This window comes from Aulonocara stuartgranti, assembly GCF_965226115.1.
Source record: "Aulonocara stuartgranti genome assembly, chromosome: 3".
In the NCBI taxonomy this organism is placed as follows: domain Eukaryota; kingdom Metazoa; phylum Chordata; class Actinopteri; order Cichliformes; family Cichlidae; genus Aulonocara; species Aulonocara stuartgranti.
This window is the reverse complement of record NC_138941.1, coordinates 42,171,672-42,232,619: the sequence shown is the minus strand read 5'-3', so window position 1 is coordinate 42,232,619 and position 60,948 is coordinate 42,171,672. Positions and strand designations below refer to the sequence as shown.

Below are 60,948 nucleotides of genomic sequence, written 5' to 3'. Positions count from 1 at the left end.
GTGCTGTCTCCTTCTTGGAGTCCATCAACCTCATGAGAACATTACAAAAGGCTTAAAGTTTTGTGAGGCTCCTGCATTATTACACGGGAAACGCCCTCTATTAAATATCGTGTCCACTATGTCAAAAAAAAAAAAAAGGAAAAAAAAAAAAGTGGATTTACAAGCAGAATATTTTCCCTGGCATGGTGTGATTTGGATTGGTGTGAGTGAGTGAGTGTCAGAGTCAGGGAGGCGGGGGGGCACACAGTGTGTCTCTGCTGTGACTGTGTATCACTTCAGATGCTCAGACAGAATTAAAAATGCGCTCCTCCGCCTTGTCGCCGGTGTTGTGCGCATTTTCTTGACAAGCCCGTGTTCCCACAGCATGGTGCTCGGACTCGGAGGCTCGGCACCCTCTTCGTACATAACCATTAAACTCTCGCGGACGCTTAATTAAGACAGCAGACTGCGCACAGCGCCCCGCAGCACCTGTTCCCACCTTCAGATAGAAGGTAAGTTTGTTTTTGTTTTTTTTGGAATCGAAATTTGCGTTAAAAAGAAAAAAGAAAAAGGGAGACAGGTGTGACTGGCTGTGAAGATGCATAAAAATAAATAAATAAAAATAAGCCTGCGCGAAGTTGGGAAAAAAAAGGAAGAGGTAGTTCCTGGAGAGTTGGCACATGCAGCACAGCTCCAGGCTCCAGTAGCTGTATTAATATTTTCTCCTCCCTTTTGAAGGTCCCCTTTCTCTTCTCAAGTTCAAAGCGCGTCGGCGTTTGTTGTTTAACGTAGTTTCCGGTCAGCAGGGGACGTCTCGGTAAACAATGCAGCTCGGTGATTCACGCGTGTGCGTCCCCTCGACATTAAAGTTTGTGCCAATTAATCAATTAGCGATTAGGACGGTCGGAAAGCGTTGGTGCAGGGGGGCGGGTGGGAGTGAGGCTGACGCACGACCCAAAGCTCAAAGTGGAGGTTTCATGAAATTAATATGGATGTTTTTTACATGATAATAACAGTTTGGGTGTAGGTGTTCATTATTCTCAGCCACAGGTCTGCACTGTGTACTTGGGCTGTTCCTCCTTCAACTTTACTGATGGTTTTTCCTTCTGTCTCTCAGTGGTTGTGCTGCAGATTTGTCTGTGTACAGCCTGAAGATTTCAAATTACCATATTACCTCAGACAAGCAGAAGTTCAGGGCGTTTTTTTTCCCCCAGATTTCCTCCAGCACCTAATCAAACCAGCCACCCACGAGAAGTAATGCAAATTTTCATCTCTGCAGGTTTTGGAGGTGAACTAATGACCATCCATCCACCCATCCATCCGCCTGGCTTTCTTTTCTTTTCTTTCTTTTTTTTGGTTGAACTGCACCTTCACGAGGCATGCCAGTGTTCAATTAGCCACTCAGACTTTTATTTTTGAAGTATCTTGATCTCCTGTCTCCCCTCAGAGGGCAAAGTGAATGTAATCTCACACCAATGGACTGTTACATAACTTTAAAACTGAAGTGCCATCCTGCCTGCGTAGGAGTAGATGTGATGTTCCCACTTCCTCGCTGTTGTTTTGCTCGTTAATTCTGAGAGGCGCATTACTGTAAGTGGCGTTTTGTGACTTTACATGACTGCTGTTTTTTTTTAAAAAAAATATAGTTTTTATTTATTTATTTTTTAAGACCCCCCACCCTTCTTTTAAATGCAGATGCAGATGAGGCCACGAGCATTACTGATTGCTTTGCGAGTCGTTGCTGTGATTATGCCGTCCTACCTACAAGAAGTCTGTGATTGCTGAATGGTGGACTGACATGTTGATTTTGACCAAATGTGTGCGTATATATTTATGTGTGTGTAGGGGGAGGGGGGCTGCTTTCTGCCCTGTGTTGTGTAGGAGGAGTGCGATCGCAGAGTGCCCAGGCATGACGCTCAGAGCTGTTGGACAGAGTTCAGTCCTTTGCTGAGCAGCCTGTCCTCTGTGCTGGAAACGGTGCGCAGACAGACACATTACAGTAACCTGACTCATGTATATGGCAGGCTTCCCCTCTTCACTGCTAAGAAATTGTGGCATCACCTTGAAACACAAGAGAGAAAAAACAGAAAAAAAGTGCTCACTCCTAAAGCAAACGTCCACCATTTTGAAAAGTCTGGCAGATATATAAGGATTGCTGGCACAGGAGACAGTTTCTCCACTGAGAGCAGTTTCTTACTCTTCAGTTAGAGGCTATTTTGGGCACCGAATCAAAACTTTATTAAAGATGTAATTAGTTTTTTGTTTTTTTTAGATAACAACCATTTCCCATCAGTGTGTCCCAGCAGTATAATCAAGTTAAGCTGCACTAACTTAGGATGTAAGACGCTCGCTTTCCAATGCGAACGCCTTCTCCAGTCAGCTTAAGTCAGATTAATTTAAATGCACAGTAGGGCAGGGCAGCACTTTACAGGAAAACAAATTGTCAGTAGCTACCAATGCTTCATACAATGTGATACGAGTAAAAAAATTGCATTTTTTGTAAATATATGCAAAATGGGGAAAATACATACTCCTTCTTATCCAACCACGGTCGTGACGGTGCTGCTGGAGCTGTTGTTTTTATTGGAGAGGTGAGGTATCACCATGAATAGGTCGCCACCCCAACACCCTCAGGTCTTAACAGAGAGAACTTAAAGCACAACTATGATCATTTTGGTATGGAAACAGCAGATGTTTATGATAATATCTCCCTGGTATGGTTGCTGGTATAGCTCTCTGTTTATAGCTTCATATTAACCACAATAACAATAAACAGACACACAAACAAGAACACAGCTTCCAATCTCTTCTTAATAATTAGTGCCAATCATTTCTAGAAAAAACCTCTTTTTTTGCATCCATAAGCTCGAAGTTTCAACGGATCTTCTCAGAAGCTTGAGTCCCAATTTCCAGGTATTATCTCAAAACTTTGACTTGCTAACACAAAACGTCTGAGTAAAAAACTTGAAATTAGATAATAACCTTAAATTATGACTTACAGATCCCAAAAAGTGTTTTAGTTTGTCAGCGGCAGAAACAAACTTCAAGTGAGAGTGGTCGGTGGTCGAAACACGTCTTTAATGATGTCATTGATCTTTATCGGTGTCAGTACTTCTCATTAAGGGTAGAGGGGAGGTCCCCAGATGTTGTCTTTATCAGTTAAGAATGATTGCTGCATTCGTAACGTTATGGTAAAGCTTCGCCTGCATCTAAAGAGGCAGCAGAAAATAACACACCTACATAACCACTTGAAAGAAACCATCACAGAAGTGATCACTTTTGTCGTACTGCACATGTGCACTCCTCTAACTCGCAAGCTAATATGTAGTATTAACAAGTAAAAGGTCACGGACACGTCACAAATTACAGAGTGCCTTTTGTATGATAAAAGATATATCCCCAAATTACCACCTCTATTGATTTTAAGGTTGAAATTAATCAGTTCCAACTCAACAAGTTATTGACAGATGGAGCTCTGAAAAACAACACTCTGCGTTCGAAGTACAAATACTCCAAAATCGATAAGACATGATGTGATCAGAAGCTCTGCACTGCCTCATATTCATTACCTCCTGGTTAAGACCACAGATCCCACCCTGTCTCCTCACTGTTAGGGTACCGCATGCACCACAGCACTTATGGAGTGGATGTAAAACAGCAGGATTTGGAGGATATCGTTTGGTTACTGTTTCATGCAGTGTAATTAAATTAGGAAGTGTGTTGTTATAGTCCTAATATAGGTGTGTTTCTTAGGCAACCTGACAGCTTTTTCCCTCATGTTTGAGCACGTCTGGTGGATAAATGCTCCAAGGTAGATGTTCAAGACGAGAGGTTTACGGCTTACGTACACTGACTCAACAAAACATCACAAAGTAAAAGATTTGAATTTGGTTTACGGATTAAAGACGGCGAGTTTGCTAAATCTGACTCCTTAAATATGTCAAAAAACATATAGTTGACTGTTTTATTTTTACGTTTATTGTGACAGCACTTTAAAAAAAAATCAGTAGGGGTTGTTTAATAGAGCAGAACTTGAAAACCAACAGATCTGGTTTGTCGTCCTCCTTCCCTGGCTTCTTCAGAGAGATTACAGTATTAATGCAGGCTTTTGTCCTCTTGTGGTCACTCTAACACAATCTGAAAATGAAAGATGAAAGTGATCCCTCTTTGTCGTTGTCAAGTCCGCGCTCGTGAGATTAAATCCACGGTAGATATCGCAGGAAAGCCGGGGAATTTAAATACTAACCAAATGTATGGACGCATATACACGCACTAAAGTCTTATCAGCAAACTAGTAGTTTAGGAAACATTTTTAGTCCTAACTCTAACATGATCGTCTAGTTTGAGGTTTCTTTGGAGGAAAGTGTTTGATAGAATAAAACTAAACTTTAAAGTTCCTAATCAAAGTCTTAAAAAGCTGCTAAAACTGATATTAGCACAAAGTCTACGAGATGCTATATCTACTCAATCAATATCTTCTCCAAAGACCCCTGACAAAACTCAACTTTTAGAGATATTATTCACTCCCGCTTATGGAAAAACCTCTGACATTACCTAACAGTCCTTTACAAAAATACCATTTTGTATGAAGAGCTCCTCATGCGTCATTAGTTACACTGTGAATCATGCAGTCATGCAGAGGTCAAGCAACACCAGAAAAAAGAAGGAACTGCGATGCTGAAAAGACTTTTGTTAAGGGTATGGATCCTATTGTTTCCAAGCACATTTTGGATCACAGCTTTAACCGCAGTCGGGATAAAGAGAGATTAAGAAGGAGAGGAGAGGTGTTTCGCCTTGTTTTTGCTGAAAGCGGTGTGAGAAAATCTGGCAGTCGCGTGGTGAGATTCCAGTTGTTATGTGTTTTTGAGAAGTGACAACGGCAAAGTGACAGCATCTTGAAGAAAGTTGGTTTCCAGTTTTCGTGGGAGACAAGTGAATGTGGCCGGGCTGTTATCTTGGCAACTTTTCCAGCTCTTATTATGAGGAAAATGCAAGATTCAGTGACCTGTTCAGATGGACAACTTTGGCACTCCAAATCGAGTACAGGCTTTCCAGATAAGCTCCAAAACACGGTGGGAAAAAGACACAGTAAATAAGATTTGCAGTAAATTAAAACCTCAGTCAAAACTTTATCCACTGATTATTTGTATATAAATAATAATAGTCACTGCTCACAAATAGTCCACATTTTTAGACTTTCTCAAAGCTGATGACGACCACTTACTTTGTTTTGTTGTGGGACCACAGACTGTATTTAAAAATAGATGAGGCCACTGTGACGCCACCTACTGCCTTGTGAAGAAAAATACGTTTTCTGGGGGACTAGAAGCTAACATTCTGAAGACAGAATTTTATTTTTTTTTACTTTTTTTTTTTACATTTTACAAAAATTCTGACAGTTTTGAGACATATTTGCAGACACTGAAGTTAAGATAGCAAACAGAAATATTGGAATGTCTCCTTGTTCGTGATTTTTTTCTTTTGTGTTTTGTTTGTTTTTGTGCACAGCCAGGATTGTTGGTTGGCATCTCTGACTGGCTTTTCCCGTGCTGCGTCACATATTTGGATGAGTGGTTTGAATATGAATTTACCTGCTAATACTATCAAGCTTAGTTAGCAAGGTGCATGGATAGCTCATGAGTCACTCAGAAAAAAGCAGCATACATGTCTAATGTGGGCTCCAGCACGTTTTCTTTGTGGACCAGCTGAAGTCAGCTGACTGCTGGCTCTGAGGTTTCCTCCTCTTCCTGGATTCACCCAGCTGCATCCTACACTATATGAGTAGATGTTATATGAGGCATCATGAATGCTTTCCAAATCCTAACTATTAAAAAGACAGCAAAAGGGTGAAATATCAGCTAAAATTCACATTGATGACTCCTACCAAAGTTCTTCTGGAAGCAGGTCCTGTTACTTTTAAACAAATTTAAAACAAATTTTAAAGTATTATTAAATTAAACTTTAAATTTAAACCAGGATATTAAAAAATGCACAGATTCACTCATATCTGATTAAAAACATCTTTTAAAAGTTTGCTTACTTTTACCACAAATAAGACTTTAGGAGGTTTTTCCTCTTTAAGCTTAACCGCTACTGATAAAAATGCTTTCAGTAAAGGTTCGATTTTATTGGTTTAGTTTTGAGCTCTTTGATTGGTCCTTCTTGGGTTTATTGGCCAATAGCTGTTCTTCTACAGCATTATGCAGCGTGGTCAACACTTAGTGGATTGACAGTAGCTAAAGTCTGTTCTGAGGATGCGTAAATGCACTCACGTAAGTTTATTCATTTGTTATTTATAATCAATATTAGAGAGTACTAGATATCAATAGCTTTATTTGTTGTGTATATTTTTTCTTAAATTGCTAATGTCTAAACTTGCTAGTCTGGGTGGTATGCTAACCACCGCTTGGTCAGTCAAATTAATGTGCACATTTCTGAAGAACATTTATATTATTTATATGTAAATAGTCTATAAATACTGTTTACATGTGCACAAGCATTCAAATAACATATTAGAATATTGTAGTTACGAAATAAACATTTAGGATTACTTTAGGTTAAAGTTTATTTGTATTTAGAAAATGCTTTCTATGGGCCTTTGGTGCCCTCTGGTGACACATGCAAAATAGATTGGTCACCTGGGAAACGGATGTACTTTATTGTTTGGTCGTTTTTGTTCTTTATTTGTGGCCAGAATACACATATAGTACCATTGTGTACTACATGCTTGTAGTGGTTTTAATTATTTGAACTTTCAAGGCATCCCTCCTGTTGCAAAATTCTCACACAAAATTTTATTCCAAATTATTTTAGTGCTGTTTCTGTTTCTTTCAATGTCTCTCATAGTAGCCAGGAACTAACCTGCCAGTTACCAAGGATACCACAACCTGCCCTGCAGCCGTTTAACATCAATCACTATAAAATGTACCACAATATTGTATACAATATGAAAAAAACTCAACTCCAGCAGCACATCACATTATGTAAGCTTTAAATTTCCTATTTAAATGTTTCTTCTTACTTTCCTGTCCTCTTCTCCCACACTTCCACATCTTTTTCCACCTCCGACAGTTTTACACATTAACATGTTGTTTCTGTTTTTCTGTCCCTGTGAAATACAGTATCTGTACCTTTAGCTAGTAGACACATTGTGTCAAACTGCACAGAACAAAAATGCTTACTTGAAAGTATTTTTGTATCGTAAACTGTAAGATTTAAATACTCATTAGCTGAAGGTGCTGGAACACTGGCCCACTTTATCCCATGTGTGTACCCACCGACACAGATAGCTGCTAATTAGTGCTATGTTGTCTTTCAGCTGCTCCCTTATTAGCAAGCAGTGTTGGGGTTGTTATTCAGTAAAGGTTATGTATTTCACATTAGTCACTGCTTTTCTTGAAAGTAATGCAGTACATTACTTAACTATTCCACAGAAAAAAAGTAATTTGTTACATTACTTGCTAATTAGTTTTCACGTTACTCTGTAACATGGCTTAAATGCGTCATCACATAAAAACCAGTTAACAATATAAACCTGGGGCCACTATCCCGCACACCAACACAAACGGTTATCCTAATGAGCACATATGCTGTCTGTGAAAATGCAGTAATGAGTAAATCTAACTGTAATGTGATTATTGAATTGAAAACGTGTTACTGAAAAATGTAATGGGAATATTCTTAAAGGCACCAACACCAAAAATATGTGAATTTCACCGACTTAAAATAACATAGGTGAGAGCCTAGCAGAGAGCTAGCATGACAGCCCCCTGTGTTAGCCTCCACCTCTCTAATAATGATAACTTTCAGCCTTTCAAACAAACATGACTCCTTGTACAGTTGATATAGAGGGAAACATTTGCTCTCAAAGTGAACTCAAGTTTTGGCATGTCCACACTGGCTTTATTTTTCTGCCCCAGCAGCTGCTGCTTGGCACTACTGTGCGAGTTACTATCCGGTTGTTAAGTGATGACGTGACGAATCCTACTTCCGGGTCTAAAGTAGTCTGCGTGTCTAGTCTGGCTTTTGTGTTGTTAACATGTTTAATGTTTTGTATTTTCTTCTATTTGATCTCAAAAAGCTCTTAAAACAGTCAGTGATCACTGTTGATCTCCCTCGGCTTTTATTACCACTAATCATTTATTTAAGCTCAGTTTTTAAAACCTTAGGATGTAACTACAGCCCAGCCCATGCAGCAGTATATGAATGACTAACCTCGTATTGTGGATGGATTATCTCAGTTGTTCTCCTGGCTGAAGTTTGGTCCTTTTACAGCATCCTGCCATGCGATTACATTTGTTCCTGACCACCGAGAACACTCACGTTAACTTTTATCGAGTGGAAAAAAAGTTAGCTTGTTTATATTATGCTAACATAGCTGTGTCGCTAGCGGTCACGTAGCACATCATTATATACCAGCTAGCCCAACTTCAGTAACCCTACAAACGTCACTGCTGTTTAGTTTTCTGTCTTCATTTATGTTGCAAGACATGTATATGTCGCAATATATTAATGCCTGTACACATTTTTCCTGCCACCATCCTCTTCAGAGTAGGAAAAACTTTTCTGCTGCAGCAGCAAGACACATTGTCTGAAATGACAAGAGAAGATGTGTTGTGGTGACAGTGGGTTGCAAAGAGGCTTGCAATAGGCAGCAACTGATGTGAGCTAAAAAGACTCAAATAGCATGTTCTACGCTACATTTGCCAACTGCACAATGCATATCAGCTGAACCTACAGCTGATTTGGGTTAGCACTGAGATCAGCTGATCTGCTGAGCGTGCATTTGAGCCTGACTTGCTGGAGTGAATGCTATACAGGTGAGAACAGCTATTAGGCCTATGAATTTTAAAGTTTTTGTCAAAAGTCATTTTTAACAGTTAAGGGATGGTCGACATAGTATTTCTAAACATTCTACTTTTCTTTAAGCATTTCAAAGAATGAATGAATATTTTTTTCTACACAATTACAGAAAAAATGAGAGGTTTATTGTAGAGATGGCACGATACCACTTTTTTATGTCCGATACCGATACCGATATCATAAATTTGGATATCTGCCGATACCGATATGAATCCGATATAGTGTTTTTTAATCAACAAAACTGTTTTTTAAAATATCTTGCTGCATTTTGCAAGTCTGCAAGTTCATACTCAAGTTTAAAACAACAACTACACTAAAGCTTTTCTGTTATACCTGTATACAAAAAAAATATTTCATAGTTCAGCAATACTGATCAATCTAATAAACTTAGACCTACACCATCCTCCCTATTCTGGTATTTTAAAGAGTACTTAGCGTAAATATTAAGCAACCTAACTAATAGGGTTCCAACTCCCAGCAACAACAAAAATAAATAAATAAAAAATAGGGAACCACCCCTCACGCTCCACCTCATGATGCTTAATCAACGTAATCAACCTTAATTTGATGCAGTGTGAAAAAAAATGCACAGAAATCAATTATTTTTCAAGAAATATTAAATAGATTCAACATCTTTCTTCAACAAAATTGCAGACTGCACAGATGGTACCTTCCCAAAGGAAAATGTACTATAGCTTACTAGGGTATATATATTAGACTTAATAGTCACTATATACAGTAATTGACTTCTATTCATTTTACATCAAATTAAAACTTTGGGTGTCAGATAATTATTTATTAAAAGCTCGACATTTTAAATGAGAATAAGAAAGAAAAGTCTGTCTTTGTGCCCCCTTTTCCCAGTTAATGCCCTATCGGCCCCCCTGGCTAAACTTTGCTAGATCCGCCCCTGCACAGTTACCAGCGTCAGCTACGTAGAAAAAGATCCTGGTGTAGAAAGTAATATTAAATAAATTGTAACAACAGCTTATCAAGCTTAAACGTTCTGCTGTTGTTCAGCCGCTGGTTTCCTCTTTCTGGCGCAAAGTGGGCCAAAAACAAACAAGAGAGACTCACGACAGAAAAGCCGATCAGCTGATCATTAGCAGTTTCACGATTGAAGTAGCAGCCGGAGAGGCAGTCGCTCGTTAAGCTTAACGTGGGAATGCTTTACAAACATTCAGAGATGGACTTACACACTTGCTTTACTTCTCTCGGGGATAACTTTGTCGGAGATGAAATGCCAGGTTGCTAGCGAAGCTCCAAATGCTATCCAGACCACCGACAGGTCCCGCATGCCACAGCTGCTCTATCACGTGATGCATACTGCTCCGACGTTCTGAGGCGAGTTACGGCGTGTTGCAAGTTTTGTGAGGTGCTTTCGTGATATTTAATGGATCGGATTACATTTTTTATTTTTCTCCGATATCCGATCCAGTAATTTAGGTCAGTATCGGACCGATACCGATACGTAATATCGGATCGGTCCATCTCTAATTTAGATAAAAGCTAGCGAGCTAACTTCCTGCTAACTTCCCGTTAAATGTCATAAATTCCGTTTTCATGGATGCCTGGATGTTAAACTCAATTGTTACACCTGGTAGAGCAGAACGCTGATCATTTTATTAAAGATGAAAGACTTTAGACAGTTTTTCAACTCTCAGTAATGCCATAGTGATCGTTTGATATATGGACCTGCAGCAGAGTTTAGGCCCAGACACGGCTAGTGACGTCAGACTTAACGACTGGATAGCTAATAGTTTAGCTAACACGTCCATCATTCCATTCAACAGGCAGCTCTATCATTCAGCTGGTGTTTCTGTTCACCTGCTGAATTTAGCGCTAACATTCACATACTTTCAGCTCTGCTTTTAGTCACTCCTGAGAAAATATCTGTATCTTTAGCTGCTAACCCGCGCAAGATGTTCATCAGCAAGCTGCTGTTTCGTATTCAGTACGTGCTTTTCAGAGTTTTTTCTTTTTCAGGGTTAATGACTGCAGTAAATTTGTACTATAATTATACTCCTAATGTTTTTTCAGTCTAAATGTGCTTTTATAGATAGTTTTAATAGGAGGACTTCAATACTGTGGATTATTTTTTTCATTTCTTATGTTTAAATCACGGTTCACTTTATTTCTCTGTCTGAATGGGCATACTTATCTGATTTGGGATCCGTATCAAATCTAAAAATATCCTATATTAGATTTACACCTCATAATAACTGCAGTCTCCACACCTCATATTTGCTCTTTTCAGTGCTAAACACGCAATTATTCACGCCAAATTATCCTGAATTCAAATAATCATAAGATTTTAACATGCATTATATACCTAAAGCTGCCATTAACAAAAGCTGAATGATTATAGGTTGCAGGCTGACCTCTGTGTCACACTATGGAGCAAAAATGGAACAGTTAAATGATTTGACATCATAATGGATCACATTTAGCTTTTCTCTCATTACACACACACACAGACACGCATCTCTGGTCTGACAGAACTATTTGTGATAATGCTCCTTCTGAATCACCACATCAGTTAACCGATATGCTTCTAAAATTATGAAAATTCACAGTTATGCTAACAGTCCTTCTTCTCTCCTACAGCCCAAGTGTTGCTTCTGACTCATACTAATGCCTTTGTACTACTTCGTCATGCACACACACATACACATACACACAACACTGCTCTCACTTCCTTGTCACTGGCCCTGAGTGCCTTTGCTATGCCGCTTATGCAGCAGGCATCAAAACGGACACCTGTCATCAGTCAGCAGGCCCCCGTGCCCACTGTTGCCCCCTGTGGATACTTATAGCCCACTGCAATTATGTTGTTCCATTAGTCATCCTACGCATGCAGTGATGGGCTGCTGGCTATACTTATCCACTGTCATGGTCACTCTTATGCAAATGAGAGATTTTACAGACTGATGAGAGAGTGGCTGGCGTCAAAGCAAGAATTTATGCTGAACCTTAAGTACACAGTTGTTAGTCTGATTTCTGTTTGAGTTTAGAACTACCTCTGCTTGACATGTTAAGGCTTCAACTATTATGAAGTTAGAGCTGGCGTATACTGTGTATATAACAGTGTGTAGTTACATTCAAGTAGATAGACCACTGGCCACTGTTCATAAATCCAGCAATGTGGCCGCCATATTGATCAGAAATAACAAATATAAATTCATCGCAATATATTAATGCCTGTACACATTTTTCCTGCCACCATCCTCTTCAGAGTAGGAAAAACTTTTCTGCTGCAGCAGCAAGACACATTGTCTGAAATGACAAGAGAAGATGTGTTGTGGTGACAGTGGGTTGCAAAGAGGCTTGCAATAGGCAGCAACTGATGTGAGCTAAAAAGACTCAAATAGCATGTTCTACGCTACATTTGCCAACTGCACAATGCATATCAGCTGAACCTACAGCTGATTTGGGTTAGCACTGAGATCAGCTGATCTGCTGAGCGTGCATTTGAGCCTGACTTGCTGGAGTGAATGCTATACAGGTGAGAACAGCTATTAGGCCTATGAATTTTAAAGTTTTTGTCAAAAGTCATTTTTAACAGTTAAGGGATGGTCGACATAGTATTTCTAAACATTCTACTTTTCTTTAAGCATTTCAAAGAATGAATGAATATTTTTTTCTACACAATTACAGAAAAAATGAGAGGTTTATTGTAGAGATGGCACGATACCACTTTTTTATGTCCGATACCGATACCGATATCATAAATTTGGATATCTGCCGATACCGATATGAATCCGATATAGTGTTTTTTAATCAACAAAACTGTTTTTTAAAATATCTTGCTGCATTTTGCAAGTCTGCAAGTTCATACTCAAGTTTAAAACAACAACTACACTAAAGCTTTTCTGTTATACCTGTATACAAAAAAAATATTTCATAGTTCAGCAATACTGATCAATCTAATAAACTTAGACCTACACCATCCTCCCTATTCTGGTATTTTAAAGAGTACTTAGCGTAAATATTAAGCAACCTAACTAATAGGGTTCCAACTCCCAGCAACAACAAAAATAAATAAATAAAAAATAGGGAACCACCCCTCACGCTCCACCTCATGATGCTTAATCAACGTAATCAACCTTAATTTGATGCAGTGTGAAAAAAAATGCACAGAAATCAATTATTTTTCAAGAAATATTAAATAGATTCAACATCTTTCTTCAACAAAATTGCAGACTGCACAGATGGTACCTTCCCAAAGGAAAATGTACTATAGCTTACTAGGGTATATATATTAGACTTAATAGTCACTATATACAGTAATTGACTTCTATTCATTTTACATCAAATTAAAACTTTGGGTGTCAGATAATTATTTATTAAAAGCTCGACATTTTAAATGAGAATAAGAAAGAAAAGTCTGTCTTTGTGCCCCCTTTTCCCAGTTAATGCCCTATCGGCCCCCCTGGCTAAACTTTGCTAGATCCGCCCCTGCACAGTTACCAGCGTCAGCTACGTAGAAAAAGATCCTGGTGTAGAAAGTAATATTAAATAAATTGTAACAACAGCTTATCAAGCTTAAACGTTCTGCTGTTGTTCAGCCGCTGGTTTCCTCTTTCTGGCGCAAAGTGGGCCAAAAACAAACAAGAGAGACTCACGACAGAAAAGCCGATCAGCTGATCATTAGCAGTTTCACGATTGAAGTAGCAGCCGGAGAGGCAGTCGCTCGTTAAGCTTAACGTGGGAATGCTTTACAAACATTCAGAGATGGACTTACACACTTGCTTTACTTCTCTCGGGGATAACTTTGTCGGAGATGAAATGCCAGGTTGCTAGCGAAGCTCCAAATGCTATCCAGACCACCGACAGGTCCCGCATGCCACAGCTGCTCTATCACGTGATGCATACTGCTCCGACGTTCTGAGGCGAGTTACGGCGTGTTGCAAGTTTTGTGAGGTGCTTTCGTGATATTTAATGGATCGGATTACATTTTTTATTTTTCTCCGATATCCGATCCAGTAATTTAGGTCAGTATCGGACCGATACCGATACGTAATATCGGATCGGTCCATCTCTAGTTTATTGAGCCATAGCACAAACCTCTACTGTGCAATGATGTGGTTTAACTTTGTAAAATCAAACTAAAAGTAAGGCTTATCTTTTATTTAACACACAGTATAAAAACTCCAGCATGGGTTTGAGCTATTTCTTGAAAACGCATCATGTCAAAAGCAAAAGAAGTCAGTTTAGACAGTTTAAACCTGGCAGAGGTGGGAAGACAAAGATTTCAAAGACTCTGGAAAGAAAACGATTGACTACTGTCTGATTAAAGGACCACCTGGAGACATTATGTACACTGGAAGTGTGGCACAAGATTTCAGATGACCCAAAAACTAGGTCTCTTTGGCCACAGAGATGCTGCTTATGTTTGGCGAAAGAAGAGAGAGGAAAACAACTCCACAGTGAAACATGGTGGAGTATTATGTTGTGGGGATGCTTCAGAAGATCTGGTACCAGGAATCTTGTCAAGATGGAAGGAATCATGATGAAAGAAGGATATGTGAAGCTTCAGAAAGAAAAACCCATGAAACAAGAATGGCCTGGGATTGCTGAGGAGACATAAGTGATACTTACTGAAAACTACAACAAACGACTGCAGGCTGTTATCCAGCAAAAACAACACACAACTGACTTTCAGCATCAGGGAGGTCAAATGGGGAACGTAAAGTAATGTAAGTATCTATAATAAAACTAGGATGTTTGGAAAAGCTGTGTTAAAAGTTCCTTGCTCTGTTTAACAGAACTTGGGAAAAATACATTTTCTGTATGTGATTAATAAATGTGCACAATAACCTGTTAATTCTTATTATTAGTCATGTTAATTTGTCGATGGTAAGCTGCTATAAATGTGCAGAAATCTGTGCATCCTGTGGATTTCTCAGAGCTGCAACATCAGCGTATATCCATGAAATGTTATGTCCCTGCCAAATGTAAAATCTGTAGAAGATGATTTTTTTTTAAAAGTGAATTTCCAGCGCCTGCTTATCAAAGACTCCAGATGGAAACACCGTATGTAGGATGTAACAATGAGCAAAGTGCACGGCACTGCTATCTGCTTTCAGCATTACTATCACTGCATGTTTATTGGCTGGGGTTTACATTTGTGAGAACTCGGTGGATTTCACTCGGTGTGGCAGAAGCTGAAGCTGCATCAGCTCAGTGAAAAGTGGGTGGGTTGTTGAGATTTAAGTTTCCGCCTCGTTCCTCCTCTGCTGCCGTCTCAGGAGCCTCTCTAACTTTCCCTGGACTTATTGCATTAGGGTTTGTTTTTTCCCCTGTGAGTAGCTGGCAAAATGCGAAGTACTGTACGGATGATTTAGAATTTTCTTTGACGTTTTTGACAGTGCATCAATCACCAGCAGCATTTCCCATCTCATTATTTGGGATAACTGATCAGGCTTGCAGATCACAGCTTGCAGATGTGTAAATCGTGAAGGTTTCTGCTTAACTGGACGCCTGCGCTGCTTTGCTATTACTGCCTCTGTCATTATATGGCTACATCCACCTACACATAAAACTCAGCTGAAAACAAGTTTATGAGTGTTCTCTGGAGGCTGCTGAAATGAATGCTGGGAAATGCAGGAGTGTGAAGCAGGAGGGAGAATAAAGGGGCAGCATGCAACAATCTGGGACAGCCTGATTTCACATTTCAGGAGGGCTTTTTTTGGTTATTACTTATGTTACATTACATTAAGTTTTTATCGCACATTCTGTTATTTATTTTTAAATCTTCTCCCTCCTTGTGACTGCAAAACACTAGGCTTTCTTTGATGGATTACTTGTTGTGTCTCAGGTAGGTCTAAAGTTCATCCGTACTGGAACCGAAGGTAATTTGTCAAAGCAAACACTTGGGGTTTGCTGCAAGAAAGGATGCACAAGTTTTAGTTAATCAAATATGTCAGCGGTCTCCAACCTTTTTTGCGCCACAGACCAGTTTATGTCTGACAATATTTTCATGGACTGGCCTTTAAGGTGTCGCGGATAAATACAACAAAATAAAACCGGTACCTAAAAAAAGAAGATTTATTCATAACACTCGGGAAAAGACCCAGGGACACCGACGATAACGCTAAAAACGATTTAAAAAAAGCAGAGCACTGGATGTTTTTTCTGCAGTGAACTGCAACACAAACTCGCTATTCACCACTAATGCGACTATAGATGTGCCACGTCACGTGGATGTGGTTCAGGAGGTTGGTAGCTCAAGAGATATTTTGAGCTTTGTAACATGGTGTGTTATCCTGCTGGATGACACACTGTGGTCATAAACAGATGGATGTGGTCAGCAGCAATACTCAGGCAGGCTGTGGTGTTACTGAGGCAGGATTCTTATTTGCACTAAAGTATATCAAGATAACATCCCCTACACCTTGCACCACCTCTACCACCAGCAGCCTGAACTGTTGATGATGTGGGATTATTTTATTTTCAGATTTATATTTCAAATGAACATGAATCTAGATGAAATGTAGATTTGTTTTCAATATCTAATAATGGTGTAAAACAATAGTTGTATGACATGTTTAAAGGGTAATGAGTCCATTCACATTGAGTAAATGTGTTATGCACAGCCCTAGCCACTCTTAGATCCAATGGCGCTGTTCATCTGCAGATCAGCTGTACTCTAGACCAGTGGTGTTGGTGAGGGGTGGGGGTGGGCGGGTAGAGGCTCCAGAAGACCAATCATATTTCATGGCTGTAGAACCAGTAGTTGCCTTGCACACCTGACAATACTCTTCTTCCTCACATGCATGACACAGCAGAGCTTTTTGGGTTCATTGTCTGTGAAGTCTTCAAATAAGCTCGATCCCTTGGGGGCGCCACTGTGCTTCTGTGCATCCTGAGTGGACGCTGCTGTGGAGGCGGACAAACTGAATCCTGCAAATCTGGACGCCATGATGTTGACCATCTGCATGAAGCTGAGCTTCTAGCATAGCAGCTGGTCACTGTTAGCAATCTCTTTCATCCCCCACAATGTGACTTACTCACATTCAGCCCTAAAAGCCGTTTTTCTCTCGAGTCCTGAGTTGTTGTCCAGTGACAGACAGGTGGTGATGTAATCTCTGTACACCATTTATGATGCACCACTGCCTATAAAATCTAAACAAAACACTGATACCTATTGCACCTGCTGTGTTTTCTCACATCTGTTGTAAAATTGTCCTTTGTCAGGGTTTGAGTCACTCCGTCAGCCCGTCATCGCTCGCAGTCCTTCTGTGCAGCATCGCGCTCATGCTCGGATTTCTTTCAAAATTTCTCATCTCCTCTCCAAAAGGTGTAGCCAGGTTTTCTCCAGCAGTCAGTCATTATTTGCACAATAAAATCTGATGTTTCCTGCTCAAATTACCCACCAACAGCCTGCTGCTTCTCCTTTTCCCCCCTCTGTAGCACTCACTCCAGTTTTGACTGTACAAGCTCTTCTCCCCTCTACCTTTTTCCCAGAAGAGGAACATAATTTAAGGTTCTCTAAAAATCCTCAACAACTCCCCACTGAATCGCACTACTGGGCTCAGCACTCCTTCCCTCCTCCTCCTCCTCTCCCCATCCCGCTTCAGTCAAACCTTGCCCTAACTGTCTCTTCATCTACTTCTTGTTAAGTGCTGAGTGCGATCAGCAGCATCAGACTTTATGCTCTACCCCGCTGGGCTCCCACTGCTGCTGCTTATGCTGCAGCTGCTGCCCTCAGGTGCAAAAACACCTTGTTAGATATACAGCGTGCGTCGTCTCCTTCTGCTTATTACATTTCCAGTCTGCCAGCTCGCAGCGCTGCGGGCCCACCGATGTTGTGATTTCCTTATCCAAGCTTTAATTTGCAGTGCCGACTTTTCTCTCTTCTCTTTTCATCGTTTTATCTTTTATCTTTCTTTTGTGTTTCTCCCTCTCTGTTTCTCTGAGGGAATTACATAAGACTTTCTGTGTGTGTGTGTGTGTGTGTGTGTGTGTGTGTGTGTGTGTGTGTGTGTGTGTGTGTGTGTGGGCAGCACTGCATTTTATGTAAGGTGGACCTGGAGATGGCTAGCAAAACATTTGTGTCTTGCTCTCTCATTCTCTCTCTGCTTGTCTTGTGGCCTTGTGTGTGTGTGTGTGTGTGTGTGTGTGTGTGTGTGTGTGTGTGTGTGTGTGTGTGTGTGTGTGTGTGTTCGGGTCATCGGACTGTGGTTGACTCCAGATACACAATGATGTGACTCTCCAAGCCCACTCAGAGTCGTAAAAACACGCACATATACACACAAAACACGTATTTTAAATTGTAATTATTCATTAAGCAGCTTGATATATGACTTGTACTTTTACAGTGATGCTGCTTGTTGACTTGTGACGCACATGTAAAGTGTGTCTGAGTTTTTTTTATTTTTTTGAAGGATAAAGATTCATCCTTTGTTTTATTCATTTAAAACTGCCTGTCGTCAGGCTTGCCAGGATAACAGTGGCAGATTTGCAGCTTCACAATTCAGTATTTTCTGAAACAATAGCTACTCGAAGTAAACAAAAGCAGTCTTTGTATTTCAAGCCAACAAGAAGGGATTTTCTTGATTGAAATTAGGTTTGAAATTTATGACAGTGGACATTTAGCCATGGCCGATGGCCGACCACGGCTCGATGAAACAGGGAATATCAAGAAATAGCAGATTTTATTAACTTCAGCTTTGGCTAATGATGGGAAGCTAGCTCAAACCTTAAGATCAGGCTATGTTATAGGGCATAGACTGCAGAAGGACATAGACCAGGGGTTTGAGGAGTAAAGTAAACAGTGGAGGTACTTACACCTGCATTTTCCCAACACCCACAAGGGGCAACACCTCTGGTTGCAAAAGACAATGTTATTACTATTTATTGTGTTTTGTCTGATTCAAGCTGATGTTGCCATCCCTATATTGGTATTTTGGATGTGATAAATGAGGGGCGGATCCTACTGTGAAACCATATGTATGAGGACATCCTGGATAATCCTCCTTTCTGAAACTTGTGGCCAAATTTTCCAAAATTGATTTCATGTATATTATTCTATAAGACCCAAATAAGCAATTAAGAGCATTAAGTCATCAGGGAAGTGCTTAAAGCAGTCAGGTCTGAGGTCGGTTTTCACTTCTATGGAGCCAGAACTGTTTGTAGTCACAGGTATTTTGGCCTCCTTTAACAAATAAGAGGAATCCAAGTTTAAGGCTTTTTACCCTCCCGCGCTGTTCGCCGTATTGGGTGGCAGATCTCCGCCAGCGTAATCGATCAGCTACAGCTCCTTCGGCCTCACCCCATGCTATGTCTTAGGTGTGTAAATCATCAACGAAAGTCCTTCGCCATGTTGTACGGGGGCGGTCTGGTTTGCTTGGGCAGTCTTGGGCAGTTAGCGCGGGAGTTGGCGTAAAATGTGACGTCCAAAGTGCATACATTGCTCAGTCACAATGTCACAGAGGGGACGTGTGGCAGTCCAGTGGTGGACGTCTTAATTCGTGACATGGTCTTGGTAAGAGACCTGCAAGATCCGTCTTAGCCATCGATGTTGGGCCTCATTGAGTCTATTGGGGATTTTGGCTGATGTTTTCCACGACTCACGAGCTTTAAGGCACTCGGCTTTAATTTTCTTACTGGTATCTACATTTAAAATGACCAGTAAATGATCATTTAAAAAGTAAAAAAGAGTCAAGACTTTTAGTACTTAAATGCAGTACTTTAATCTGTTGCATTCCCACCATCTTCTTTATGAGACAGGACAGCTGAGGTGCTGCTGCCACATCAAATATTTGGTAAGCCGTTTTTTTTAACATTAACAAACATGAAACATGGTGAAAAAGATTTTTGATTAAAGCGCACCACTTTTAAAGACACATGGACGCAATATATGTGGAAAGGTCTTTTAAAATTACCCACACAGAATGAAAGAAGTCTGTATTTTTAAGATAGTTGAGATAATAAAGCATGTTTTCTTTGATTTTATGGTCAGCAGCTCAACTCTTGGATCTGACCTCTGCAACAAGTGGCTTTCTTTATTTAAATTAAATTTGTAACCCTACAATAACAACTCAACTAAGTAATACTAACAGGTGTTGGAAAACTAGCATTCTGGGTTTAAAAGGCTAAAGAAGAACAACAACACACTTAAAACTGTCCTCTTACATAGAGAAAGCATCTTATATAGGTGGCTATTATCATAAAACACAGACCCTAATGTGACTGATATGTGCTGCACTTGTTTCCTAACCTTTCCTGTGCTATCTACAGTTAATGGTCCTGCAGGGTGCAGACTGGGAACTTGTTTCTCCTGGAGGAGGGGAGGGTTATGTAATAGGTGACAGGAGGTGATGAAAAATGTGAAAATTTCAAATGTGATACTGAAAGGAAAACAATATTCATAATGCTTTTACTAATATCGTTGAAACAGATCGTGTGTGAGCTGTGCTTCGGCGGTCTGATGTAAGGAAAAGGAGGAACTGGAAATATAGTGATCATTAACAACATCATTTCTTCACTTTCCTTAAGAATAAAGGAAAGAAGTACGTCCTAGAAATAAAACACCTCTGCACCCCGGAAAAACCTGTCACCCGTCAGCCAACAGTGTGTGTGTGTGTGTGTGCGCGCATCTCCAACTTGTTAGAGAAAGGGTGTTTCACTGAGTGGGAATGCCTGGTAGGATGTGTAGGCCCAGGTTGCCATAGCAACCATCTGCTGCTACGCTCGCAAGCGTTCGCCGGCAGCCCACACAGTGTGACATCCAGCAGCAAGCCAGTCTTACAGAGAAAGTAACACTGTGACTGAAAGCTTACATTAAAGAGCCAAAAATAAGCAAACACAAAAAAATCCCAAAAAACAGTGAATTAGTTTCACTTCACGTCCACGTAAAGGTGAATCTGTTTAGAAAGTGTAAGTGCAATAAATTCTTTAGGAATGCTGCTATAGTGGTGACAGAAGGAGGAGAGGTGTGCAGCATGTGAAACACAGCAGACTTTGGCAGATTATAGAAGGAACAGAAGGATGTAAAGCTGCTTTAAATGTTCAGGATTTGTGAAGTTTGGTAAAGGATGAGGATGGTTAAAGCCGCTCACAGGCAGGCAGCAGGTAAAAGTCAGAGTGTGGTGCGGGCCTAAAGGAGCTGCAGTGTCATCGCTAGGGCCATTGAGTTTAAAAAAAAACATGGCAGGAAACTGGTGGTGTTTCTTCCACAAAGCTCAGGAATGGATTGCTAATATGTTCTAATTGAGACCATGAATAATTTATCAAGAAAAAAATTGGCTCACCACTTCAATCTCTTGACTTTCTCTTGTTTAATAATTCTATCTATCTCAAGCAAGTACAGCTTTACAGCACACTATAAAATATGCAAAAAATAAAAATGTATGCACTCTGCATAAATCACACACACAGCACGACATAAATAACACTTTGCTGAGACTTTATGTGGGCTTTCTGACAAATCTAATACAACTCTTGCGAGGGGGCTGGCGGAGGGGTTGGGGCGAAATAAAAGTCTTCAATCCAGAAAACACACGATGGTCATACACAGGAAATCAGTTTGTGCGACAAACAATCCAAATGAGGGGCAGGCAAAAGTCAAGCCATATTTCAACAGAAATCATTAATAATCTAACAGGTGGCAAGCAAACAGCTAGAGGCTTATATACTCCACGGAAGCTGATGACTAATTGGAAACAGGTGTTGCAGACTAAACACAGGTCACACTAATGAGGGCAAACCATTAGACAGGAAGTACAACTGACAACAGTGTAAACATACTGACACTGATTAGGTTTTGGAGGACTTGGGTATAAAAGCTAACACCACTCTAACACCATGCAGTTATTGACATTTAACACTATTTTATATATTCATAATATATTCTTCTGAACTATAATTAACAACTTAGTCTGTTCTACTCAAGTGAAGTGTTATAGTTTGTCTGGTGTTACATTAAAAGTGTCCCATCAGCAGTGTTGGAGCCTAGCTTAATGCTAAGCTAGCAGCTGGACCACACAGATGATTCTTGAGTCATGCTAGCTTTTGGTGGGGAAGGGCCACACCATGTGAATAACTTGTTATTATTATTGTTATTGTATGCCCATGCGACAGTATTGTTTGGCCTGTTCATGAAACTGGAATGATAAAATGCTTTTATAAGGTGTGGTAGGTGCATAAATGCTAACAATAGGTTGTTTTAGCCCATTGGTAGGTGGTTGCTAGGTAACATGATGCTGTTTATAATTCATCATGAACAATTCAGTTTTTGTGGACATATGTGAGATGTTTTTATTGTGGAATAAAAACGATACCACACCTCATTAAAAACATGTTAGGTACATAAAAGCTAAAAACTGGTCATTTATTCGTTTGTTGCCAGGCAGTGTAGTGACATCATAATATATTATGTGTAATTCAACTGTTGTGGGTATAAATATTACATTAATGCTGTGTAATTAACGTGATATCAAACCTTTCTAAAACGTACTAGATCCTTAAATGCCACTAATAGGTCATTTTGCCTGTTGCTAGGCAACATGATGATATCATAATATCTGATATGGATAAAAACTTGGTGGCCTAAGATGTGCCTGTGTGCCAAATTTGGTTGATTCTTGATGTTGTGGGACTTCATAAGCAAATAGATTATTGTTATCATTATTATCAGTAGTAGTCTAACATGTGTTTACTTTTCTTAATAGAGGCTAAAATGGTTCATGACTATTTAATAAAACTAAAGTAAAGACATTTCAAAGCTTTTCCCTTGGTACAAAATGCTAACAACAGCAATTAAAATATGAAACCTAATCACTTTTTACGGGGGCAGAGAGTAAACACATACATCCATCCTCCTACCTTTATCAGGGTCACAGGGGTTGGAGTCTAGCCTGTCTAGAAGAGGTATACACTGGACAGGTTTCCAGTCTGTCACTGGACTGTGAAAGACAGATTATTTATGAACAATTTGTTAATTAATTAACCTAACCACCCTAACTACTACCTCCACACAGAAAGGATCTGGCCACATGATGAATTTGATCCCAGGACATCCCCGCTGTGTGGAAACAGTGCTAACCTCCTTGGTACTGTGCTGCTGTATCACAATCTGCTTCTTTAAACTTCTGTCCTTAAAAAAAAAATCATGATTTGAAGTTTGAAATTTGAAATATTTGACAGGAACAGCTTGTCTGATTTGTTTTTTTTCTCTGGTTGCATCTGTCTTGCAGATGCAGGAGGTGGGCAGTTCCCAGCGAGGCTCTCAGCGGGCCTTCAGCGTCCTGGATCGTTTGCTGCTCACACATCCTGTGTGGCTGCAGCTGTCACTCAACCAAGAAGCTGCCCTCTACATCCTGCTCAGAGAACCTGTCGGGGTGAGGAACTATCAATCATATTACTCATACTATTTAATCAGGTAAAACAATAATGAATAATCTTTTGTGCATACCAATGAACTGGATGGTTACATATGTAACTAAAAAAGCAGGATTTTGTAAAATCTTACGTGGATATGATTCCTGGCTCTCCCTGCTTTAGCTTCATATTTACTGAGGGTGGTCTAAATGTCCTCATCTAATTAACATCATCATCTAAGTACCACCAATCAACCTATTCATGCCAACTGCAATTCTCCACTAATTAAAATGAAATGTGTTTGATTGAAAACCATGAAAATTAACCTTAATCATGAAGTGGACATCAGCTCCTAGACCTGAGAAAACTAAAAAAAATGTTCTGTTCTTATTTTCGGTGATTTTTTTTTGTGCTTACAGACATTTCTAGTGCGCAAATGCAGCTCTACCCAGAGGAAGGTGCTGTGTTTGAGGGTGACAGCGGACAGAAGTGCCTCCTCTGTTAAGGAGTGCTTCATCTGTGAGGAGGACTCCAGTGAGTATAAAACAAGCTAAATTATCAGCCAACTGCAGTTGAAGCAATACACATAACACTCAACACATCCACAGCTGCCAAGAGTCAGGCTGAGTGAGATCAGGGGCGAGGGGATGTGGGGGAGAGGGCTTGTGTTGGAGTACAGCAGGGTTGGACTCTTATTTTTTAGAAATTACCTACACAGCCACTAAGTTGTCATCTTTGTACCTCTAAAAAAAAGACCATGTCAGGCTTGTTTTTACGTCTTTTTAGATGTGCACAAACAAAATTAACTGATAATTATTTCATCATATCACATGTAATATTCAAAATTAGCCTTTTTATAAAACATAATGATCTGTTGTGAGGGCCTGGGGCAGGTGGAGGTATGCACTGGAAAGAAGGGGAATGAAAGACTAAAAAACAAGAGAGAATACAGAGGGAGACAGGTGGAAACGTGAACATGCAAGGAGCAGAGGACGTAAAGATGGAGGAGTTTAAATATACCCAAAGCAACAGAAAAAGCAATAGGAGAGTGAAGGGAGGGGTGGAGGGAGACGAGTGTCTTGGTGATTTGTGACAGAAGGATAGCAGCAAGAGTAAGAGGGAAGGTTTACAACAAGATGTATGGTTTGGAGACAGTGGCACTGACAAAAGCACAGGAAGCAGAGTTGAAAATGTTAAGATAGACAAGCACGAGACGGTTTGGATGTGTGCTGAAGAAGGATAGTGTACAATGTTGAATATAGAGCTGCTGGACAGGAGGAAAAGAGGAAGACCTCAGAGGAGGTTCATGGCTATAGTGAAGAAGGACATGTTTGAAGTTGGTGTGACAGAATATTGGGTTAGGGTGAGATGGAGCTAAAAAAAAATTGAAGTAGGGACCCGTAATGGAGCAGAAAGGTGGTACAATGATACAAATCATTGCTACTTCAAAAACTTCAAACTTCAAAAAGCAATAAAAGAGAAAACTTTTTACTTTACACATCAATCTGTTAAAAAGAGCAAAACAAATGGCTTTACAGAGGATGGCTGCACTGCTCTCTGAGATGCTCGAATGGATCATGCTGCTGTTGAATGCAGCAGATATTCAATAAACTCAGGGAAAAGTTCATTAAATAAATCCAATAATCAAATAAATCAATAAAACAAAGTAAACTTTAGTTTCTGTTAAAGGCTTGTCAGAAATGGATTACATGTATTACTGGTGAAGGTCAAACCTGCTACAAACTCATCACAGTGATTTTCTGCTCTCTTGTAGGAATTTCAATGTGTAATAGATGAAAAATGTAGAGTCGAGTAAACGAGGCAAAACTCAACATCCACGAAAGTCGATCTGTGATGTTGGTGAAGTTTGGCGAAGTGTGCATCCACTAACTAAACGAACTAAACTGCAGTCTGGTGCTTTCTGTGATGTTGGTGTTCAGACTGTCGAGAGAAAGCCTGTTTAACATGGATTACTTTTCATAAAGGCTTCTTTTCGTGGCTTCCTCTTAATTGGAGCGAGATTTGTTTTGACAGCATGAGAGTGTGAGACAGACTGAAAACAGGTGTCTCATGTCAAAAGTGTGAGAGTTGACAACCCAGTCAGCGTTTGTGGCGCAGTGCAGCTCAGACACTCTCTCGGTGAAGTGATGTGGACCGGAGAGGATGGGTCCTCCAGATTTTTTTTTGCAACTGGCACATTTCCTGTTAAAGCTGAACAAGTGTCCCACTGCTCCCATTAGCTGTCAATCAAACTCTGTCTGTGTATAACCAGCGTTCGCCTTGGAGAGCTCAGCACTCAGCTTCCCTGACTTGTGTCGACTGGTGGCCTTCTACTGTATCAGCAGGTAATAATATTATAACTGATAATAAATCTCAATCATTCTTCTTGCTAACATTCAACCTCACTGGCCTATGCAGAGTCCTCACTTCACTATGGATGGCCGAATGCCCAAATCTTCTTAAGAGAAGTGGCAGATCTCCCCTAATGCCTTTGCACCTAAATGGGAGCAAAGTCTTTGCACGCTGGGTCCTAAATCTTCTTCTGCATCTTGATGCCCACTGGTTTTTAAAACCAGTTTTATTCCCGTAATTTTTAGCTGTCCACAGACTTCCTTGCATGTAATAAAATTGACTGTATCTAGTTTTAACTTTCTGATCTCACATATCTTCAAACTTGAACTTTTCTTTTTCTTTGATCTGCAGGGATGTGTTGCCTTTGCCTCTGCAGCTACCTGATGCCATCGTTAGAGCGTCAACACACAGGCAGCTGGAGGCCATCTCACACATGGGACAAGGTCGGTCACTGGTGGCCTCTTTAAAAAATAAACTGCAGCAGCAGGTACATTCGCTTGCTCCAAATAATAAGTGTTACTTAACGTAGATCAGCATTTTTGGGTCAGCCTGTCTAATTGTCTAAATTGCCTAAATACTTCAGCCCAACAGAGCTGCTACCATAAGGTATTTCCTATTTGTCCTACTCTCTCATAATTCACTAACCAGAGGTGGGGGTGGGGCTGTTGAGGGTTTTTTCCCCCTTTAACACTGAACCTAAATGAGATTTAAGGACTTTAAAGATGTGTTCAGGACGAGATCGCTGACAGAAAACCAAAGTTTGAGAGAATGAGAGAGTAAAGTAATAGCTGACTAAAGTGGTGGCTGCCAGCTTGCGTCTATTTTTAAATGCGCGGCATGCTTCTGTAGTGCAGTGGGGTGTGACTTCATTGCGAAAAGTGATAACCAGACTCTTTCTCATCATGCTTCTCCAAAATCAGTCTGCTTCTGGATCAGCTTGCAGTAAAAAAACACAGGTTAATGTTGTGTGTTGTGCTGTGTATTGTTTTAGTTTTCAAGCAGGTGAAACATTAAAAAATGGGAACGCTGTTTAAACACTTGTAAAATAAAGTACAATAAAGACTTACTCAAATATTTAAGTTATCTCCCCTCTCCTGGTTTTTCAATTAGACTTCTGGAGTTCACCGAGTGCTTCAGACATCCAAAATGGACCGATGGAGCCAGTTGCATCCACCAGTCAGGCCCAGACTGGGGTCCAGGACCGATGTCCCCTGCTGTCAAGGGGCACACAAGGCAAACTGTGCTTCATTAACCCGCTCTTTCTGCAGCTGGAGGTTTGCAAGGTTAGTTGCTTAGAAGCTTTCTCTGAGACCTTTCAAGGACACCCGTTGGTGCTTTTCTGGCCTCTACAAGTGCTCTAAATCGAAGCGTCCCTGCAACTGATAAATAACTACACCCTGCACTTTACTCTTACAGATAATCACTTATAGAAAAATAAACAGTTCATCAATCTACCCTTGAATCCATTTCCTCCCTTTTTACAGCAGCAACAGCTCACAAACCACAGTGCCTCCAATAAACGGCACCGCTTCAAGCGCAGCATGCGGCTCCGGCTCTCTGAGTCCTCCATGAATCTGTCCCTCGAGGGGGTTGGTTCCTACTCACCTCCCCTTTCAGTTGAGCAACCTGGTGGGTCAGAAAGGCTGAACAAGACCAACGACAACCCACAGAGGAGAGTTCACGCCGGTGCAGGCGTCCTGAGGAGAACTCCTGCTGTTTCACCTGGATCTGCTGAGGAGGATGACCTGATGTCTGTCTATGTGCCACAAGTAATAAGAGTCAGGATCTTTATTTGCACATCAAAGCATGCTTATACTGATACGGATATGTGAGCACACCTCCTTTCTGTCTTGATTTATAGTAAATATGTCGCTTTTCACATCATGCAATAACTTCTCCTCTCTTCAAGACATCTCCCAAGGTGGAGGAGCCTCCGAAGCCCCAGCCGTCTGGCCCAGCTGAGGAGCCAGGCATCGAGGTGGCACTTCTGGCCATGGAGCGCCGCCCGGCTCCATCTTTGGCTGAGCTCGACAGCAGCAGTTCCTTCAGCAGTATGGATGAGGACCATGACTCAGACACGGAACCTGAAAGCATGTCCCAAACCCAAATGCACGCCTACCATCGCCCGCCACTCTTGCGCTCTCGAGGTCGCGGCGGGCTGCACCGCATGAGCGAGGCATTTGTGTGCTTCTTTGCACCAGACAAGCGGCTCACCCGGCTGGTGGAAGAGCTGTCCAGAGACAGGCGCTCAATCTTCGGGGGTATCATTCAGGACTTCCTCCTAGAGCAGAGAGAGGTGCTCAAATCCCTGACGTCTTCGCCTTCGGCATCGTCCTCATCACGCGTGACCTCCGTGCAGCTCCTGCAGGGTCTGCGCCTCTTTCTGTCCCAGGCAAAGTGTTGCCTGCTGGACAGCGGAGAGCTGGAGCCTCCCATTGAAACCCTGGTGCCAGAGAACGAGAAGGGTAAGCAAATGCAAACATAATTAACATGCAAATACACTCTGATATGAAACACGGTGCATTTAAAACATAGTTTGATCTGTGTTTTTGAAATTTCTCTAAGCTGGAGCTGGAGCAGGTTTATTAGCAGAATCTTATTCCATTGAGGAACATTTAGTTTTTACTTTGTTACACAAATTAAAATAACTGGAATTCAACATGAAGTATTTTTTAGTTCAGTTTCCTCCTGAGGGTGTTTTGTGGTGTCCTGATGGTTGCTTTGAGTGGCCTCTGTGGATCCGAATTGTTTTGAGCTCATTGCACAGATTGAATGTTGTTGTAGAGAATTTGAGGTGAAGTCAGTTCTCATAGTTCGAGCTGAAGACGTGAGCATTGTCCTGCTGGACTTGCTCTTACCATGGTGGGGTATTCCTAGTCGCACGATCTGATATCGTCATGTTGGTGTTGTTCCCAGATCAACATAGTAAATGTTGTTCCAGGATCAACATTGCAAGTGACCAATCAGAATGTTGTGACATCATACTTTTGCGACTTCGGGAAAAACTGCCGTAAAACAAAAAACTGTACTTAAGCTGCGAGAAACCGCCTCTGTCCGCCGATCAACGGACCTTGACCCTGACCCTTTAATAAACAGTAAGCAGAATTGATATTGTCCTTGCAACATTGGAATTTCATAAATGCACGAATGGCTTGGCGCGCCAAAGAATAACGTCACAACAATGTGATTGGTCACTTGCAATGTTGATCCTGGAACAAAATAGTAAATGTTGTTCCAGGAACAACACCAAAACGACGATATCAGATCATCCATTCCTAGTCTGCTAGACCTGTGCCATTTTTTTCTATTATCTGGATTCACTTATTCTTACACTGGCGATCAGGATAAGCAATCACACGAAGGTCGTTATCAGCTCAATGAGTTAAACCAGGCTTTATCAATCTAGCTACAAGTGTGTTCACAGGAACGGGTTGGTGTTGGCAGCATCCTGCTGATCATAATCATGGATAACAGTGCAGGCAGCAGAGTGGAGGATTTTTACGAAGGAAGATAAAACTACAATATTACAAAAAAACATATGAAGAGGTTACACACACAATATGGGCTGAAAGTGACACAGCTGCTACAGACAAATCAGCCATGTGTGTGTGTGTGTGAGAGAGATAGAGGACAAACTCTGTACGGTAGTTCACAAAGTTTAATCTATTTAAAGACACGAAGGAGAGCCCGTCTGCGTGGGTTAACAGACTTCTCAATATCACAACTTTATCACCTGCTGCTCCAAAGGGGTTTAATGTTCTCTGAGCAAGTAAAGAAAAAATGCGGCATGAATTTGATATAAAGTCCACAAGTATACATCCGTTTCCCATTTCAGAATCATATCTTGATGCTTATAGAGCAATAAAATTGATGAAAAATTGTAGTCAGTTTTAAAAGAAAGAGTCTAAGAATCTGTATCAGTTACTGAAACACAGAGACTTCACGCTCTATTAAAAAACTTTAGACCCTCCAACTGTCCACAAACAGAGGTCTGAAGGATCTTCCAGGAACGGTGATGCTATTTTCCAGAGAACTGATTGGCTGTGATTTCATACATGATGATCCCCCATGTGGAGATAAAGCCACACACCCTGATTAGAAGAGGGCCTCAAAAACTCACAAAACATCCATATAAAGGCTAAATTTCCTTTTAGTGAGATGATCAGTGTTATCCATTCAACTGTGAGTCTTTTCAGTGCTGTAGTTGGTACTGCACTGCTGGTCCTCTGCTTCTATAGTGCGGTCATTTTGTCAATAATCTGATTGGTGTGGATGATCCTCCCCACCCCTCCCCCCTGGCAGCCCCGCTCTGATAGGACTTCAATCCTTTCACTTCCTTAACATGTATCTTCAAAAGCGCTTCACACCTCAAAGCAAAACTAAACAGTTAAACATGATTGTACGACATTCAGTATCTTTCAGTTTGAGCCACAGAGGAGCTCAAAGTAAGTTTGCTTCGCCGAGGGAAGGATTCGATCAAATTTAGCTGACTGTGCTGGATCACAGTCTGAGCACAATATCCTCACCACCCTTTCTCATATGAATGCTTGATTGGTTTATCACATTTAAAAAAGGAGGCGATGGTGAGTGCACCGAGGGACCGAGGAGAGATAGAAATGTGTAAAACAAAGCAAAAAAACCAACAAACTGTACTATTAGAAAACAGTGATTCAATAGACACTGTGCCAGAGGATGCAGGTCTGTGGAAACAGACAGCCTTTTCTGATAAATGGTGGGCTGCTCGGGCTCCAGTGAAAGGCACTGTCAACACAAAGTAGTTTGCGTAGGGGGCGGTTGGGGGGGTAGAGTCTCATTCAGTGGAGCTCATATTGTCTCTGGTATTTAGAAAATAGCATTAGGAAAGCCCGGCCCGACGCGTCTGCACTCACATCCATAGCATTCAAAGCGGGACTCGTCTCATTATTGTAAAGACATCGCAGGGTGTTACTCTGGAAGCATTCTAGTTAGATCTTTTGACACGCTCCTCTGCGTAGGTTTGGTCGTGTTTGGACTGCTTTGTGTGTGGCCGAGCGTCTGCGCTCGCAGGTGCGTGTGCTTGTGTGTAAATGTGTGATGACGGATGGTTGCCTGGCTTCAGAGGCTTCAGGGGAGAGCGGTCGGCCGTTGCCTTCCGTCCTCCCTTTCCTTCCTTCCTGCGCTGCGATTTTGATTTATCTCGCTTTGCGTCGGTGGGAGGCATTTGCATTTTTTTTTCTCCCCCTCGTTTATCATAAAAAGATATCACAGTCCCACGCTCACTTGAAGAGCAGCACGATTCAGAGGAGGGTGGGAGGGAGAGATCGAAATAGGCAGGTTACTTTGAAAATGTAATCAGTTACTGAACTGTGAGTAACAACTCAAAAAATAAAAGGGAAAAAAGAGAGAAAAGAAAAAGTCAGCTTTTTTTCTGTACCTGGGTTGTAATCACATTACATGTAATCTATTACTCTCCAGAGCTGTGTGTGTGAGAGAGAGAGAGATGGCGCAGAGAGGGAGGTGGATAAACAGAGACTAGAGGGTGGGAATGATTGATCACAAGGGGGAGTGCTATAGTGAGGTAGATGGGGGAGATGTTCAAGGATTATGCAGCAGGGAAACATGAAGCATGGAGAGGAGGGAGTGGAGGATATTGATGATGAGTGGAAAAACAGTGTGCACTGGAGAATTGTTACCCACTTAGTCAGGACTGCCCACTGACTGCAGGAGAACCACCGAGTGTGTGTTTTTTACACGTGTAAGGGAAGGCTCGCATGTGAACCGTTACATGTACACGAGTTCACTGTTCTCACCCCAAAACAAAATGAAAAACAAAACAAAACAAAAAAATAAACACACTCCTGAGCTTTTCAGAGGATGAGAAAATGTCATTTCTGATTACATGATCAGGGAGGTTTAAACGGGTCGTTTAACATTTGCAGAAATATGCTCGTTTCTTCATTGGAGGCAGGTTTTAAAGCGTGTTTTATCTTTAGGGGAATGTAAGTGAGGACCTGCTGAACAGAAAGCTAAGGTTTACCCTTATTTCAGTTCTGTGACATCTGTGAAGCACTTCTCTAAGAATTGTGGGTAAGCAGGCGAGACTAGAGCGAGGAGGGAGCCAGGTTTGTGCAAGCGAGGTGGAAAATTGGCTGGGAGATACAAAGGAGTTCCCAGAAAAACTAACAAAGATGAGAAAGTATAGCTTATGCCTGCTGCTAGTTAGAGCCACTATTGTAGTTTCTGGGATCCCTAGTTTATGTAATGAATACACAGTATTGCCAGAAGTATTCATTCACCCATCCAAATCATTGTTCAAATTAAATCCATGACCACAGGTGTTTAAAATCGAACACCTAGGCCTGCAGACTGCTTCTACAAGCCGTGATAGGACGTCGCCTGTGCAACCAGTCCAGTTAATAAATTTCCTCACTGCTGTTAGTGGTATTATAAGTGGAAGCGATTGGGAACGACAGCAACTGAGCCATGAAGTAGTAGTCAAAGGTTCAGTCGCACAGGAACGCGTAATGCTTCAGCACATCAACATGTCCAACATTTTGGACAATTAAATGTCCCCAACCTTGGCAGCAGTTTGGGGATGTCCCCTTCCTGTTCCAACATTACTTTGCGCCAGTACACAAAACAAGGTCCATAAAGACATGAATGAATGAGTGTGCTTTGACAGAACTTGACTGACTTGCACAGAGTCCTGACCTCAGCCCCAAAAAACACCTTTGGGATGAATTAGATTGGAGACTGAGAGCCAGGCCTTCTCGTCCAACATCAGTGTCTGACCTCACAAATGTTCTTCTGGAAGAATGTTTAAAAATTCCCACAAACACTCCTAAACCATGTGGAAAGACTTCCCAGAAGAGCTGAAACTGTTATAGCTGCGATGGGTGGGCGGACATCATTTTGAAGAAGGTATTATTATTAATTATAATGATACTATGCAATCAAAACTGCCAGGATGTTTGCCATAAATTGTGGAAACTTGTTTCTGCCACTAAAAAGACTCAAAAATTCGACTAAAACTGAAGTTTCAATTTTGAGATAATAACTAAAAAATTTTGATTTAGCTCTACCTGCTAATAATTTGTAACTTTCAATGATGGAAATAAGCGTTCACAATAAATTGTCAGAAGGTTGTAGATCGCCTTTTGTTTGTTTAATCTTTTTTACACGGTATCTCACCACCTTCAGTCTTCCCAGGCTTTAACACGCCCAAAGCGATGAGAGATGATCGAAATGACAGTCTAGACATTTTTTTCTTGGAGCAGTTATGTGCTGCTGTAACTATGTCTTGACTAAGAATAGCAGGCACAAATCCCAGTCTCAGTCTGCAGCCAGAGGAGGACTGCTGATCACTTTGATTTGTGTTACCTTGAAACGATTCCTGTGTCTCTGCAAAGGTTTGTGCTCTGAGAAAAGGGTTAATGGAAAAACTGTGCCGGGAGGTGAACTGCAGGGAGGGTCGCTTTCAGGTTAATGTGACCATGCAAAATAGGAGCTGTTTCTACAAACACTCACTCTGCACTACAGCAGAAGAGTTTGAACAACATTTCGCTCAGCAATAATCTCCCGAATCCAAAGCACATCTGATTTTATATGATGTGAGGCAAAACAGAAAGCACACAGTCAAGTACAGTACGCTCTGTAAGTAATGTGTGTTAGTAGTTAAACCTTTTAAGGCTGTAATTTGTGTTTCTGTGGATCGCTCCATTAAGCGTACTTTGTCAGATCCATTGCTATCTGAATTATTATTTTCCTCTAAATGAAGGTTCTAAATAAATAATCTAAATATTAATTTGAAACCAGACAATGGGACTTGACACGGCGTGGGCGAGATCATTAAAAAAAATCAAGCCAATGTTATTTGTTGGAATTTTTTTTATGTATTTTCATATATTTGTCTGTTTTCTGAAGGTAATTTTACTTTATGTGCACTTTATCGCAGGTCACTGGATGATGGCTGAGTATTTGAGAGCAGTAATCGTTAAAATAAATGTAGATAAAATGTTACGGTCCCTAATGGTCCCCCGCCCCCCACTTAGACATTTCCAGGATTTTGTAAATGGAGTGGCAGTGGGCTGGGATGCAGAGCCAGCCGTGGGGTCTCATGGGAAATCAGGAACAAATACTAAACCGAACCACTTGAAAATTGGTTAAAATTTCAGCAAGGTTAATGAGGTCATTATTTTAATTGATTTCATTAATCCATTAGCATCAGGATTGTTACTGCGCTGCAGCATGGGTGTTGATACCGTACAGGGAGGCAGCACTGAAGCACAAGACTCAGGTGTGAAGTAAAAAAAGTTCTTCTATTGACTAGTGAGCACAAGGAACAGTGTCTCAAATATGCTTTCTTTTAAGTTCACTTTTGCAACGTTTATTTTACTGAACTGTGGTTTTATCTTGCTTGTTGTGCAAAGTACATTTACTTTTAACCTTGTTGCTTTTAAATGTGCCATAGAAAACAACTGACATTGGCATTTATCTAGAAATATTAAATTGAATAAATTATAACATTTAAAGCTCATATACAGCCCTGCCTTTGCAGATTTATTGTGTGAAAAGTGAAACTGCATGAGAATTTAAACACAGTCTTGTGATGAATAGTTGTTTTGCAAAGTGGAAAAAAGAATTTAGATATTTAACCTAAGTAACAGTTATAATCCCATTTAACTAGCTTAATAGTTCAAATATATGTAAAGTACCTAAAGTAAATGTACTAATGATGTTTTGGGGTTATAATTATTGATTTACTGATGTGTGAATCTCTTTAATTTGCAAAATAAGAAGTAACGAAAGCTTTAAAAACAAATGGCGTATGAAGTGGAATAATTGCATTCCAAGTATAGAATACATGGAAATATTTAAATGTAGTACAAGTACATTAAATCTATGTGAAGTACTTGAGTAAATGTACTCAGTTACATTCCTACTAGTCCTATCTGTGCTCTCATCCAGTGGTATCAGGAACTACAAGATTAACATTCCTCTGGTTTGAAGGTGCTGCTTTGGTGGTGGGGGAATCACATTTTGAGGGTGGGCTGGTGCCCACCCATGCCCACCTTCTAGACACGCCTCTGCAGAAGACCAAACCACAATATAGGAGGGGGAGCCAATTTTTTAATTGTATTTTTATTGTTTAAATATAAAATTACCTGAAGAATTTTGAGGGGTTGTTGTTATATTTATAGTTATATTTACAGTGATGCACAGTGGAACAACACTGTTCCTCACCCAAAAAGGTGATTACGTCATTTGGAAGAAGGTGCGGCCCCAAGATCCTCTTCTAGAGACGTACCTTTGTTTTAATTTCCATGGGTGCTTCTCAAAATGCAGGACAGAATAAAAACTGGAAAAAAAGCTTTTCTTCTGCTTTTTCTTAATTTAAAAGGAATTTCATGCATTATGAAAAGTGTTGCTGCAGACCTTTCTGTGTCAGTATTTCCCAGTTGCACAAAACACAAAAATTAGTTCTCTTCCTTCCTTGTGCATCAGTTTGTCAGAATAAATGCTGGTTTTCCCGAATAACAAGCCCCTCCCCTTTTTCGCAGACCTGGCGTTGGAGCGCTCCATGTTCTCCTGTGTGCTCAGGCCTCTGAGGTCCCACCTCGAGAAAGCCCTGGTCGCTTTGCACAATCAGGACGGCTCCACCCAGCGTCTCACCCAGAACCTGCTCCGGCTGAAAGGGGACGCCACCATGGAAAGGCTCGGTGTTCGGACGGGCGTTCCAGACAGCCGAGAAGTGGAGAGGGTGAAGCAGAAACTGGTCCTGATGCAGCGGACGCACTCGCCCATCGACAAGGTGCTGCTGCTGCTCCAAGTGTGCAAGTGTGTGCACAAGGCCATGGGGTCCTTACACGGTGAGACTGCTGGATGCTGCACAGACAGAAACACAGGTAGCCAGAGATGGAGTCACTTCAGCTGGAGTTTTATGTGGATTTGTGATGTTTTTAGTTAAAGATCAGGTTTGAGACTGGAGACTTTTCACTTTCTGTAGCGTTTACAGATAAAGGGCTTTGTCGCTGCTGCTTGTGATCCTGGCTGTAAAAAAAAAAAAAAAGAAAGACGAAAAAATGAAGGTCAGGCGTCTCTGCAGAGCCATTCTTCACTGTCAAAACCTTCACATTTCAAACTGTATCTGTGTGGGCAGCAGCACAACCTGCTTGCTTTTGTACACTTGTTTATTTGGTACAATGTTCATTTCAAGCTGTCAGAAAGAACGATGACAGCCTCTTCTTTTCCTTTCCTTCTCTTAATATATATGCAGGACAGGAAGTTAGCTGGGACGACTTCCTGCCGTCGTTGTCTTATGTGATCGTGGAGTGTAACAAGCCTCACATCCTCATAGAGGTGGAGTACATGATGGAGCTGCTGGAGCCCTCGTGGCTCGGAGGAGAGGGTAGGTCCTAAACTGTGGCATCGGTCGCACCGCAACACTGTATCAGGTCGTCCCAGGATATCTTTGGTACAACAGCCATCATTAAACCTCTGTTACTGTGCAGCGCAGGAGCAGCTATCACAATAGTTTTGTTACATTTGCTGTCTTTGTTTTGGGACAGCACAGTGCATAACTGAGTTAGGTTATTTTTAATCACCGTCTGTAATAGCCAGACAACATAAACATTTGATGATATAATAATCAAAAGTAATTTATGGGCCAAAGGCCAAATAGGACCAAATTACTTCTCAGGTGCTTTTGATTCCTCTGAGTTTGGGGGTCAACCATCCAAAGCAATAAACAATGCACGAGAGAGATAAAAAAGAGAGTGTCGGTAGGGTGGCGGGGATGGAGACAAGTCTCAGGGGTGATTTATGACAGAAGGATGGCAGCATGAGTGAAGTTTTACAAAATGGGAGTGAGATCTGCTGTGATGTATGTTTTGGAGACGGTGGTACTGACAAAAAAGACAGGAGACCGAGCTGGAGATGAAATGAGTAGATCAGAGCGACGGCGCAGGTTGAGCAGTTTGGAGAGAAAGTTAGAGAAACAAGGGTCAGAGGGTTTGGACATGTGCAGAGGAGGAAGAGTGGATATATTTGACAAAGGATGTTGAAGGTGGAGCTGCCAGGCAGGAGGAGAAGAGGAAGAGCACAGAGGAGATTCATGGGTGTAGTGAATGAGGAGTGTTGGTGTGACGGAGGAGGATAGGGTGAGATGGAGGCAGATGACCCGCCGCAGCATCTCGTAAAGGAAGCAGCTGAAAGAGGAAGAAGAAATCAAATTGTATCCAGACTGGAATATTTTTAAGTGCAACCTTAAACTGTTTTTAAAAAGGTCATTCACAAGTGATTTGGTGTTTTTTTGTTGTGTGAAGCTTTTCTTATGTGTTTTTATGTTTATATGGTGGCAATGCAAATTACTCTAACGAACACTGTGCTGTTGAACTTCTACTAATACTACATACCTAGTCCCATATAAAGAAAAGTGACTTTAATGAATAAATTCGATTAGTAGAAATAAAACACTGATGCAAAACTTTTGTAGATACTTGGATGTATTTGATAATCAAAAATCGTCAGGGATGCAGGAGAGAGGACACAAGTGTGAAAACGGCAAAGGAAGACAAACAGGAATTAAAACCAGAAGAGACACACACAAAAAGCTAACCTTTCAATCTAAAACAGGAAGTTAAAGATGAAAAACTAACAAAAGACAGAGAGAAGGAACACAGGTAACAGCAAAATAAAAAGAACAGATATTATGAAGGTTTATGACAGCTAGTTAATTTTTTTTTCCTGGTTTCAAAAATACACATTTTCAGATATTACCACAAATCTGCGTTTGATGATTCACATTTTACTCGCTTTTTGTCTTAAAATTGCACTGACTGTTCATAATCTACTCTGTCTTATTTGTATTTTGGTAGCTATTACTACATTATTATTATATTATTATCCTCTATTATTAATTCGTACCTCTGACTTACACAGGAAGAGTGTAGGAAGTGAATTTAGGAAGTAAATAAAAAAAAAATCTCTTGAAAGCAGAACATGGCAGTGAAGTTTAAGACAATCTTTTTAAGGACAGAGTAGGAGGAAGTACTATGTGATGCAAGATTTAGTCCTGTTTTTACACTCTTTTTCCCTCCTACACCTTTTTCGCCTACAGGTGGCTACTACCTGACCAGCGTGTACGCCAGCCTGCATCTGATCCAGAGCCTGGACAAGGAGCAGCCGTTCTCGGGCTGCCTGACGCCAGAGGTCCAAGAAGCGCTGAAAGAGTGGAGCTGCAGACGGAGCCGAGAGGCCCAGAGACAGAAAGAGAATCAGCAGAGCCAAGTAGGCGCCGCCTGCTTCGATTGTAGCAGTGCACAAGCCCTAGTAGCATTACATGTGGGTTTGTTGTGGAGTAATGTAGTATACAGCCTTCACACAAACCTCTCTTGTGTGAAATGGTGATTTATGTGTGGACAGCTGCTTATTATGCAGTGAGACAACTCTAATGGGATATTTTGGCCCGTGTGGACGACTTAACGACAGAAACGGTTTAAAGACACGAAACTAAATCTTACAGGTGGATGAATGACGATCAAAAGAAAAACAAACACATGTGAGGCGGATGTCTTATTTTTTTCTTTCTTTAATCTGTTTTTCTACATGAAGGTTATTACAAACGCAGGGAATTGGATTAAACTGATAATATGGATAAAGAAACTAATGCTAATCAGTAGCTTTGCAGAAATCTCCTTACAGTTTTGAGCTTTCTTGGATAACTCTGGTCAAGCCTGTAAAAGTGTGGCTTTTATTCCATTTTTCTTGGACTGGCTCCATAATGTAGTGGTTTGCACGTTTGCCCAACAAGCAGAAGATCTCTGGTTTGATCCCAGGAGGAGATGCAAATCCCTTTGAGGTTGAATCAGTAGGGGCATCTGGCATAAAGAAAATGTGCCAAATTAAACACGCAGAGCTACCCTGCTGTGGCACCCTGTTGGGAATTAGGGAGCAGCCAAAGTAAGCTTTTATTTTATTCTATACTTCTTGGCAGATTTTCTCAGCCTGATGGGATGCAAGGCGCCTATTCAGACCTCTCGACTGATGTTTTGTGGCGTTTAAGTCTGGGATTTGATGGGGTCACTTAGCGACAGGCAGAGAGCTGCTTTGAGGCCACTCCAGAGTGGCTGTTTGGTTATTAGCTTCAAGTCACTGTCATGCTAAAAAGGTGAACCGTCGCCTGTTTGTCAGGTGGTTTATCTCCGTCTCTCTGCTCTGATCAGTCTGCCTTTCCCTCAGATTGATGCTATTTCCAAGCAGTGCCTGGCGTTTCCTGGACATCCACCATTTCACACATGCTGACACTCCAACGGATGGATTCAAGGGGGTTTTAGGGGTGTCAGCACGGGGTTTGGTATCTTAACCAAGGATACTTAGACATGTGGCCTGGAGCAGTCAGAGATTAACCCATTGACCTTCTGATTGGACCTGCTGTAACACCTGAGCTACAGCTGCCCAGTGTAAGAAGCAAAGCATCAGACTTGGGTATTAAACAGTCTATCCCCTGCGCGCTCACCAGCACATCTTAGATTGTAAGAAAGAGGAAGTAATTGTAGGAGCTGCTTGAAGTAAGATAAGATAAGATAACCTTTATTAGTCCCACACGTGGGAAATTTGTTTTGTCACAGCAGGAAGTGGACAGTGCAAAAGTTATGAGGCAAAAATTAGAATACAATAAGAATAAATACAGTACACAGCTGTACAGAATAGAATAAAATAAAATACTATATACAGTAGAATAAAATAAAATAAATATACAATAAGATAAAAATAGAATACAAATACAAATACTATATACAACTGAGTAAAAATACAACGATGACAGAAAGGATTATTGCACTTAGTATTATTGCATATGTATGGATGTGTGTGCTTGATCAGTTAAAGTCTTTATTATGGAGTCTGACAGCAGTGGGGAGGAAAGACCTGCGAAATCTCTCCGTCCCACACCGTGGGTGCCGCAGTCTCCCACTGAAGGAGCTGCTCAGTGCTGTCACAGTCTGCTGCATGGGGTGGGAGATGTTGTCCAACAGGGATGACAGCTTAGCCGCCGTTCTCCTGTCACTCACCACCTCCACTGGGTCCAGAGGGCATCCTAGAACAGAGCTGGCCCTTCGGATCACCCTGTTCAGTCTCTTCCTGTCCCCAGCAGAGATGCTGCCGCCCCAGCAGACCACGCCATAAAAGATAGCAGAAGCCACCACAGAGTCATAGAAGGTCTTCAGGAGTGGGCCCTCCACTCCAAACGACCTGAGTCTCCGCAGCAGGTACAGCCTGCTCTGCCCTTTCCTGTAGAGGGCGTCTGAGTTATGAGTCCAGTCCAGTCTATTGTTCAGATGAACACCAAGGTACCTGTAGCTGTCCACAGCCTCAATGTCCATACCTTGGATGTTCAGTGGTTGCAGTGGAGAATGCTTGTGCCTGCGGAAGTCTACCACCAGTTCCTTGGTTTTACTGGCGTTGATCTGGAGGTAGTTCAGCTGGCACCAGTCCACAAAGTCTTGAGTCAGTCCTCTGTACTCCTTGTCGTCCCCATCAGTGATGAGGCCGACTATTGCAGAGTCATCAGAGAACTTCTGCAGGAAGCACTGGGTGGAATTGTGGGAGAAGTCTGCAGTGTAGATGGTGAAGAGGAACGGAAAAGTCTAATTCGCAGCAAGGATGTGGACATTTTATGTCCTGCATCCTGCACGCTCAGTCCTGCTGCTATTTCCAGGTTTAAGAAGACATCGGAGGACAACTATCTCCTGTCCCAATCTTTTACTCTAAATGTTTTTGGGGTTATAAGGCTCATCAGAACAGAATATCTATCCATCAAGGTTCCAGTTCAGGATGCTCGGACTGCAGGGCTAACACAGAGAGACAGACAGCTATTCACATTCACACCTATGGGCAACTTAGAATCATCAGTTACGTTAACCCCACTAACTGCATCTCTTTGGACTGTGGGAGGAAGCCAGAGTACCCGGAGAGAACATGCAAACGCCACACAGGTGGGGTCGAACCCAGTGAGGCAACAGTGCTAATCACCACTCCACCATGCCGCCTATCAGACCAGAACATCTTTTACTCAGATGTTCTCAATCTGCAGGTTTTGTTCTATTTGCAGAGGAGTCTACTTTGGGGTTTTGATTTCACCCCTTCACCAAGAAACTGTGTGTTTGATTTATCAGTTTGGCAGTTTCAGCATAATTACAGAGTTACTAGAAATAGCTTGTTTAGTAAATGTGAATACTTTCTGGATCTACTCTAGCTTATCTCATACAAGGGCCAAGACAAGTGTTTCCATGCAGCTGCAAAGCTTCTGCATGCTGCTTTGACTAGTGCTGGTGTTGGACAGCAGTATAGCTTTAACCATTTTCTGCACGTTTATGGATTAAACACAAAGCTGCACTCAGAAGCAGGCTACCCTGGCTTCGTCTTTGACTGTCAGAGAATAACAAAGCAAATCATCGCTTGATGGCACCAGTTAAAATCTCTTTTCTTCTGGCAGAACAATCAAAGTCTCTCTCGTATCAAACGTGTGGTCTTTGCAGCTTGGAGCGGCCAGCATCTGCTTAGAACTGTCACAGTGCGCTTTGGCACATAAAAATTGCACGAAAGAAGCAAGCGACATCGAAAAAGAGGTGCTAATCCATCCAAAGAGGTCAGATATTACAGCACATTAATTACACTGATGGCAACACAGTGTTGAGCAACATCACACTGTCCTCTATCTGTGACTCTGGCAGGTGGGGTAGAAAAAAAAGGAGCAGTGATCCACATTTGACTCAAAGTTGATTTCGGGCATCACCGCTGAAGCTTCTTGATGAAGTCGGGGACAGAGCTGGAGTTTTTGGAAAGCCGGTTTTTAAATCAGAGGTGAAAGAGCACACCTGGATTTCCCTGTTTTGGTTTTCTGAGTGCAAACACGTTTCAAATTCATTTGGGGGGATTAGTTTTTAGACATTTTTAGAGGTAATCCTCTGATCTGGGGCCGCTGGCTTACGACCGGTCGTGCACTAATGCGCGCTCACACACACACTAACACACACGCACGCTGACTTTTTACCTACACTCTCCTATTATCATCCTGCTGGCCCCACGTTTGTGTAACGGTCCACCAGATGCCATGGAAAACAGGCATTGTCATCCACAACGTTTCTGTCTCGTCACGTGGTTCCTCTCCTGGCTTCAAATAGCCGATCTAACTCACCCGGCAGCCAGATTTTCCACTGACACAGGCGGGGATCAGTGAGCCAAGTGCTATGAAGAAGTGGGCGGTCAGATAACATGAAATTTATTGAGCTGCATCTACCCATCGAAGCAGGCAAACACAATATGCACACGGACAGCGAGGAGCTCAGTGACTCTGTAAGTTCTGATAATGGCTGACCTGTTGATTATATTTGCTACTGACTGCTTTTTCTTTCTTTTTTTCTGCTTCTTTTAAAAGCCACTTATTCGTCTGTGGTGTGTGTGTGTGTTGAGGGAGGCAGGCTGGATGGTTTGTCTGTTTGTGTGTTTCCGTGAGCGACAGGGAAGAGGATTCTCCCTGGTTTCTCAAGGTTGGATGTTTGGTAAAAAGGATTATGTCCAGCATGTTTTCACAGTGTGTGTGTGTGTGTGCTTTACAGAGAGTTGTGAGGGCGTCTGTAGGTGGTCGAATCTGACATTATGTAATGGCTCAAGTGCCTGAAGAGCAGCGATTGTTGCGATAGACCTGTTAGTTTTGGGTTTGCTCGCTTTTTGCTCTGTGGAAAATGTGAAAAAAGTTTGTGTCTGCTGAGTGGTGGCGGTGGTGGAGGAGAGGGGGGGGGACTTCAGCAGAGCACCAGAGCAGAGCGAGTTTAATGGATGATATTTGAGTTTGGAAGTGGACTCGCTCGAGTGGATTTATGCCGGGAGTTTGTCAGTGAAGCTGTAACATGAAGCAGAGCAGGGGAAAACAGAGCAGTTTCATGAAGATGGCTTTCGCGTGAAGCTCTCGGACCTGCCGGCTGTGTGTGGGAAGCAGGAGCTTTGTTTAAGAGGCATTTTTCTTTCATGAACGTCCTTTTTCTGATTTTTGGTTTTTTTTTGGCTCATTTATTGTGGCAGCGTATCAGCCCGTGCTTATACAGTCCTCACTCCTCCTCTGACTCCATCTCTCTCCTCCCCCTCGTTTGCCCTCACTCCATAAGCCTCTTGACCTGTGTTTTGCATAAATACAGTATATATATTCACTCCTTTTCTCTCTCTCCCTCTCTTTCTCTCTTCCTCCCTCCCTCGCTGCCTCCAGAGGTGCGTTCGGATACTGTTCCAGGACGGGGAGCGGAGCGCCGTGCGGACGTTGCAGTGGAGAGCCGGGGAGACGAGCCAGGCCCTGGCGCAGCTGTGTGCCGCCACCTTCGGAGTGTCCGACCCGCAGCAATACACCCTGTACTGGCGCAGCGGCGGCGAGATGAGGGCCCTGCCGCCCCAGGCCCAGCCCCAGGACCTGGCCAGCCACAGCGAGGGAGGCCCCTCGCTCTCCTACCTGAGGACCGACCACGACTTCAGCAAGATGCGGCGGCTCACCAGGGGTGGCGCCGTGGACCTGAGCGAGTCGGTGTGTGAGGAGTGAGTGGGAGGCATAGAGGAGGAAGGAGGAGGAAGGAAGGAAGGAAGGAAGGAAAGGAAGGAGGAGGAGGAGATGGATGGTGGCTCTTGCTTTCTCTCTCTCTTTCTCTCTCTTGTTCTGTCTCTTTTCTCTCTCCGACGGTGTGTTGTGTCTCGTCGTGGGTCGGGACTTTTTCGTGACAAACTGCAGCCCTTCTCCAGACCAGGAGCAGAGCTTTAAAACAAACAAACAAACAAACAAATGGTAAACTCTTCCCTAAATGGACCGACGTGCAGAACAGAGCAGGACCAACGTAGGGGAGTGTTGCCAAAAAGTTGTACCATGTACCACTCAGTGTGGCTGCTAGTGTAAAGGAGTGTGCTGCTTGTGACAATGGAAAATGTGTAATAAATGGATTTTGGTTGTTATTTGAAACATGAACCCAGAGTTATACCACGAAGTGATTACATCATTAAAAACAAAACAAAAAAAAACATGTGAAGAGGCTCGAATCCAAAGACAAATTCTGTGAGACTACTGTTGCCTGGAAACTAATCACTTCCTGCGAGCGCGCGCCGCAAGAAGGCAAATAGTCCACCGCGGTGATGTAACCCTTCCACTGTATAGTTCTGGGTGAAAATTGGATATTTTATTACTTTTTTGGGGGGGTTTTGCTCCTTTTATGTGTAAATGTCTGCAGATTGATTGCTGGATGGAACTATGCTGTTAAAAAGTGGGGGTACGAGGCTTTCTGTGCCCCCCTCCCTCCCTTCCCCCCACCCCAGTGACAAAAAAGGGGAGATGTGTGATAGCCACGACCAAACCTCAATACCAAAGGGACGAAAAAAGAAGATAAAAGAAAGGCCATCTTGTGACACAACAGCTGTTTGCTTTGAAAGAAATCATGAGGGAAGCTTTAAATCAGCTGTTTATTTTTAGGCTCCCCCACAAAGACTATTTTATTTTTACTTCCTGAAGAGAAAAAAAAAGGAAAGCAAAGAAGAAGAAGAAGCTCTTCTCCCAGCTTGCGTATTCTATTTAATGGTTTTGGCAGGTGGAGTAATGGGCAAGTAGGAGGGAAGTGATAGAAAGGCATCATCTCTCTCTGTTTTTAAACCAAGTGAGGGAAGAAAAAAGACGGAAGCGCATCACATCCACACACCAGGACAACAGATTTTACTGAATGACTCGCGAATGTATTTAAAATCTCTCTCAGTGTTTATTCCTTTTCAGAACTGCATCCGTTTCATGTTTCGATTCACCGCTTTTGAGTTCTACTGTTGGCCGAGCCTGTTTTTCTTTCTTTTTGTTATAAGCGGACTGAGAGGACAGTCTGACCAATAAAACCGGGAGCCTCGCGGCGACTGGTAGAATGTAAATGTGCACGTCGCCAGCCTCTTGGTGACTTCCTGCTGCAAGTCATCACTATCGACTCACTGTTCGACTCAGTGTCGTTATCGATGATCATTATTGTGTGTATTTAAAACTTTGAATAGTTGAATTTGTTGGGTAGATATCGAACCTAAACATGTGGACATTCCAACATTTCTGGAGTTTTTGGATCAGCCGAGTCGGGGGAGGGGAGGAGGTTCAGTTTTGAGATGTGTTTTGAACATTATTGCATGCTTTTTTCATTTTAACGCGAAGGTTCTGCGAATGTGGCGTGCGCGTATGTGTGCGTGTACGTGTGCGTGTATGTGTGCGTGAAGCATGTGTTCATTGTGAGAGCTCACTATTTCTTTTCAGTGTAAAAACACATGACTGTATTTTGTCAGGTAACTCAGTATCGCAATAAAAAAAATTGCAATATCCGTTCGCCGTGTGGTTACGGTGAGTGAAGTGCTGGAGTGGGGTTGGGAGTGTTGACGGGTGCAGATTTAACCACCAGATGGCAGCAAATACTAACACTGTCATTTCACACCTTCACATTAATTTCTTACTGACTTTGAGTGTTGAGACTTATCATTGACTATTTAGTAATTCATGTATTAATCCATTAATTAACCCATTAAGCCAAGTCCTGCTTTTGGATTTATTATCATGTTATTTAAAAGGTCTCATGGAAAAAAAGATTAAATTATATTTTTTAAATGAAAGGCACTAACATCTGCACTCATTGGTCACTAGTACCAGGTTGGAGCCCTGTTTTCCTTCAGAGCTGCTTTAATACTTCATGGCACAGATTCCTCGGGAATGTCGGTCCATGTTGACATGACAGCATCACACAGTTGGTGCTCATCCATGATGAGAATCTCCTCTTCATCCACATCCCAAAAGTGCTCTGTCGGCCTGAGATCTCGTGGCTGTGGAGGTCATTTGAGTTCAGTGGACCCATTGTCATGTTCAAGAAACCGGTTTCATCTGAGCTTTGGGACATGGTGTGTAGCAGCAATAAGGAGATGCTGCACTGTGGCCATAAAGGGATGGACATGGTCAACATCAGGCTGTGGGGTTTAAATGATGCTTAGTTTGTACTAAGGAGCCCAAAGTGTGCCAACAAAATGTTCCCCCACATTAATGCACCTCGAGCCTGAAACATTAATGAATCCACGTTTGTTCCAAATTCTGACCCTCCTTTCCAAAAGTCAGAGCAGAGCTTGATACACATCAGACTAGGTAACACATTTCTCATCATCTGTTGTCCAGTTTGAATTGTAGCCTCAGTTTTGTGTTCTTAGCAGACAGGAGTGGCACCCGGTGTGGCCTTCTGCTGATGTAGCACATCTGCTTCCAAGGCCAGTGTGTTGTGGATTCAGAGATGCGCTTCTGCATACCTTACTTACTTACTTACTAAGCAATCTGGCCTATTCCTCTCTGACTTCAGGCCTGAACAAGACATTTTTACGCAGAGATCTGCTGCGCACCGGATATTTTCCTTTTTTTTTCAGACTGTACTCTTTAAACCACAGAGATGTTTTTGTGGGAAAATCCTAATAAATCACCAGTTTCTGAAATACTCAGACCAACAACCATGACACATTCAAAGCCACTTAAGTCACATTTCTTCCTCATTCTGATGCTCAGTTTGAAGTTTTGCAGGTTGTCTTCATCATGTCTATATAGCTGAATGCATTAGCTTGCTGCTATTTGATTGGCTGATTAGTTACTTGCAGCAATGAGCAGCTGAACTGGTGTACCCAGTTAAGACAGTGTATGTACCCAATATTATATATATGAGAGAAGTAACAGGTCACATTTTGCATCATTTTTCATTGCTTACAGCAAGGAATATGTACAATAAAAAACAATTCTGTTTGACATTTATTAAAAAACAAAAAAAACAAACAAACCCACAGATAAATTCTTTACAGGGTTTTTTTTCCACTCAGAACATTCAAATGTTCAGCCTGTATTTGCCAGTCCATTGAACATTTATTTTTACAGATAATAAGAAGAATCTCTCAGAACGGGAGGAGCAACAAATCAGGAATCAAACTGGGACCGAGGCAAAATGAGCAGCACCAAAGGGCGGAAACACAGGTGTTATAACAAAGGCCAAACTATAAATACACTGAGAAGTGACAAACAGGTGAGGAACGAGATGCAGGTGAGAGTAACACACAATCAGTCACAGTCGGGGCTTTGGGGAGGGCAGACTGGAAACTATACTAACATTCACAGTTAAACAGATAAAAATAACCCCAGAGACCTACACAGACCCGCATACACACTGAACAAGTCAGGAGTAAGGAAACACAAAGGGAGGAACAACCAGGAACCCTCGGGAGGCTGCCACTAATAATAATAATAATATACATCAACCAAAACTAAGATTAAAGTGCAGGGAAAAAAGCACAAAAGACCTAAACTAATAGTTTATATGAGCCAATAATAAAAGTTAAACTTTTGATAATAACAATAAGCTAACACCACCAACCATATAAACAGAGTAAAGAAAAGAGGATCCCTGTGATTAGATGCCAAGCTAGCCAAAGTAAAAACTAGGCAAGTTTTGTGTTTGAGGAAGATCTTTGACTGTAATCTATTTTTGATTAAATCAAGTTTAGCGAGTAAACTTTACTGACAAATATTTCTAAGAAACAGTAGCAAACAGGTTACTGTTTGGTTGGCATAATGTGGAGTCCCAAAATGAATTAGTAATAGAGTTTAACAAAATCATTTAATTTCGGCTTTACATTTACGTCATTTTTATCCAAATATTCATGTTTTTGTGTTATAATAGCCTTGTGAGTATTGCACAAGAATAAATTAGGTCTCAGTTAAGATAAAATGTTAAGTTTTTTTCTGTATTTTTTAAAATGGTCTTCAACAATAGTCCTCCAGACTTTCTAAAGGTTTTTCAAAGACTTCCTTTCAGGGAGGCATGTGACTGGCATGTTCAGACTGTGCTGAAGAATAAAGGTGGTCACACCAAATGTTGACTTTCAAGCCTTATAGAACTTTAATACTTTGTTTTGGCCTCCTTTTCTGAGTTTGTATATACATTTGCACATGTTTCAATACATTGCTGGATCTATTTCCATTTTTTCAGTAACATATAAAAAAATGAAGGGTGACTCAAAACTTTTGCACAGTACTGAAGCACAGATCTATTAGTTTTAAAAAGGTTAAATAAAACATAAACTTGCTATTAATGCAACAAATAAATTCCTGAAATTTTTTAACTTTAGTCATCAAAGTTTCATCAAACGGTCCAAAGAACATGACCTGGATAAGCGAGCACCTACACCGTCCAAAAAACTGTTATATTTAGAACAGTATGTAGAAGCTGAAAAAACCTAAATTGTGTTTTTAATGATAAAACTTGTAATTTTGCTCAGTTAAAACTGTTTTGAATAGAGATGAGACTGTGAGAGGTACGGAGTTAATATTTAAAAGTACAAAACCTAGTTCATATTTTCCTCATTTTTAATTTGTGTTTTTAAAATTCTGTTTAACTCAGTTTTATTTTATCTGACTCCACCTCCCAGCTTCTGCAGCACTCCCAGGCCTTTCTCCTGGTATTCTTGTCTAGTCATCCAGAAGGATTCTTTGTCTTTCATGATGTTAGCCAGCACAGCACCGCCCATGAACACCATGTGTTTTCTCCTGGGAGGGTCCTCGATTCGGATCTTGAACTTCTGCAAGGGTGAAGAGAAAAGTCAGGAGAGGTCATTAAAACACAGAGCCCTGATATATAAGTACAACAATTCTTTCCTTTAAGCCTTTTTTTATATTCTGTGCTGCTACGAAGAAAACTGCTAAAAGAGAAACGACCTCAGTAATGAGGTTAACAAAATAAACTTTCAATTTCTAGATATGTATTTAATTAATATGACAAATGTCACACTTTATTGGTTTGGCTTTAAAACAACAAAAAGTAAATGCATTTTGGTATTTGTAATAAAATAGCCCAAACTTATTTTTAATACAAAGAAAAAGAGATAACATAACCTTAAATGTTGCAGAGCGTCAAATGTGGAATTCAAACTGAGCTTTTTCTAAACTTTTAACTCATAAAGATATTTAAATTCAGAGAGTTAATATCACAGCCAAACTGGACCTGCTGTGGAAAAACCTGCATGCAAGTAGCCCTCAGGTTCAGTGAATAAAACAGAGCATCTATATGAATGCCTGGTGACATTTATTAAATAACTGGAAAATGTATTCTATAAACATTTCGTCAGCTCATGATACAGATGACACTGATCATCAGTAACATTATATTTATGCAAATGCACTGAAGAACGCCTTACAGGCTCTTAATCGAATCCATTCTCTACTGACATTAATATGAAAGCTCTTACTGATAGTTTCTCAGTGTCTCCCTTGAGCACTCTTTCCAGGTAGAGCTGCTTGATCTCCCTCTCGAGCCTGGATGGGAGGCCCGGGTACATGGTGGTCCCCCCGGACAGAACAATGTGCTTATAGAAGTCGGCCCTGGATGGGAAAGCAGACGAGAGACGGACCTGATCAAGGCGTGTTTGCAGTAGTTCAGCTTCATTAATTAGAAAAAAGGGAGGGAGGAGGATTGGACCTGAGGTCAATGTCTGCAGCCTGGATGGTGTTAAACAGCAGCTCGGCTACTCCAGCTCCCTCCACGTTGATGAGATGAGGCTGGAAAAGAGCTTCAGGAGCCCCGAATCGTTCTCCGCCCACCTTCACCTGCCTGCCATCAGGAAGCTGCACAAATGAGAGGAATCGGTTATTTTTTCTGCCGTTTCTCGACTTTAGGAGGCAGAATAAATTAAAGCTTGCTCCAACGTACTGTGAATGTCTCCACCAGGTAAGTGGTCTCTGTGGCCAAATGCTGCTCTTGCTCAATGTTGTATGCCACATAGCAGAGCTTCTCCTTCAGCATGCGCACGGTCTCAAAGTCAGCAGTGTGGTTGAAGGCGTAGCCGCGAAGTAGCAGGAGCTGATGGGAAGAACATTTTTTTCACACATATGTTTGCTGTGAAATTGTACATATACTTTCCTTACACTAAAAAAAACCCAACTCTTTGCCCGATCACTGATCTTTCCAGCTCACCTTAATGAGGTAGCGTGTGACATCACGTCCTGCGATGTCCAGCCTGCGTGTAAGGTGGGGCAAAGAGAAGCCCTCGTACACTGGACAGATGTGGGTGACGCCGTCTCCTGAGTCAACTACAACACCGGTAAGCAAACCTGTGGACAGAGTCATTTAACAAAGCGGGAGTTAAAACTGACCAAATATCCAGTCAATTGCACCGTTAACAGCAGGTCAGGATTTAAACCCTTTATTTTTGTGCAGCGTGTCGCGCCCTCTCACCCTGAGCGTACAGAGTGAGCACGGCCTGGATGGCCACGTAGATGCCGTAGAACTGGTACTTCTCAAACATGATTTCAGCGATTTTCTCGCGGTTTTTGGTCGGGTTCATGGGCGGCTCAGTCAGTAGGATCTTGGATAGAAAACATACACAAACTCAATAATAATCTAGTCCTTGTACAGTTTTTTTTTCCATTCATTTCCGTCTTTGTCTGTCTTACACGGGTTCATACCTTGCATTCTTTTGGGTTGATGTCCAGGCATTCTGAGCCAAAGGTGTAGTCCCACAGGTGGAGCATGTCCTCCCAGCAGCGCACCATGCCATTCTCCATGGGGTAGGACATCTCTAGCATGGAGCGACACTCACTGGCCTCTTCTCCCACCATTAGGTCCTGGTGGAAAAGATGACAGGGACAGGAAATGTTAATGGTTTTGTTTTTGCTCTTCTTTGTCTGACCTACAACAAAGTATAGGTTTAATAAATAATAATAAAAAAGCATCAGTTTGATTTTTGTTGCTTCTGTTGAAACGTTTTAAATATACTGTATAAAATATTAAGTTACAAACATGCACATCCATACACAAGTACAAATATAAGACAGCTATCCTGGGAAACCTGGTGTTTCAAGTGAACACTAAATAAAAAATCTATGAAAATGTGATGTTTATTACACAACAGCTTGCCTTAATTTGTTTACTTATTTATTTGTACCAATGACCTTTTCATGCTTTCTCTGCTCCGATCCTGCAGGGATTATCAGGTTAAAAGGTCTGAATGATCTCAGGTTACACGAGTCTATGAACTCAACAGTCTCAGCATCTTAGGAAGCTAGCAGGTGTGCACTTCTAAGACGCTTTAAGCTGAGACACAGGAAGTTGATGAGAACCAGAGATACAGATGATCAAGTCTCAGGATGTGTATCTAGATCTTATAGATGGCTACACCAATCAGCTGCAGCATTAAAACCATACAATTTCTTTCATTTATCGAGTCAAAGGTCGCTGGAGCCTATCTTAGTTGTCACATGGTGGGACACAGGGTACACCCTGGATATGCCACCAATCTGGCACTGGGGTAACAAACACTCCACATTCAGAGGCTCCAGACACCACTGTGCCATCTCGAACATTAAAACCACCTGAGTAATATAGTGCAGGTCCCTGTATTGCTGCCAGAAAAGCTCTGACTTTTCTAGACGTGGACCTTGAGAGTCCTGTGGGTTACTGGGTGGGACCATTGTGGTTGTAGTCTATGTTTTGGCTATTTATTATGTTCTTAGTAGTAGTTTTTGTAGTGTTGCAGGGCCCCTTATCCTTCTTGGGAATGCTGTAATGCTTCGACACCAGGTTTCTCAATAGAGCACTAAACTGTAACAGGATGACTCACCTGGTTTTAATGCTGTTTGCTTTTAATAGAACTCTGCACACAGTAGATGTAATTTCCCCATTTCCCTTTATTTCATCTTTTTTTAATGCTCCATTCTGACTTTAGGTTAACTGAAAGACCCATGTGTAGTCCTTTCATTTACATCAATCTTACCTTTATCTCGATGTTGCCCACTCTGGCGGATGATCGTATGATTGGCCGGCCCACCAGGGCCGGGAAGATGTGCTTTGGGAAGTTGGAGCCGGCAAAACCACACTTGACAAACTGCACAGGGATGTGAAAATGAAACTGAGAGCCAGTTTGTGTTTGTGTAGCCCTGCATTAGGGTTAAACGTATTAATTGTACTCTTGCACTAAAAGCCTTTTGTGCAGGTAAAATTCCATTCATAAATCAGGTTTGTTCCTTTTAATCTGATGCTGGGATTAATCTGCCTCCAAGGACCTGACCTAGAGTGTATTACTGTAATGCATTTAACAAATTGTTTCTTATTTAACAGACAGTGGCGAGAGCAATTTCATCACGTTTACTGGCACTCATTTGGAAAGCACACACACATTGCTTTCCAAATGTATGTGTGTGTGTGTGTATATATATATATATATATATACACATATATAATTTTTATTTTTTTTACGCAGCCTTTAAACAGCAATAGATTTACCAAATTTCCCATGCTTTCCTAACTGCTATAACTACTCCTACTACACTGTCTTAACTTGTCCATGTGGGCACAGACACACATTCCTTAGCCTGGAGGGATGCAATGCATTCCTAACAGGGGTAAAAACATGACTGTTTCTGGTTGCAGCAGGTAAAGTCTGTCAATGCGCATCTTCCTCCGGAAATCAACCACTGAGTGCCACTTCTGTGATTTTATCTCCTCTGATAAGTCTCTCTTCCTGGTTTTTGTCCAATGTCTGCTCACTTCAAAGCACCACAGCCATTTATGGTGGTGTGCGCATTCTGAAGGCAGGAGTGACAAGTCCAGACAGATGTGGAATCACACAGCAGTGCACTTTGTCTCACACCCAGGACTTCTTCACATATTTGCCATTAAATGATCCAGATGATTGACAATAAAACAAATAAGATATTTTGATGCAAAAGGTTACTTTGCATCAAGATATCTTAAAAAGACATGCAGTTAACATGATTAGTAATATTTTTCACGCTAAAACTAAATGCTAATGGAAAGAAAAATAAAAGACAACATCCAGCACTGTTAACAGGATATCTGACTATGTGGTAATATGACTGTTTGACTTACCCCTGTCCCATTGTCACTGACCACCACTTTCCTCCCCTGGCTGTCCATTCTTAATTAATATTGCAAAAATCAAAATACCCCCACCCGTCTGCACAGGAACCTCACTGACACACAGCCGATTGTGTGTTATGTGCAGCCCTAAGATTGCACATAAGTGTAGCAGTGGCTAAAAAGTGACAGGTCTGTTTTGCTGCTCCTTCTGGTGTGGGTGGGATTACTGAGCGTGACAACACCCATTTTTGTGGTCAGGCAGGAAGAAGAACTATTCTACACTGTGTTGTTATGAGATAAGAAAAGAGGAATTTACACAAACATGTGACTGACATTTTGCACATTTTGCATTTCACTTACCTCTAAATGTCCTTTAGTCACAGCTGAGGAAACGTTTCTGTATATGTTCACTTCGAGGTTGGTAAAGAACTGTTTGTTTGTTGTTTGTTTGTTTTTGTTGCTTTGTAGCATAATACTATACAATATGTTGGAGGTCTGATATTTATTAAGTTGTACTATATACCATTCGTTCATTTTTTTAAAGTTACACATCCAATATCTGAGTAGTTTTAACCTATAACAGCCTGACGGTGCAGAACTTTTTGAATGGCAGCAGCATGTTTTCTGTCAGTGCTGACATAGTTTTAAACTGAAATTACAGAGCAACATATGATTAAAAGGTATAGTTTAAATGACTATTTGTGTTGTTATCTTTAATAACAAGATAAAAACAGTAAATCATTTGTAATTTCCCAAATTTCAGCAATTTCACAACATTTAGCGTGAATCCAAATTATGGGTGAGTGCCAGAAGAAACCTGTTTTAATATTTTACCTTTTTTTGTTTGTTTTGTAATCCCTGTAATGACATGGCTCCTTTCTGCTCGTCATGCAGCTTGCTTAGCTTCTACTTTCAACTTCTTATAGGTTTAGGGTAAAAAAAAACGTCTATTTCCGGCCGCCATCTTTGTTTAGTTTGAGAACCTCATCTACAGAGGAGCAAGTCTTTTTTGTGAAAGACAGACAGCATTTGTTCCTGGTAAGTCAGGTAAGTCTCTCCAAACAACATTTCAACATATATATTTTTTATGGAAGCTGCAGACATTTGTGAATTGTGCCTTTCTCTTCAGAAACCTATGCTAGCATGGTGTCTGTTAGTATAAGAGTTAGCTAGTACTATCTAGCTAACTCTTATAGCTTATAAGAGATAGCTAGAACTATCTATCTATCTATCTATCTATCTATCTATCTATCTATCTATCTATCTATCTATCTATCTATCTATCTATCTATCTATCTATCTATCACAGATGGCTGTATAAACTGTCATGTGAAAAAGACCATTTCCACAGTACCCCCTCACTGCTTTCATGGGAATTTAGAGGGCTGGTATCAGCCACGTACTGCAGATCAATTGCATTTGACTAATTGATCAAGAGCATTTGTGAGCTCCTCTCTAAAAGCAGAAGTTTTGGCATTTTGTTGGGCTGCAGCATACATGTGTGTAACATAATACCTTTATCTTCCCAGCAAAAAGCCACTACAATGCTCACAGTTATTTTAAAACGACCTACAGCTACATCTCAGAGTCTGCAGGTCTCAGTTAGCATTTTAAATGTTCAATTAGACAAACTTTTGATAAGAATGGGCTGTTTGGAAAATCATGGCAGCACAGGTTAAGTTTGCAAAATTGCATGTGAACAAATCAGATGAGACCAAAGTGCAGATGTTTGGCTGTGATGCACGGCACCACAAATCGAAACCAAACACAGCATATCAGCTCAAACACCTCATGCACAGTGATGGAGGGGTGATGGTTTAGGCTTTGCAGCCACAGCACCTGAACACGTCGCAGTCACCGAGTCAAATTCCTCTGTTTATTAAAGTATTCTAGAGTCAAATGTGAGGTCATCTGTCCAACAGCTAAAGCTTGGCTGAAACTGTGTCATGCAACAGGACAATGATGTCAAACAGAGAAGCAAATCTACAACAAATAGTCTGAAAAAATAAAAGAATCAAATGGCTGCAATGGTCCAAAGTCCAGACCTCAACCTGATTGAAATACTGTGGTGAGACAGAGAGCTGTGCATAAATGACTGAACCGATGCCGTGTTGTAAAGATGAGTGGGCTAGAATTTCTCCACAGTGATGCGAGAGACTGATAAGTCACACAGAAAATGATTGCTTCAAGTTATTATTAACATAACTACATAAGTCCTGGTATTGCAATTGTAACTATAACCCACTGCAGAGTAGTTTAAAAAACTCTAAATTTTTACACCTTATATTAATATGATACTTAAAGGCGTATTCAACAGGCTATATCTGATTCTTTGTAAGCCTTGAGTAAATCTGTGGCTTCATGCTGATTTTGTTTGGTGAAAAAAGCTCAAGCCTTTTGATATTGAAGGTGATTTAAAGAAAGACAAACAGTGTATTCATACTGATCATAGCTAAAAAGAGACTGCATCGCTTTGGATAAAAATAGGTTCATTTATTTACACAAAACATTACAAAATACACATTTATCATTGAAACGATACTTTATGAGAAATGATGGTCGTTAAGAAAGACGGCAAACAGTAGGCCTTTGCGTGTGTCGTTGTCATGAGGACAGTCTCATGCCTGATTAGGTCTCACTGTTCTCAGATGTAATAGGCACATTGAGTTAAGACCGACGAGTGTGTTTTATTCTCTCTGATTCCTCTTTCACCTCTGCTTTGGCTCCTGCAGGAATTCGTCATCATCAGAGCAGCTCAGGAGCATTTCCAGCAGATTTCGATCAGCGAAAAAGGTAAAACAGCCCACAATGACATGGTTTGTATTTTAAGCAGCATGTGTGCACGGGTGATGAGTTACAGTTCAGTCTCTCTAAACGCGTTGCTTGTTATTGCATTGCAAAACAGTGATGCCCTTAGTTCCATTTTAAGGCAGTGAAATGTGTTGAGTTGGTACGTCCCTATGTTAACATGCAAACTGCAGCGCAGCAAGACAGATTTTGTACATTTACTGGCTGTTTTTAATTTTAATAAATTTGCCTTTATCATCATTAAGTGTGCCACCACTGGCAGCTGTGCATTTTTTGAATGTAATTTTTCAGGAGTGATAAAACTGTAACACTGTGTGGGGACGTCTCTGCCAGTTCTAGGGGATTTTCACAGTTTGTTTTTGGTTCTTATCTGAAGATAATCAAATGAAACAATGTGCGTGTTAACATACTGACATACAGTAACAGCCTGCACAAGGCATTTTTCTTTTTGTAGCTTCCATAAAAACTGAGAAATTTTTCTCTACCAAAATAGCATTCAACCTTAAAATATTAATATTCACATCTCTTCTAAAGCTCATAGGCATGATCTCTACAAATACTTCGCCTGAGAGTTTGAAACTCAACTGGATGTTTATCTTTTTACAGCACTGAGTCACATTAAACTAATACATAACAGTCAGAGTCATGTGCCATGGTGCTTTTTTTTAAGTGCATATCTTTACTTTGTCCACTCACATCCACGACAAGTGGTCTCATCTTGCCCTCCTCCCACCGAGAACAGCTCTAATGTGTCCGCAGTCACGCTGAAAGTTCAAGTGTCTTTGTAAGTGTGTCTGGGTCTGATCACAGACAGTAGTAAGAGTCTGCCCGTCTGCGACAGAGAGTCCCTCGTCTCAAGACTCAAACTCGCTGTCGCTGCTGACGGAGATCTCCGGGGTGGAGGCCCCGGTTCCTCTGGGCTCGGGCTCTGTGCTGCAGTCGCTGGCCTCGGGGCTGCCCGGGTGGCGAGGGGAGGCGGGCAGCAGGCGGGGGTGATGGTGGTGTCCCTGGAGGGAGCCGTTGGGAGAGCTTTCAGAGGGCAGGAGGGAAGGATCCTGCTGCAGCCTGCATCAGGGGACAGAAAAGAGAAGAAGAGTGAGAAGTCTTGTTTTTAAGAGTGCGAGTGTCGGAGCTGATCTTCAGACAAGTACAGCCACTTCACCTAATTAGTCTCTTTAACTTGACTAAACAGGGTTTCTCTCTCTTTCTGAGTCATAACTTGTATAAAATGTGGAATTTCTGAGATACCTGTTCTTTGCTGAGGCAGCTCTGTCTCTTTGCCGGCGGTTCTTGAACCAGTTCCCGACTTGCGTAGGTGTGAGCCCGGTGGCCTGGGCCAGGTGGCGTTTCCTGGACGGATTAGGATACGGATCTTGGAGATACCACTCTCGTAGCAAACTGCGAGTTCTTTCCTGGGTAAGAATTAAAATGATGTGGATCATTAAAGACTCTACGTGTCTCATATGACGGATCAACCGAAGGTGACGACAATAAAGTGGTTAGTGTTATTTTAATATCATCCTATTAAACCGCAATAATCACTCTTATATGATACCTGGTATAATCACATTAGTCTGGATTTATAAATAGATAAACACAATCTACATTAGAAGCACACATAACAATGTTTATCCACTAAATTGGATCATGCTAAGTGGTTTAATAAGCTGCTGGAGAAGCTACCCCTCCTGAGGGTTGGAATTAAAGATTAACTCTGAATGATACTTCACCACCGTGCCACTAGAGGGTGCTCACACTTTCAGACACACACTTCCAAGAGGAAAAGTGCATTTTTACTTCCCCCAAACATACTATTTTGTATATTTAAAGCTGTACTTTGTATACTTTTACCGATTTGTGATTTATAAACTGCACTTTAAAAGCCAAAAATGTCGCCAAATTGCCTCCTGGGGAACTGCAACAAATCTCATGGCATCAAAATGTAACATTTTCTTTCTTTCTTTCTTTCTTTCTTTCTTTCTTTCTTTCTTTCTTTTGAGTTGAGCTTCTCTGCACATCTGGAAAGCATTGTTAATGTGTCACAAGAAAAAGGTTTTATAAATCTAACAGAAGAAGTCTTGCTGTGCAAACCAGCAGTCTGCAAGGTGTGCATTGGAAACTGTTCTCTTAAACATGGCTACAGAACAAGAAGAGGAATTTTGCTGAAACCACAATTTTAACACAGATCCACAGAGGAACTTTCCTTTTAAACACACACGCAGCTGCATCATACAGATAAGCTTAGATTAGTTTTGTCATATCTGCACAAAAACAGTTTATAATGAAATTATTCAACTTTGTTTTTTTTTTAAAGTAGGAAAGTCTCAGAAATTTCTGATCTGAGGGGAAACCCATGACTCTGACCGTCATCATTTTAACAGCTCAAAGACCAGCCAGCACGAATACAACAGTCATGTTAAAAAGCCCTGATTTATTAGTTAATGTGTAGTTTGCAGAAATGTTTATGCTTGTTGTAGCAGCCTCTGATGGCACTGCAGAGTCCGTGTTTCCCCTCTGTCACCAAAAGCCACGAGAGTGAAACCACAACCCTACCTTGAAGCAGTGCGTCTTCTGCTCGCCGTCCCAGATGGTGCGGGGCAGCGGGAACTTCTTGCGGATGCGGTACTTCTCCACCGGGCCCAGGGGTCTCCCACGGAGCCTCTCTGCCTCTCGGTAATGCCCGTCCAGCCACAGGTCTTGCAGCTTGGCGTGAGACTCGCGCGTGAAACGGTGACTCTGCAGGATTTGGTAAAGAGCCTCGAAGTTCCCTCCATGAAACGCGACCAGCGCTCTGGCTCGCATTATGGACTCGTGTCGATTGAGCGCTTCCCCGGCGGAACCAGGGACGGCGGCTGGCAGGGACCAGAGGAACCGACCGAGGCGCTCGATATCCCCGGTCTCCTCCAGGTTCTCGCACACCCGAGCTACCTGGTCCGGTGTGAACATCGGCAGGGGGAACATCTCGACCTGTTGCTTCGCAGCAGCTCAGAGAAGAAGTGAAGAAGTGGCCAAAAGACGCATGAAATGCTGTATCCGTGCGTAAAGCCCCGCGCGCTCTCTGCCGCTCTCCTTTTTTCAGATGCTGCAGGTTTATTGACACTTGTCTCGATTATCTAGAGCCTGTCTTATGTAACGGAGTTTTTCCTGGTATCTGTGCAAATTGCTTCGGGGAAGCCGGTGTGAAGGGCGTAGGCTGTTCCAGGTTTAGACGAGCATAGGTAAATGAAGAAAGAGGACAAGGAGTCGGCCAGTATTTATAGCGGGATACAATTAGCATCTCTGTGGTTGTTTTGAGAAGGATTATACATCCCGGCCATTAGCCTCTTAGTGGGGGGTACTGTGTACAGAGGTGGCTGGCTGATCAGCTTGTTTGGCTTAGCCTGAGGATACATTGACTGCCAGAATGACTGCAGTGAGCAAACAAGTGAGGTTAGGTTGGTTAATCGGTGGAGATGGACCAGTGGAGTTGGAGCCCTGCTGGATGATGGGCTGGAGGAAACCTGGGCAAGAAAGGGTGCAGGCCACAAAATGGCTCAGTGTCTGAAGAGGAGGCCAATCAAGACTCAAAAAATGCAAAATAAATACAATTTTTTTGGGAGGTTTTCTGTTAAAGCTGTTCTGCCTTTATGTCACCAGTGATAGTCTGATATCTGACAGTATTTCTGCCACACACTTGGATGCCACAATGAAACCCGGATGTCCCATGATATAAAAAAAAATGTCACATTTGCCTGGACATTTGGCCCAGAGGGAATGTCGGACACAAAGCTGTAGGGATCTCCCCACCAGCTAATACCCCTGTAATTAAAGCAGACATGGTTGCACATCGGCTATCCTCTGCGACCTCTCGTCAGGCCGAGACATAATGAAAACGCCCCTGGACATCGACGTGCAGCAGAGTGACTCCAGGACATGGAATTAATGATCCGCTGCCCGGTTCAATCCTTCTGATCTCAGCAGCTCATTAATCAGTCTGAGGGCAATTCTGTTATTAATCAGGTTAAGGACCCTGAAAGCATCTGTCAGCTGCAATGCAAACATAAACTTTATCTGCACAAAGCACAACATTGAGGAAAAAGTTAGGCTGTTATATAGATGTGGAGTTAGGGTCTGCAAAAAGTTCCTCCGCAGACAGACACCGATTACTCCCTAGAGTGATTTTAACTTTGCATAAAGGTTGCAGTCAGGTGAAGGATCATCTGCTTTAAAATAAGTAGAAGGAGCTTAAATTTTTGTCTCGAACTCTGTCTAGAATAGAGATATGAGCCCAGCAGACATCAAAGGCTGAGCTATGAACATCTGGAGTCTTAACCTTGTGTTCATGTGAAACACAGACGGTCAGGCTGACACATAATTACCTTTGTGTGCACATCAAATGTGCACACAAAGTGCACAACCATGAGATTAACATGAAAATTAGCTTTGAACACCTTTTTTACAAAACAAAAAAACAAACAAAAACTAAGTTTAAAGCCTTTACTCACAAAGGTTGAATATTTTTTCCACAATTCACAACTGCAATTGTCAAAAAGTTGGGACACTGTAAAATGTAATTTTTTTATTTTAAAAAAAGGTAAATTTCTCAGTTTAAACATTTGTTATTGATGTTCCCAGTGTTCTATTGCAAATAAAATGTTGTTTTATGACATTTGTAAGGTATTGCGTTCTGTTTTTATTTCCAAAACTCTGTGCCAACAGTTTTGGATTCAAGGCTTGCATATTCAGGACCCACGGCTGCAAAAGAGCAAATGTTTTATATCTTTTAAAAAATGATTATTTTGCCTTGATAAGGTACTTAAGTAATGATTTTAACCCAGTAACCTGCAACCAGCAACTGGTCAAATAAATTAAGGAAAACAAAGTAAAACTTTTTTCTTTCCTCAGTTGTTTACTTACATAACGAGTTATATTTTGATATTACAAGTATTCAGAAATGTTGTGTTTAAAACTTCAAGTGAGGTAAGAGGGAAAAAACTGAGTACTGATTAGCACTCCACGTGTAAGACACAGCAATCATCATCTATGAGATCTCATTAGATTGTGGGACCTCTACAGATTTTCTGGGATCAGCAGTGGAATGATTAGAAGAGAGGATATCTACCTCTTCAAAATTTTGACTATTGCATGAAAAACAGCTCTTACAGGGAAAAGGATAAAATCTGATCCGCCAAGGATGGAGACTGGATATGGTAAAAGACAAACAATAATTCCTGACTTAAGAACTGAAGCACATCTACAGACAGTTATGAGCCAGGTGGTCAAAAGTCACAACACGGGTCAAAGATGTAATTTCTAAAACATTTTGGACATTTTGGATTATCTAATTCTGTTTTTCCCCTACATGTTTCTCCCTATTCTGATGTTTATTCCCTTGTTAAAGAAAAAAAAAAGAAAAATTCAGAATTCAAAAGTGGCATTATATATCTGTTATGTATCTAAAAATTACATCTTTTTCCAAACTTGTCCAGAGCAAAAATGTAAATGCAGGATGAACCGATCATACATTTTTAATTGGAAAACTGATTCTTTAAAGTAACAGATATCACCATGAAGTTTCTCCAGCTTGTTACTACATTATAAAAGTTATTTTTCTAAAGGCAAGTTGTTAAAATGTGCAAATGAGGTATCTCATTAATCACACACCAATTTGCATAAATGTCAAATAAACAAAGTGTGTTAAAATAAACACCTAAATGTGTATTTGGAT

The 60,948-nt window shown here is 41.4% G+C and overlaps 3 protein-coding genes across 11 annotated transcripts in view; 1 reads left to right on the top strand and 2 right to left on the bottom strand.

The window, feature by feature from the left end:
- The first annotated feature begins 222 nt into the window (after positions 1–222).
- Positions 223–44,866, top strand: rin1b (Ras and Rab interactor 1b). Of its 7 annotated transcripts, none has more exons than XM_082528212.1 (13): positions 5,961–6,251; positions 22,827–22,898; positions 23,043–23,186; positions 23,586–23,700; positions 25,439–25,511; positions 25,870–25,961; positions 26,629–26,801; positions 27,003–27,287; positions 27,428–27,983; positions 35,058–35,366; positions 35,774–35,905; positions 37,616–37,785; positions 42,758–44,866. In XM_082528212.1, exons 1-13 carry the CDS (start codon positions 6,234–6,236, stop codon positions 43,079–43,081), a joined length of 2,463 nt encoding a protein of 820 aa, XP_082384338.1. In that variant the 5' UTR covers positions 5,961–6,233; the 3' UTR covers positions 43,082–44,866. The 7 variants fall into 7 exon arrangements, with proteins under 7 accessions (XP_082384344.1, XP_082384338.1, XP_082384342.1 ...); XM_082528215.1 differs by lacking the exon at positions 5,961–6,251 and adding an exon at positions 14,526–14,540; XM_082528213.1 differs by lacking the exon at positions 5,961–6,251 and adding an exon at positions 21,574–21,623.
- A 1,434-nt stretch (positions 44,867–46,300) lies between these two features.
- LOC309701977 (actin-related protein 2-A) lies at positions 46,301–52,641 on the bottom strand. Its single transcript, XM_082526328.1, has 9 exons — positions 52,443–52,641; positions 51,328–51,438; positions 50,021–50,179; positions 49,791–49,920; positions 49,530–49,666; positions 49,266–49,415; positions 49,035–49,180; positions 48,805–48,937; positions 46,301–48,138 (listed from the first exon to the last, which is right to left on the bottom strand). Exons 1-9 carry the CDS (start codon positions 52,488–52,490, stop codon positions 47,968–47,970), a joined length of 1,185 nt encoding a protein of 394 aa, XP_082382454.1. The 5' UTR covers positions 52,491–52,641; the 3' UTR covers positions 46,301–47,967.
- Positions 52,642–54,911: 2,270 nt separating this feature from the next.
- six7 (SIX homeobox 7) overlaps positions 54,912–60,948 on the bottom strand; it is a 9,860-nt gene continuing 3,823 nt past the window's right edge. The window contains exons 3-5 of one of the 3 annotated variants that reach the window (XM_082525994.1): positions 57,795–59,267; positions 56,490–56,653; positions 54,912–56,306 (exon numbers count right to left, since the gene is read on the bottom strand). In XM_082525994.1, the coding sequence (XP_082382120.1) occupies positions 56,096–56,306; positions 56,490–56,653; positions 57,795–58,202 (783 nt within the window). In that variant the 5' untranslated portion in view covers positions 58,203–59,267 and the 3' untranslated portion in view covers positions 54,912–56,095. Of the gene's footprint in view, positions 56,307–56,489; positions 56,654–57,794; positions 59,798–60,948 lie in introns of those variants that run through there. The other 2 variants (XM_082525996.1, XM_082525995.1) reach the window with 2 other exon arrangements.

Coding starts and splice junctions, on each gene's coding strand:
- LOC309701977 (XM_082526328.1), bottom strand. CDS start 52,490: ATGGACAGCCAGGGGAGGAAAGTGGTGGTCAGTGACAATGGGACAGGG. Junction 49,667..49,790: donor GCTCACTCTGTACGCTCAGG/GTGAGAGGGCGC, acceptor CTCTGTCCACAG/GTTTGCTTACCGGTGTTGTA. Junction 48,139..48,804: donor GAGACACTGAGAAACTATCA/GTAAGAGCTTTC, acceptor TCACCCTTGCAG/AAGTTCAAGATCCGAATCGA.
- rin1b (XM_082528212.1), top strand. Junction 25,962..26,628: donor CATCTCACACATGGGACAAG/GTCGGTCACTGG, acceptor TTTTTCAATTAG/ACTTCTGGAGTTCACCGAGT. Junction 35,367..35,773: donor GGCCATGGGGTCCTTACACG/GTGAGACTGCTG, acceptor ATATATATGCAG/GACAGGAAGTTAGCTGGGAC.